Raw genomic sequence first — 72,089 nt, forward strand, 5'->3', positions numbered from 1 at the left:
CAACCTTGGGAATTCTAAAATCTTGAAATATAAGTAACTTCATACGGCTATCATGATTATCATCATCATCATCATCATCATCATCATCATTTATTTTATGGATGCTTTTGTATAGACATATGTGTGTATGTTTTGTCTCTCTTGACAGAAGGTAACCTCCTTGAACTCAGGAATGTTTTGTTTTTGTCTTTCTATCTCCAGTACTTAATATTGTACCCAGCACATCAGAAGGGCATGAAAAATAGTTATTAAATGCCCCTTTTTGCATTTATAAAAGTGATTCAGTATTGGTTGAATGGAAATGCTTGATGTAATCAAGAATGTAATACTTATACATGGGCAATGAAATTCAGTGGAAAAGCAATGCATTGCGTCGTAGAACTTTTAAACCCACTTATGTCAATCAAATAGATATCTACATAAGTCTATGCATAATGCGTATCAATAACTCAACCTTATTGCAATTTCCTATTTTTTTTAACTCAACTCTGTGTGGCTACTGGAAATAATAAGGATATTTGGTTTTCCTGATGTAATTCAAATGAGTGTAAAATATAACAAGAAAAGGGGATTATATCTCATATTTACTAAAAAGATCATTGTTTTTAGAATCAAAGATTCTACTACTTTATGACCTTGGTGACCATGGGCAAGTCAGTTTCCTTTTTTTTCCTTGTCAGTTTCTTATGCTTGGTGAGTTAGACTAAATAATCTCTCAGTTCTTTTCCAGCTGTTTTTGTTGTTGCTTAGTGATCAGTCATTTTTCAGTCATGTTCAAGTCCTTGTGACTCCATGTGGGATTTTCTTAGCAAAGATACTGGAGTAGTTTGTCACTTCCTTCTCTAGCTCGTTTACAGATGATGAAACTGAGGCAAACAGGATTAGGTGACTTGCCCAATAAGTATCTGACGCCAGATTTGAACTCAAGAAGATGAGTCTTTCTGACTCTAGGCCTGGCACTTTATCCACATACCACTAAAAATTCCACAAATTTGAGTTAATGCAAAATTTGTGACTGTATATGAATGTGCATAAATACATGTATATACATGTATGTGTATGTTTGAATGAAAAATGTACACTTAAAGACTATTTAATGGAGACCTCACACAGAGCAAGAGTTCACATGGTGGTCAGAAGAAGCAATACAGGGATACTCTCAAGGACTCTCTTAAGAACTCTGGAATTGATTGTGAGACATGGGAGACACTGGCACAGGGCCACTGAACATGGCATGCCCACCTCAGAAAAGGTGCTGTGCTCTAAGAGCAAAGCAGAATTGAAATAGCTCAAAAGAGATGAAAGATACACAAATTTAGAGAATCCACCCCAAATGTTCACATGAATTATTTGTGTCCGACCTGTGGTAGAACATTCCAAGCTCATATTGGTCTGATCAGCCACAGTCAGACACACTGAAACTTGACTCTCGCATAGTGATATCATTTCGGTCCTCTTCGAGAATGAAGGACAACAACCAGTATGTATCTCTATCTATATATCCCTCTCTCTATCTATCTATCAACAAACAACAACATCTATAAACAACAACAAAAACAGCTGGAGAAGAACTGAGAGATTATTTAGTCTAACTATCTATCTATCTATCTATCATGCAATAGGAAGGAAGACAAAAATATAAACATATAAAGAATTTCTGACTTGGTTCACTTTGCAGCAGTAGAAGTGAAACACTGAGTCTGGGAAACAGAAAATACCACAAACAAAAATACTAAAATACTACCTCACTCCCACCCAACAAAGGCTTGTAGAACCATATATTTAGATCTGGGTGGTACCTTAAAGGTCACCAAATCCTACCTCTTCATTTTACACATGAGGAAGCTGATGCCTAGAGAGGTAAAGCAGCTAAGCCAAAGTTAAATAGGTAGTGGAGTAAAGATTAGAATGGAGATAATTTGACTCCAAATTTCTCACCCTTTTCCAGACCGTATCCACACTTTTATAATGTGGAGTTTTTATAGGAAGAACATGGAAGCCTTACAGACTTTTCTTGGGTAATTTCCTGATCCAGAAGAAACTGAAGAAATGAGTCATGATGTTCATGCCATGATATGGCACCTTGGGATTGGATGTCATGACAAATAATTTGTGTTTTTCATTGACTTTTTAAAAAATCTACCTTTTATAAGAACAAAAATGTTATTTAAGGTTTCAAACCTTGAAATTGAATGCAAGTTGGTTGCCTTTTTCTAAGGGGAAACAAAATACCAACACTTCATTCTTTGCCCCAAATTAATTCAACACCAGACAATTCTGTAGCTGTTCCCATGGTCACAGAATTGCAGTAACAACAGACCTTGGCAATATTATTTACCTACATTGCAGGGGTTTTGGGAGGATTAATTAATTAATGTTTGTAAAGCACTTTATGATTCATAGGTCAAAGGCACTGTATAAGTGTAAAGTACTATTATTACATTGTTACCACCTGTGGGTTCTGCTGCTTTCCATCAGAAACACTGCATGAGAGGCGAGATGCCTTTTAGGAAAGCACATTTTCTCATGGCTTTTCTTTTGCCCCCACTGGAAAAAAAAGTGCCGTCTTGCAGTATTTCAACTAGAAATATTACCACATTGCTTGTTCTTGAGGGATTTCCAGGAGAAATACCACAAAAATGCTTTTCTTTGGGGGGTATTCAGACAAATTCTTACCAATTGAATATGTATCAACATAGTTTAAACTGGCATTGTGTAGTTTGCTTTTTTTGTTGTTTTTGTTGTTGTTGCTATTGCATTGGAGGGTCTGGTATGCCAGACTTGGGGCACAGGAAGCAGACTGTTGACTAGGGGAGCAGAGTAGTCCAGTGGATAGAGAACTTTATTGGGGTTTGGGAAACCAAGGTTTGAATCCCACTTCTGCCACTAACTAGTTATATGGCCTTGGACAAGTTACTTAACTTTGCATGACCTGAGTTTCCTATCTTTAAAACAAAGGATTGGGCTGGATAAGCACTAAAGTGTCTTTCACCCCTAACAGTCTATGAATCTAATCTCTCACATATGTTCTCCTGCACCTGAATAAAGTTTTGGACATTACCCCCATCCCATTTCCAATTAGTTTGGTCTTCCAATTGAGTAAAGAAAGATTTAAAAAAATAATCACAGTTTAATCATACATTTAATCACAATGTCCTTGGGTCATTTTTTTTTTCACATACATCCAGAATGGGCTGCTGTTCTTTCTCTTAGAATCTCCTGTGCAGAAGAGACAGACCATCATGACAAACCTAACAGTAAGAAGTGCCATTTGTGTCTGTCCCCACCCTTAGCCCCAAACTCATTCACTTGAAACTAGGTAACCATACATTCTATGTCATTATTGAATGAATCAGGAAGTATTCATTAAGTGCTTATACTATGTGCCCACATTGTGTTAAGACTATGAGGATTACAAAAGATATGCATGTCATGGCAATAGATTTAGGACTGGAAGAGACCTTAGAGATCATGTAACCACCCCTTCCTTGTTTTATAAATAAGAGATCTGAGTTCCAGAGAGGAAAGATAACTCGCCAAGCTCATATACATGATAGTCAGGATTCAAACCCAGGTCTTTCAGCACCAACTCCAGTGCTCTTTTCAGATTAAAGTCCAGTTGCAGATACCAGATACATACTAGTAAAACAAATAGGGAATGATACAAGACAACCTGTTGTTGAGTTGTGTTTCTTCTAAAGCTAAACCCAGGATTTTGTGTTTGGTATTACAGAACCTCAGTATCCCTACTCTTCCTCCATTCTTGTTTCTAAGAGAATGTACCCAGCCTGTTTTGAATGAGATACATTTTAACTTTTCGAAATACAATGATTCTTTAGGCCTTTCCTTAGCTATCAAGTTTAGCTTCTTGAAGATCAATGAAAAAATAATCCAGGATATAAGAACAAGGAGCTCATTGAATATTGGGCGTGAAAACATGGCAGTTTTCATTCTGACTAGGCCAGAAGTTTCATCTTGAGCTAACTGAATTCATGGCAGCTGCTTTATGTTGTTTTCAGAGTAAAAGGTCTGGGTTAGATTGCCATGCTGGCTCTCATCACTGGTTACTTCATACAGAATAGACAAAAGGAAACCTACCTCACTATATTCTCTTTTGCCAGAGAGAACATAAGATGTTCTCAATTTTGTAGCACATCTGGTAGTGCTGTCACCAAACTTTGGTTTGTTTACTTATTGTGTCTATTTTTTTGTTTGAGAAATAACCTTGTTCTAATGCTGTTAGTTTGGGGAGGCCCTCTACATTTGGAGTCCATTCTTAAAGTAAAATTTTAGGCTCCTCCATGTGTTTATGCTTATTCTATAATCATCCATAATTTGAACTCTTAGTGGATCACAATTTGTCACACCAGAAATGCCAATGCTACCACTTATAGTAGGAAAGACTGGCAAATCAATGTAACCTTCCCATGCGAATTTCTCCCTACATACATACAGCAGCATTCAAAACCTCCTTCTTGTACTTTCCTTCCATCTTTCTCCCCAACACATGCATTCAAACCAAAGTCCTTCACCCAGGTGTTCTATATTCAGATAGTATGTAACAATTTAACATCACTAGTCATCAGCACCCAGGGTTTAATTGAAAGCCAATTGTAAATCTTGGATCTCTGTTACATCTTCGTATTTTTGAAATACAAATGGATAGTCTCTTCTCTATTATCAAGTGAGATGGGGTTGTGTGTCCACCAGTCAGAGGCTGAAATCTCATGACCTCATTCACATGTAATAATTATAGAACCTAGGGTGAGAGGTCGAGTGATGTGGTGAGTAAAGCATTGGCTTTTTTTGCTGATGGGATCCAGGTTTCAGTTTGATCTGTTGCCCTGTATAAAATGGATAGTCTTAGTCTTGTCCCTTGGGGCATGTTAGAAAAACCACTGTACATAACTCTACAAAGTAGGTAGTCCTGCTAAGCAGGGAGTTGGGACTGAATTGGCAAAGTGAGTTAAATTCTCCCCTCCCTCATCTCCAACTGTAGGAGCGTGTGAAATGGTGGTTCTTTATCCAGGTCATTGGCAAGGTTTGGGTGGAGGAGTCATACCACAGCTGTCTTTTGTACCTGTCCCATAGAGAAAGAAAAGCATTCCAGCTTCCAGAGACAGGATCCAAGTCTGTATTCTCTGGGCATAAATCAACCTTGTTCTCGCTGCCTGAACTTAGACTAGCTAGTCATAATAACAAGCACAAAAATTCTAGTACATGCCCCTGGGACACCATTATCATCATGCAAAACACATTAATTACCCATCTGTGCATAGGGTTAGGCTGGGAGTCCTAGACATGGTTAGGCACCCTGTTCTCTAGAGACTTCTGTTTCAAGGCTCACATCCACATTAATGTGTATGTATACAGAAAGGAAACATAGCCATGTGAAAAACCAAACATGAAATAAAGCAATCTTATTTTTCTGTCATGACCAAGGGAAAGGGCCAATGGAGTATGTGGAATAAAACGAGACCAATTACAATTAGATGTTTAAACAGCATTGGATAGGGGAATTTCAGAAACTGAAAGGTAGAAGCAGAGAAATAGTATGTCTATATTTGTTCTTATGTCTGAGGCACAATCTTGACTGCAACCAGGTTTGTCTTTGAATCTTCAGTTCCTAGTACAGTGCCTGGCACAGAGGAGGTGTTTAATAAATTCTAGAAGATTGAATGATTGATCCCCAAGCTCTATAGTGGTCACACCCTGGCATTGGCATTGATGTGTAAGGAGGTTCCTAACCAATGTGGGAGTTTCAAGTATCCTTTGCATTTGCAAGGTGTATAGCAGCTGCTGTCCTAACTGTCTGATTGTCTGGGTCTGAATATTTTCCTTTAGAAACTTAATAATCCCTGGCTCCAAACTGTTGAATTAGATACTAACTCCTAGCTCCATCTTTCTTATTAGCTTCCATGTACTGTATAGGTCTGATTAACAACCCTGTCCTGACCTTGTCCTGTTGTATCCAGTTTTGCCCCAATTTCTTCATCCTTAATATTTTCCTTGTTTCTGCAATGTATTGCTGCCTACAGCCCCAGCATGACATGGGTTGAGTTGGGAGGATGAAATATTCAGGCAACATAGTGCAGTGGAAAGAATACTGCTCTAGGAGTTGGAACAACTGAGTTTGAGTCCAAGTTCTGCCATATGTATGTATGTGTGTGTGTTTAATAAAGTAGGCTTATATGAAATATTTTAGGGGAAAATACATATTCCCTGAGCGCACAGGGGTTCATTTCCCAGTCTCCTCTCATCCTCTTGCAGAGAGTCCACCAGCTGGGAGATCCTGCCTGAGGATGCTCAGCCCAATAATGCAAACACCACTGACTGACACCTCATACTTCCACAAAATAATTGGGGCAAAAAACATGCCAAGAAGCCGTACGATGAAATACTGGTGTGGGTCACATAGCTGAGCGAATTTCCATAACCTGCCTGGCTGTGACTTAACAATATATGTTTTTGAGACCTATGCATTCATTTTGTCTCTCATAAATCTCCAAAAATGCAGTTCTGTGTTATGGACTGTTATGTGGAGGGCTAGAGGTGAACTTAGAAAAGCCTGGATTCAAATCTTGCAGATGATACTTCCTAGCTGTGTGATCCTAGGCAAGTTGCCCTCTCTATGCTTCAGTTTCTTCATCAGTAAAATGAGAAGGTGGGACACAATGACTTCTAAGATCCCTTCTAGCTCTAAAGATATGATCCACAGTCACTTAATCTTCAAGTGGTCCAGGCAACTAAGACTACAAGTTGCAGAGAAGGCTGTTGTTTGTCCTTCATTCTCAGAGAGGACCATGACATCAGAAAGATGATGCCATGACTTGCAAGTAAGTTGGATTTAAGTGAGGGTGGGCTATGCAAAGTCACCAGTCTCACTTTCTTCTCCAGAGCCATTTGGGTCCAGTGGCAAGATATAGATCTCAACAATTAGAGATGGTCCCCTTCAGAGAAGGTACTGACTTTCATGGATAGAAGGAGTTTACTCATCTGGGAACTCATTATATCAATGAAATCACATCTAGTCCTGGTACCTATCCCTGTTTCTATCTCTCCATACAGTTAAATGAAATGAATTTTTCTCCTAAAGTACATAAACACTGCAGGAGAGGCATATTGATGAATGCAGTACTCAGTAAATAAGAGAGCCTCAGTGACAAAAGCCCAAATGAGATCATCTCATTTTTCTTTCCTCTAAAAGCATATCTTGAATAGAGATTAATGCTCCTGCCTTACTCTTGGAACCCATAGCTCACTTCAAGACTCAGCTCAAGTGTGACTTCCTTCAAGAGGCTTTTGCTGAGTTCTCTAGTTTAGTTCTCCACACAATCACTTTACATTTATTTTGTAAATTGTCTTTAGTAACCTGTTATATCTCACGTACCTCCCTCCCACCCAGTAGAATGTAAACTTTCTAAAGGAAGGTGCTATCTCACATTTGTCTTGGTATACCCGAGGCCTATCACAGACCCTTGCCTATGGTAGGCAATTAATAAATGCTTATTGAATGATTGATGGAAGACATGAGAAATTTTGTGGTTTCGTAAGATGAAAGATGCTCTGTTAGAAGATGACTTCAATTAATTAGCTCAGTTTGTAAGAATCACTCCTGTTAAACTGTCACTGTGGTTCATTTTTTTCCATTTTAAATAGATATTAACCTTCTTCAGAAATAGATATGGAGGAAAATGTTACCAATGAGATCAGTTACTAGTCATCAACTAATTCAGTAGAGTCAACCAGCAGAATAGATAGTGCAACGCCCCCCCCCCCACCCATTAATCATGGAGTGAAAAATTTTCCAAGTTGTTTACAAACATTTTCTGCTAATCTAAAACTTCTTAGAATGAGATGCAGAAAAAAAATGTTTGAAATGAAATCTGAGGAGATCCATAGTCTGGATTGACTGAGAGGAAAGTGACAAAATGATTTTATTATCATTCATCAAATCCCAAGTTCTATGGAAATATTACAGAGAACAACACACCCAGAACATTGAAAACCATAGCAAGATCTAAAAGGCTTTTCAGAATTTCAGATCAGTTTGCCTAGCATGTCTTTCAAGTCTGAATTGAAGTATTTTAAAAATTTGTTCTTTCAAAAGGCATGCTTTGGTCACACACTCTACAAAAAAAAAAAAAAAGGAGGGCTAGCACACACTAGAGGATTTCAGTTATACTAAGTAGAAGAAACTCATAAAGTTGATCTTGTCCAAAGCACAATGTGGAAATCCTTTCCTGCCAGATGTATGGAGAATTGAATTGAGTAAATGGGGTCCAACATGAAATTTACAAATGTCACTAAGTACAGTGGGTTACACCCCTTAAACATCCTGGAAACCACATCAAGGTACAGGTCCTTGCAAAAACACCAAAGATTATTGGATGGAAGAAGGTAATAATTACAGGGAAAGCCTCAATGGACAGCTAGCTATGATTTTAATTGCTGCTAAATACAAGGCTAAGAACTTTGCAAAAGGAAAAAAAAGTCTCAAAATCAAAGTCAATTCCTCTTTTATTTCTGACTTCTAAAGTAGAGTAAATTCCAAGACTTTCAGATCAAGCTGTCTCCTTTGTGTTAACCCACCAACAATCTGAGGTCATGGGTGTGGGTCTGTATTTTGGCCAATAAGAATGGTCATCTTCATTAGTTTGAATGGGAGCTGTTCGGCTCCTTTTGAATGTAAAGCCATTTACAGTCTGGAGCCTCATGGGGTATTTTAAGTTACTGATACCCTCAAAGAAACTCTGGCTGATATAGAAAGGATTATTCATCTCACTCGATGCTAAAGTCTTCTATTTTATCTCAACTATGAATCTCTGGTCAGGAGGCAGAAAGAATCTCAGGCAGAGGGGACTCTCCCTTACAGCAGAATTGGATAACTTTCAGAAAGCAAAAGGCTGTATAAATGTCCACGATGCCTATTCACTACACTGAGTTTACAGGGGTGTCAGGTAGTCCCTGACACTCACTCACTCAGAGTCATTCTCTCTCTCTCTCTCTCTCTCTCTCTCTCTCTCTCTCTCTCTCTCTCTCTCTCTCTCTCTCTCTCTCTCTCTCTCTCTCTCTCTCTCTCTCCCACACACACACACCCTTCTCCCAGCCAAAGAAAAACTTTAATCCTTAGATGATAAGGCAAATGACAAAAACTACTTTGTGGGTGGTTTGATCCTCATCCACAAGATCTGCTGATCTCTTTCCAAGTGCCAAATGGCAGCAGATAAAGACAAACGACAACAGGATCCCATTTGGGCTGTTGGGCAAGACATTCTTCATATGTGTGTGTTTCACTCTCAAGTGGGAGTTCCTTAGCTTATCTCCCCATAGACTACCAGTAGGCTGGTAGTTATCATCCTCAGATCTCCATCTCAAAAGCATAGCCTGAGACGGAAACAATGTAAACAACAACAAAACAGTGAACTTTATACTCATGTCAACTTGAGGGGAAAATCCGGGTTCCCAAAAACAGGATGCTGACAATACTTTTTACTGACTGTCCAAGTGCCACTGGGAACTTGATATATACTAGTCAAGTAGATATAAATCCGTAAGGCTGTCAGACTATGGAAAAGCCTGGGAGGGATTCTCATTAGCAGAGGCATCCACACTCATTGGCATTCCTCTCTGGTCTTTGACAGGGGCTTTTTCATTACTGACATCTACTAGGAAAAATTAAATGGAGAGGCAATTTTGTGAGGGAAGCCCAATCAGAGACCCAGTATGAGCATCTGATAGGTAAGGTACTGCTGAATAACAGGCTAGAAAGTTATTTTAATATAAAATACTTCCATGAGAGAAAGGCTTTCCTCATATTTAGTATATACTTCTCCACACTGCTCTGTATTATACCATATTAAACATGATCTGTATTATACCTACCCCTTCTCTCCTGACTGCTGGACTGGCATTAACCTATTGTTCCATTTTAATCTGGAGTTTCCCTTGGCTCCTTATTGCTTCCTGGACTACTCTGTTCTGGACGGCCATCTCTTTTCTATCATTCCCCTGTACTTTCTCATGCATATGTATATATCTGTGAAATTAATTAATAAATTAATAAAAAACCAATTCACTTTAATTAATTACTTAATAAATGAAAACACTACAAAATATGTATGCTTCCATGCCAAGGTTCCAAAAGTACATAACTTAAAGATTCACATGTAAGAGAAATGTAAATGAATGTAAGTAAGTGAATCTGCATATGGGCAATATTTTGTGCAGTTGGTCATTAGAGTAAGAATTTGCAGTGTCAATGACTTATAGCAATGTCATTTTTTGTTCACTGTTTTCAAAGAGGACCAATGACATCACGGGTGACATCTTGACTTGCAAGTGAATTGGATATAAGTGAAGCAGTGTTGCACAAAGTCATCAGCCTCTCTCTCCCTTCCTGAGTCGTTGAAGCCCAGTGGCAGGACAAAAGTCAAGACAATTGGTGATGGCCCAGGATACAGTAGATGACCTTGGTGTCTTCAATGCCTGACTAAGCTCTAAGTGTTCCACAGTGCCTGCTTCAGCCACCTTCATAGCCATTGGAACAGATTGTTCTCATCTAGTCATTCTACCAGAGGAAGTCTTCACATGCTTGGGACAGACACACACTGTTCACACCTCTTCCCCTCCCTCCCCCCACACCCTGCCCCCCCAACTCCAACTCATTATGGGTTTGAAGATTGACCAATCAGTTATCCTCAACCCTATAGCAATATGCAACAAAACAATAAACACCAATAAACACAACAATAACAAAATGTAAATTTGTGAAGAGAGAGAGAGAATTGGGCAAATGTGTGTTATATATCCCTTGTCGTTTATATATTAGATTTAAAGACAGCTAGCTATTGATTATCCTTAATTAATGGTGGAGGGGGTAGGGATGGGGAAAAGAAGGCTGCAATGCAGCTCATCCAGAAAAAAAATGCCCATTACATTTTAGAATTATCAATATGCACAGGGATACCTTGCTAAATAGATTTTGAGGATGAATCTCCTATATAAGAAGGCTGTCTATGCTAGAAGACAAAAATTAAGGAGCTTCCCACATCAGAGAAGCAATATTGATTTGTAAGCCATGGCTTAGTGGCAATATTTCTACTAAACTGCCTATGTTCCTAGAACTGAACTGACTCCATAGGCAGCTTCTACTTGTATGCAAACAATTGAAAGTAAATAGGTTGAGCCTGAAGCCAGGTGGTAAAGGCAATAAAGTTTATCTTCAATGTTCCTAGACTCTTTTTTTCTGCACCTTTCTCTTGCCTCAGTGGTGACCATTACTCTACCTCCTGTCCCTTGAGGAACCCAAAGTCTTCTTGATCTCTGACTCCTCCTTCTATCAAAACAGGAAAGAATCTGATGTCAATTATCCAGACTTGCTGGTTGATTGAGCAGAGTATTCACTCGATGCTTGATATTAATACTGGATATCAATAATTGAGTTCCAGTCAATAAAAGCTTCACATCTGGGAATATACTTTATGCCTCTTATATTATTTCTTTCTCTGATGTTCCTGACAACCATGATCATTGTTGAAACTCATATTCTTTGTTAATAGGTCTTCCTAATATGCGTATATGTATGTATATTCAGGGAAGGCTAAAATAATTTTTTCACAGATTTATTGTATGAACTATATCTTTATTAGAGTGATTTTAAAGTTAGTTTGCATTCACTGAGTACACAAAAACTCAAGTAGAGGATTTGAAAGGGGCAAGGAACTTAGATGTTGGTTCTATTTCTATTTCTGCTAATTACTAGGTAGGGAAATTTGTCCAAGTCACTTAGATCTTCTGAGCTTAAGTTTTTCTCAGCTTCCTACTTCATGAAGCTGTTGTCAATCATCAGGCAGTCAATAATCATTTATTAAGCCCTCCAGGCCCTGTGTTAAGCAGCGGGGTTACCAAAAGAGGCAAAAGATGGCCCCAGTTCTTTATGAGCTCACAAGCTAGGGAGACAACATTCAAGCAACTATGTATAAACAGGAGGAAGGCACTAGAATTAAGGGAGAATTAAGGGAGATTGGGGAAAGCTTCCTATGGGTTATGGAATTTTAGCTGGTACCAAGAACAATATTTTATGTTGTGAAGATCAACTGCGAGAATACATATGGATGAACTATTATAAATTGTGAAGCAATGCAAAAATTTAAGTCATCATTACTACGATTTTTAATCTAAAGTTTTAAAAAATATTATAGAATCCTTGGATTTAGAACTAAAAGGAGCTTTAGCTATCATCTAGTCAAACCCTTTCATATTTCAGATGAGAAAATTCAGACCAGGAAAAGTTAGGTAATTTGCCTAAGACCAAACAGGCAATAAGTAGCTAGTAAGGCAGAAACTGAATGAGCTGATTCTATCACGTCTTTTCCCGGAGGTAAAATTGACTCACAAGCCAAGAACTTTCTAATATTCAGCACTGGAAGTTTAAGCTGGAAAATGGGAAATAGGAAGAGCAGAAAGAATAAGAAAATGAGAAAGGAAGGAGAGAAAGAAAGAAGGAAGTAAAAAAGGAAGGGAGGGAGGGAGGGAGGAAGGAAGGAAGGAAAGTAATAAGCAGTAGATTGTGGCAAATTTAAAAGACTAGACTATGACAATAAATCTATCCCCCCAATATTGCAGCCAATTTAGTGCTATACTCCATATGTTCAGCTTAATTCCAGGTAATGGTTATAGCATATCTTACATAAAATAAGTTTTATTGTGTTTCAATGTCTATTTCTAACAAAAATTGCATGTCCTGTTTCTGAGGGAAAATTAATAACAAATATTTCCCATAGTCACATGTCAAAGTTCCCTGTGAAGAACAATCCACTTCAAATTTTCATAGGTGAAGGAGGATTCAACATTATTATTCTTGCTGTGAATTCTTATGCATAACCCCCTGTAACATACGGAGTAACTCGCTAGTTACTTTTTAATAGAATATCAAATTATAAAGTCATTTAATTACATAAAATAGTTAAAATAATTTTATGTCCAAAGTTGGCACTCAATCATGTTTCCATGTTAATAAAAAAAACCCTCTCTAATTCAGGAACATGGCTATGCTAGCAAGAAATTTCACTGTAGCTTATGAATAGAAGTGGAAAACAATCCAAGACAGAAAATAGCTTTCTGGAATATATATTTTTTTTTACCTCTTCATGAAAATAGAAAAATAATCTAAATTTTCCATTGGGCTATTAAAAAGATTTTTATTGCCATGGCTTCTGTGGAAATATAATAAGATACCTAGATCACTAAATAATTTCTAAGTCTTTACAATTGATGTTTAGCCGTTCAGACACATTCAATTCTTCGTGACCTTGTGGAACATGAGGTTTTCTTGGCAAAGATGCTGGAGTGGTTTGCCATTTACTTCTCCAGTGGATTAATGCAAACAGAGGTTAAGTGACTTGCCCAGGTTGATACAGCTAGTAACTATCTGAGGCTGGTTTTGAACTCAGGTCTCCCTGATTCCCAGCCCAGTGCTCTATCCACTGAACCACCTAACTGCCTGAAGTTTTTACAATTATTCACTTCCATTCTTTTATGTTATAGAAATGAACATACTTTCAGAAAAAAAAGAATTTTTTTAATCATGAGGTGCAAAATTTTTGTAGTCTCATATAAGAAGCCCTCTTTGATGAATTGGCAATAGCATCTAAAATTACAATATGCTGTTTACTAAAGAAATATTTCATATTCAAGACAAATAGGAAGCTCTCTGAGTTTTATTTTCCCCGCACTAATTGAGATGAGTAGAATCTAAGCTCCTTGAAGGCAAGGACTATTTCTTTTTTCATCTTTGTATGCCAAGCACACAGGGTAGTGTCTGGTCCGCAGTAGGCACTTGGTAAATGTTGGTTGATTGATTGATTGATTGTTTGGTTGTATGAAGCAACCCACACTCTCTCAGTTGGTCTACTTTGTAATGAATACCTCACAACTGTGAAATAGTATTCCAATATTAGAAAAGGAAACTGATGATATAAAAACAAAGTGTTCTTTTTGTTTGGAAAGAGTTAATTGGCCTGTCCAGAAATTGAACTCATACTCTTGTCTTCATTAGAACTGTGCTCCAACCAATTGAGCCAAGTACCCCTAATTTACAAGAAAATGTCCTGAAAATTATGCTACCTAGAAAGCCCTAATGTCAAGAAATCTATTGCTGTTGGAACAATGGACACTACTACAAACACTAAAGAAGGAGCATTATTTACTTTAGCTTCTTAACTTCTTTTTCCAACTTCAATACCCTAGAGTTTCCATTTCCCTCTCCTACTAAGCCATTCTTCTGTTGCCCTTGGCCTTCTCTCCCTAAACCTGCTCTAGGGAACAATTCGCTGGACAGTGGGAAAACTGTTTCTTGGCTTCCAGCCTTTTCAGGTGGTTGGCCTCCAACCTGTGCTCTGGGGAGGGGCTCCTAGGAATGAATGATCTTGCTTGATCTTTTTCCCAAGCAGCTGGCCCTTTCCTACTACCCAGTCTGGTGGGAGTTCAGAGGAAACAAACAGTAGAGAAGGCAGTATGGCAAAATACTCTGTCAGGTGGAGAAATTGGCAGATGTCATCAATGAGTGAGCATGATGATTTCCCTATAGGAGTCTTAAGCATGCTCTGAGCCCACGGGCATCACTTGAATCTGCTCAGTGAAAGCCATTTTCTTTTATGGGCCAAAGTACCTATTTCATCACAGTAGCTAATATTCAAATGTCTATTAAAAACTTCAGGGTCATGGGCCCAACAAGATGGTAAACTAGACACTTTCCTCAATACCCCTCATCTTAAAAAAATTACACAATAGATTTAGAGCATTTACATCTGAATCCACAAATAAAAAATAAGTAAAACCCTTACAAATAACATAAAAAATGCCAGCCTTTAAAAAGGTCATTAAGCATTTTTCCCATACCAGCCTACACAATCCTAGTAGGGACACACAAGTAACAACATACAAAGTAACAAAAGATATTCTCAGGCTTTTCCTGAGAACAATATTGGGAGGCCCTCCTTCTGCAGAGGCTACCAGTATATCTCCTCTGCTATGCCGCTCCCCACCAGCAATGATCAGCAGATACTGATTAAACCCAGCCACGTTGGAGTTTGGGGCGTGGGGAGAAGTGTAATGTCCCCTAAGGTAGTCCTAAGATTAGCAACCTTATGATAAGTTGGCAGAGTCTTTATAAAAAAAAAAACCTCCATTCTCTATAATAGTACAAAAGGTGGCAAATATTGATTCAGAGCAGTCAGAGAGGAAAAGGAGAAGAGCTTTGCATCCCAGCCCCTTAGGATGTACCCACATACAAAGAGGAAGGAGTCAAAAATGAGCAACAGGAAAATTTTAGGAAAAAGGCTGAAACAATAAAGGCTTCAAGAGGAATAAAACTTAATAAAAACAGAACACAAACATGTAAGTGAACAAAAATAGATCCTAAAACTTAAAGGAAGGATAACCACTAAGGTCTCAATGTGATTACAAAATTCTCTTAACAAGAGAAAGAAAGGTGAACTAATGCTTAATGTAACCCATGGAAAAATTATAAGTTAATACAAATGGTTTAAAAAAGAAATGAAATTCATAAGAGAAGGAAGTAGGAATGAATATACTTCAGAATGTGTGACTCTTAAAGCAGAAATAAAAAGCTAAATAACAGATTAGCTTTCATGGTAGAGAGTTTCTCCAAAGTAGTGAGATTAGCAGATTTTTAAATTCAAAATTACTGAAATGGAGAAAAATCTAGCAGAAGAAATGCAAAAAGGATATAATGTTAAAAAAGCACATAATGTCTATACAATCCAAAGGCATTGACTTTTAGGATAGGATGTGCATAGAAAACCAAAAGATCATGAGTATCCCAGAAGAATGTGACAAATTAAAAAAAATCAATGTCATTATTTAGTAAATAATATGAGAAAATTTCAGAACTTCTAAAATAAGAAGCAAAGCAACAAATGACAAGAATCAACAAATAACCCCAGAAAAAGCTTATAGTGGTTAAATTTAACCAGTCTAATAATAAGCAATTTATGTGCAAGCATCCAGGAAAAAAACCTGTAAGCATAAAGGAAATTAAATTATAATTTCATGATTATTTCAATGCACCACAAAGTCCAGAAGGGAAGAGAATGATGGAATCAAGAATGTGCCCCCTAACTTAATTCCTATAGCGAGCTCCCATGTGAGAAAACTCCTTTGACCAATGTAGACCACTCTCCTCTCTGCAACTTATATGCTTATAAAGTTGCTTAGAGCTCTGAAAGATCAGGTATCTCTTGACCAAGTCACACAGACAATATACACCAGAGACAGGAATGAAACCCAGATCTTCATGGTTTGGAGACCAGAACTCTTCCATGTTTCACTTTCTCTATGAAAACAACGATAGCAACAGCTCAAGCTGCAGCCCACAAAACCTGAACCAAATCAAAGAAAAAAAATTTATTCAATAAAGGAAGATGTACAAGTCATCCCTGTTCCTCTACCTCTTCCCAATCCAAATGAGCAGATTATTCAATGACTAAAAAAATCCAAATAACAGAAACCCACAAAAAGAAAATACAATTATCAAGGAATGCTAAACAATAAAATGAATCATCTCATGTTCATCAGTTATTTTTTAAAGGAGCTAAATAAAGACAATGATTAACCTATGTGGTTTAAAAAATATTTATAGTAGCATTTTTGGTTATTGCAAAAAAAAAAAAACCAACCAGGAAGCAAAGTAGATGCCCATCATTTAGGGATTTAGGGACAAAACATTGTGAAAAAATATATGTAATGCAATATTACTAAATTATGCAAATCAATAAGTGAACACAGAAAAGCATGGAAAGACTTGGATGAAGTGATAAAAGTAAAGTAATTAAAAGGAGGAAAACATCAATGACTACAATAATACAGATGGAAAGAATGGTGATAAAACAATGGAAAATGAATGCTGTGAAATTATAAGGATAAACCCAAAGAAGATATATAAGAAAATATTTCCCCCACTTCTTTGCTGAGGTGGGAGACCACAAGAGTATAAAACATAAACCTTTTTTGTATGATGGTTAGTTTTGCTGAACTTTTTTTTTCTTTATTTTGAGGAATGGGTCTCAAAGAGGAAATGGGGAATAAATGGAAGGGAAGTATGGATTTTTGTAAAAATCAAAGCTATTGATAAAATATATTTTAACAAAAGCTTATCAGAAATACATCTTTGTCTTTTACATAGCAAAATGAGGAAAAACAATAACACCCATAAAACATCCATAAATACAGAATTGCAAATAAACAGACTTTCTTTTCTTAAAGTATTTTTTAAAAGATTAGGTATCTCCTAGAATTGCCATGTATCGTGTGCTTTTTAAGAGACTGTTACGTTCATTGCCTAGTTCATTGACATTGTTCCCTTACTGGTGTTTGCAGTAAATAATTTCTTTTAAGAACATCTCAAGAAAATCAGCAACTGGAAATCTAACAATTTTTTTCTGGTAGGAAGGAAAGAATGAATATTCCTGATATGCTTATTAAATCCACTGCTTAAATCCTCCTTGTATTCAATCAACAAGAAGTCAAAATAATTATTTTACCCAACTGGTGTATACAGGTCCAGTCTAGTTTTGTTATATGTAAAAATTAAAGCAGATGGCTGGAAAAAGAGAAGTTTAAGACATAAGAAACAGCTGAATAAACTTTCAATAGTCTGAGGGGGAAAGAGAAGTAAGTTTGTTTTCTAACCTCCTTTACATTCTTTATATGCATTGGGGATTTAATTGAGCTGGGTTGCATTTTCTATTTTACAGAAAGTGCTTTGATCGTTTATTTTTTAAAAAAATAGGAAAAGACAATTATCATTCAAAGGGATAGAGCTAAATTATTATTTTTCTAGAACAATGCTACCTTTAAGTTGTTATTTTTTAAAAATCTTCTTAACTGAAATCTTCTGATGCTTTATTGTGGCACAGAGGTAACCCTGGGTTCTCTGAGGCTATACCAATGAAATGGAAGCTCTGGCTAGTTCTATTAGACTGGAAAACACCATACCTAGCACATATTAGGCATGTAACAAATGCATGTTGCTGGATTGAATTGAGTATAGATCCAAGAATGTACTGACTGGGGCTTTATCATTTGAGGACTACTCTGACCAATTATGATAATTACATCTCATTTATATAGTACTTCGAAGTTTTTAAATCAGTTAATAGTACAAATGTTTCTATCTGTTAGATGAGGAAACTGGAGCTATTATTAGTTACACAGCTAGTAAATAGAAAGACCAGATTAAGACTTGGACCAAATGGAAGGGAGAGAGAGAGAGAGAGAGAGAGAGAGAGAGAGAGAGAGAGAGAGAGACAGAGACAGACAGAGAGAGAGACAGAGAGAGACAGAGAGACAGACAGAGACAGACAGAGAGAGACAGAGATGACAGAGACAGAGACAGAGATACACAGAGACAGACAGAGTCAGAGAGAAAGACAGAGACAGAGAGACAAAGAGACAGAAACAGAAAGAGATGGAGGGAGGGAGGGAGTGAACACAAGTGAGCATTTATTAAGTGTTTACTGAGCTCTGGGGATATAGGTACAAGCAAACAAAAGAGTCTCTATCTTCAATGATCTTACTTTCTAATGGAAGAAAAAAGTGCATACAGGGGTGTTTGGCAGGAAGAGTATCCTCCAGGGGCATAGCAAAGAAATTACAGAAAAATAGAGTCCTGATGACTGTCAAGATATACCAAATGGCTTACCTATGGAGAGAGAGAGAGACAGAGAGAGAGAGAGAGAGAGAGAGAGAGAGAGAGAGAGACAGAGAGAGAGAGAGAGAGAGACAGAGAGAGAGAGACAGAGAGACAGTGAGGAGGAGAGAGAGAGAGGACAGAGATGAGAGAGGACTAGATAGAGAGAGAGAGAACGAGAGGAGAGGAGAGCAGAGAGAGTAGAGACAGAGGACAGAGAGAGAGAGAGACAGAGAGAGAGAGAGAGAGACAGAGACAGAGAGACAGAGAGAGAGAGGAAACGAGAGACAGAGAGACAGAGAGAGAGAGAGGGGACAGAGAGAGAGACAGAGAGACAGAGGGAGAGACAGAGATAGAGAGAGACAGCAGTAGAATCCAAACTTCATGTGGAGTGCAGATGGTTGAGTGGGACCATGATGAGGAGACTGCAGAAATGCACTCTTTCACTATCGTCCTACGTTTCTAAAGTTCATCAGAAAGAAGATTGCCCAATAGGTGATGACATTTTTTAATGTAATAACTCATGAAGACCAGTGAGCTAAAGTGTGTGTGTGTACTTGTGTGTGTGTCTGTCTATGTGTCCATGTATTGAGCATGCACAAGAACTGTGGATTGTTACAGTTGAGGGATTACACATACATTTGAAATCATCATTCTTTGACATATTGAACTAAATATTTGACTATACCTAATGCATATTTTTTTCTGCCAGAGAACTCAGGCCCCTCTACCATAGAGGATGGGAAGAAGAAGATACTAGGATGCTGGGAGGCTACTGCTGAAGAGGTTTGCCTGATGGGAGTGGAGCAGTGGACTGAAAGAGCTACCATGTTATGTCTCTTCCTACAATGTAAGATTGTACAGTAGCATTTGTGATGGTAGCTCTACCATAATTTCAGTTAAGTTTATAACTTTTAAATGTGAGATATTTTGTCATTTGGACACAGAATAAGAATAAGAAATTCTTTATCAAAACTCAGCTTATCAATCACACAAGTTTTAAGGTTTAAATTCCTTTCAGTTTTGTAAAACATTAGAGCTATCACTTATTAAAGGATGTTAACATGACCTGATAGCACTGACTTTTGTTTGTTCTTGTTGTTTTTGGTCCAATGTTCTGTTGTCTTCCATGTATTTGTGAACTGATTTTGATGATTCACACAAATAATTTTTTTTTTCGAAACAGACAATAATTTCCCAAGTCACTTTTTCTGTCAAAGATAGAGTACATTTTTTTCAGCACCACTTTAGAACAGGATAATTTCTCAAAAATGACTGCTGTTGATGTAACATAACTTCAAATATTTTGAAGTACTTCAGCAGCCATATCCTAAGAGCCTATGGACTTTAATTCATCTTTAGTTTTACCATGAAGGTAAAACTCTCTTTATCTCTGTCTCTGTCTGAAAATCCTAAATATGGTCATCCATATTCACACAAAATACATTAAGGATCAATAAAAGGAGCCTTATAGATCATCTAATCCAAATCATTAATTTTGTATATTGGGATACTGAGGCCACAGGGAAGTTAAGTGCCTTGCCCAAAGTCACACAGGTAGTCAATTCCAGATCCAATACTCTTTCTAGGAAACTTAGCAGTTCATTGGATAGTTTACTGACCTTGGAGAAAGGTGACCTCTGAGTTCAAATCCACTCACAAAAACTGAGTGTCATTAAGCAAAACACTTCTCTCAGTCTCATTTTTTCATCGTTAAGTGAAGGTAATAATGGCATATCTTTAATAGTGTTGCTGTTGTAATATGAATAATAAAAATGTATAAAGCATTTTGTATATGTTAAAGTACTATATAAATGCTTTATATTGTTATTTCTTTCCACCACCTCACACTGCCTCTCAGTGTAATTATTTACTTCACAGTAACATTCTTCACTTTAAAAAGAAATTTGCCATAAGTTTTATTTTAAATAGGATTCAATCTCCCCTAATTGACTTCTGTCCCATTTTTCTGAAATGCGTCTGTTAAATCACATTACCTGTACAGTCTGTAGTCTCATGCTTTCAATGGTTTTAGATTTTTTTAAAAGCATATTCAACTTGTATAGATTCAATTACAAAGTGCACCTTAAAGAAATAAAGAACTTAGCCATAGGAATATCCAGGGCTCATGGTTAAGCCATGCCATTCTAATAAAAATGATAGTATAACCAATGTAAATTAAACTACAAAAATTATACTTTTAGAGTAATAATAATGAGAATAATAATAATAATAATTCATTTCAGAGGGACAAAAGACTGGTATATCAAGAGAGAAAAAATTCAAGAAAGTGGGACTGAAGGAGAAAAAGCACTTATGGACCTCAAATACATGATAAAACAACAATCACCAAAATCATTTGATAACTAGTTAAATGAAAATGTAGATCAGTGGACCAGACTAGAAAAAGGGAGAATTATACATATTGAATTCAATAGACAATATCTGATGAACCCTAATACATAGAATGCTTAAGAAAAATTCCCAATTTGGAAGAAATGTTAGGGAACACTATAAATTAGTCTGGCAAAAAATTAGGTATAGATTAGCATTCTATTCCATATTTTACAATAAATTTGGAATAGATATGACTTAAATATTAGAGGTCACACCCAAGAAAAAAGTGTAAGAGACGTAGATAATATACTTTTCACAGCTGTGGATAGGAGGATGAATTTTTTGAAAAGAAGGGACTGAGGCAAAGATTAAGTAGTTCATTTTCATTATATGAAACTGAAGATTGTACAAACAAAATTAATGTGTTTAGGGTAACAAGGGAAGCAGTAAATTGAGGAAAAAGTAACTTTGAATCAAATATCTCTGATAAAATTTTGATATTCAAGATACTTACACAAGAAATAGAAATATATCAAACCAAAAGACAGTCCCCACAAAATAAGTGGCCAATTGACGTCAAAAGAAGAATCAAAAAATATTAGCAATCATATAAAGAAAAATGCTTCAAATTGCAAACAATATGTAGGCTGTTCTCTTCAAAGTCAAACTGTTATCAGGCTTAGACCAATGTCATATAATATTCTATAATAAATTCAAAATGGATATCTGTTGTTTATCTTAATGTTTAAGATGTTAATGTTTAATGTTATTGTAATGTTTAAGATAATAATACCATGAAAAATCAGAAGAGAAGAAGATCTTGTATCTTTTACAACTATCGATAGAAGATTTATTTTTAACCAAAGGAGGAATAGACATAATTACAAAGATATAAAAGACCCTTTTGATTAAATGAAATTTTAAAGTTTCTATGCAAATAAAATCAATGCATCTAGGATAAGAAAGGAAGCAATTTCCTGGGAAAAATCTGTTTATCAAATTTCTTAGATAAGAATTCGGTATCCTAGATATATTGACAAATAGAATAAATATTTAAAGTGACTCTGAAAAACAAAATTTGGTCAAAGATATGTGCAAATAGTTCTTAAATGGCTTATTAATAAACTATTAATATTAATAAACTATTAATAACCATATCAAAAATTTTCCACATCACTAATAATAAAAGAAATGCCCATCAAAACAACCCTGACAATTTACCTCATACCCAAGAAATTATGAGAATAGTTAATATTGCAAAAGTTGTGAAAAGACCAGCCCATGTTGTCGCTAAAGTTACTAATTAATGTAATCATTTGGAAAACAGTTTTGAAGCATGTAAATAAAGTGGCTAAAATGCCCATATCCTTTGAAATATAGGAATATACTACTTATGTCAAGGAGATTCACAAAAAGAAAGACTCCGTATACACCAAAATATTTGTAACAACATTTTTTATGGTAACAACAAATTAGAAATAGAATAGATGACTACCAATTGGGGAATGGCTAGACCAGGTGTGGGGAGCCTGTGGCCTCAAGGCCGTCTTTGGGTGCAGCCTTTTGACTGAGTCCAAGTTTTACAGAACAAATCCTTTTATTAAGGGGATTTATTCTGTGAACAAATATTCACACATTGGTCTGTGAGACTTCAGGTTCCCCACCCCTGGGCTATACCAACTGGGGCACAATAATGATATTATTACTGTGTTATAAGAGATGATGAACATTATGAACACAGAAAAGCATGGAAAGCATATAGATCGAGGGAAACAACATATACAATGATAAGCACAACCTCAAGAGCAACAATCACAAAAAATTTAAAATTAATGCGGAAGCTATTATAAAGTACAAGCTTGCCCCCCAAAGAAAAGATGTAAGAAGACAACATCATTCACTCTGTTTCAGAGATGAAGGGGGTGGGAAGACAGAGTTTATTGGGTGTTCGTCATTACATATAATCTCAAAATTGTTAATGTCTTGATTAATTTCTATAATAACTGTACTCTGTATATTGTTACATACAAATGACCTGGGTTCAAATCTTATCTCTGCCATGTGTGGAACCTTGAAAGTACATCACTTAACTTTTCTGGGTCTGATTTTCCTCATCTGCAAAATAAGTGTTGGACTACTTGAATTCCAAGTTTTCTAGATTTATATCTATGATATGTAACTGCTTTGATGCCATCTATAGGGAATCTGTTCTTGGTTGGACTCTGCATAGGAAACACTATATAACTGTAGCTCTCTCTGATCTATGCCCTTTAAAAATATGGTAATCATAGGGTTATTGAAGGAAGTTATCTCTTTATTTCTTTCAAGGTCTCCTGATCAAACATATGCATGTGAAAATATCCTTCTCACAGGCTTTTAAGATAGCTTTTTGGCTCTATTGAATAAAGTATTTCTTTTTTTATAATTCAGTGAACAATAAGCACAGTCTTTCTTGGATTATCTACATCTTGAATGAGTATTCATGAAAATTTAACTGTTCTCTTTGGGTACCTCCATCATGATGCCCATGATAAATGTGTAAGTAATTCTCATAAAATTGTGTAGAGACAATAAATGTAGATCTAAATATCTGTAGTTATTCATTTCTTATAAACATCTTTTTTGGTAATAATAAAGTCTGAAATTGTTTCCAAACAATTGGTCTCTCCCTTTTAAAGATATTTTAAGAATGAATTTCTCAATTCTGCCACATAGTATCACTTCCATCATGGGCCTTCTCTTAACTTAAGTTGACTTGCCTTTAAAAAAAATGATTTCCCTTACTGTCTTTTATTCTTCCTCATTTAGCATAGCATGCCAGGGACTACAATATTTCCATCTTAGTGATGGAAATAGAATTTATTATGAGAATCTTGACAGATTTTTTTTAATTTGTCATCCATTTGTTTCCTTTTGTTTTTATGTATAAAACTCCTGTGATCTGTATTTATTGGGTATCTCACCAAAATACCTAAAAACTTCTTTTTCCTCACACTGCTTCCCAGTATTTTATGAAGTGAGGTTGCACACAATCTTCCACCATCCTTCTTTGTAAGATGTTACAAACATTATAAATAATGCTGCCCTTGACTGCAGTGTCTCTCTACTTGGCAAGGATCTCAAACTGCTTGAGATAGTTTGTAGACTCAGTTTTATTGTGATGATTTCTTCTTAAGAAACGGTCATAGACTTTATTGTTGTCTATTCTTTTTAACTATTTCCTATTTGTTATATCAATACATTGTTCATAAAGGTCAAGTTGGAGTTTCACTGGTTGGACACTGTGTCTTCTTTTTACTCTGATTTTTTAAAAAAATTTAATTGTTTGCACTAAGTTCATGTTCTGATTATACACAGAGAAGTGTCAATTTGGGAAAAGGACCAAAAACGCCACAAATTTCTAGTTGCCTCTCATTTGATCTAAGCAAAATAAATAAAACAATGAACTAAAACAATAAAACCAATAACACAATGAAAAGAGTTGAGAAGGGGATATCGTGTGGAACTGCCAAAGAATCCAGAAAAGTAGAAACAAATCTGGCAAGGTTGCTGCCTGGAAATCAAAGAAATCAAGGTTGAACAGTGTGTGGATATGCATGTGGTATTCCATTTTACTGGCATGACTGCACCTAGCCAGGGTAGAATGCCTGCAAGCTCCTTGGACTTGGGCTGCCATGTTACATAGAATATCCAGGATCAGAATCAATGAAAGCCGGCTAGTCTTTTGGTACCCTATGATCTTCACTCATGCTCTTCCTTAAAGAATTTGCACCAGATGACAGAATTCAATTCCCAGCTCAGCTCTGCTGGCAAGTAAAATTTTACCAGTAAGATTCAGCTACTTTTTTTTCCTAGACTGTAGATATTTGGGAAGAAAACAGTATGTACAAAGTATGCATTTTACTGGTCAGTATGGTATGTAGAAAGATATTGATTTGGGATAAGATGAACTTGGTTTGAATCATGGTTCTGCCACTTTCTAGCAATATAACCATTGACAGAAAGCTTCACCTCTCTCACCTTCAGTTAAATAAAATAAATAAATAGAATAAAAATCAAATAACCTTCAATTCCATGAAATGGGGATAAAATATAGACATTACCTAGCTCCAAGAGGAAAGCACTTCATAAACTTAAGGTGCTATAGAAATGTGAGCTATCGTTGTTATAAAGATCAAGTGCAGAGATACAGTAGTGATCATAGACTCAGACTCATGGGGATGATGTAAGAAAAAATAAGTATTTTCAATGTCTCCCTGTGTGCTGGCTCATTGCTACTGCCTACAAACATGCTTATGTCTCCCATATCCTGAAAAATCTCTCACTTCATCCTTCCCTTCCATTAACTAGAATTGTATATGTATTCTGTTTTTTTTGTCACTAAAGTTTTTAAAAAGGCCATATACAATATGGCTTCTACTTTCTCTCCTCTCACTCTCTTCTTAACCCCTTACAATCCAGTTGTTGACTTTATCATTCCACTAAAAACTGCTCTCTCCAAAGTCACCAATGATCTTTTAGATGTCAAATCCAATAGCTTTCTCAATTCTCATTCTCCTTCTTTGACTTTTCTATATCCTTTGACACCATTGGTTACAATCTCCTCGATACTCTCTCCTTTCAAGGTTTTCAGAACAGCACTCTCTCTCCTGGTTCTTCTCCTATTTGACCACTCCTTCTTAGCCCCATCTGCTGGATCCCCTTCCAGACCACACAATCTGGCTGTAAGTGTTCCACAGGGTTCTGTCTTGGGTTTTCTTCTCTTCTCCCTCTATGCTACTTCACTTGGTGGTCTCATCAGCTACAGTGGATTTAATTACCATCTCTATGCTGATGATTCTCAAATCTATCTATCCTGCCCCAAACTCTCTGCTGACCTCCAGTCTCACATCTCCAACTGCCTGTCAGACATCTCCAATTAGATGTCCAGCAGACATCTTAAATTCAACATGTCCAATAATGGAGCCCATTATTTTTCCTCCAAAATCCTCCCTACCCTCTACCTTTCCTATTTCTGTACCATCCTTCCAGTCCCTCAGGTTTGTAACCTAGGAGTTATCCTCGATTCCTCACTCCCCGCATCTATTAAGTTACTGAGGCCCGTCAATTTTGCGTTTTCAACATCTCTTTATTACGCTCCCTTCTCTCCTCTCCTCTCCTCTCTGCTTAATAAACATTTATTTAATTGAATATATAGTTTGATTGCGTATATTTGTGTGTTGTCTCCCAGATTAGATTGTGAGCTCCTGGAGGGCAAGTACTGTCTTTTGCCTCCTTTTGTATCTTCAGTGCTTAGCACATTGTCTGGCACATAGTAGGTGTTTAATAGATGTGTATTTTTTGATTGATCAATAAGACAAACAGAATTATAGCATTCCTATAACACTGCCCAGCCTACAGCTATCCACAGTGCTTTGTTCCTATTCCCTGGCTCCTTCACCCCTTCCAGATCATAAGGTCCAAGGTCCAGGTTCCTGTTTACCCTCTAATTTTGGTCACATGCAAACTGAAAAGCTACTAAATAGAAAGATAAACCCATGTTCCAGGTCTCCATGTTCGCGCTTCACTTTTCCTGTTTTTCCAGACAAATTGGAAGAGATATGAACAAAACTACTAAAGCCAAACTATGCTAGAGGTTGCAAAATGTTGCTTCCTGTGAAGAATTAAGGTTTAATTAGCTAAAAAGGAAGTGAACAGAGGAATGATAAGTGAAAGTTGGTCACTGTCTTTCTGATGAGATTACCCTCAGTACCTCTGAACTTTATTATCCAAACAATGAGTCCATGGCGTGACTTGGAGCCTCAAGTAATCTTATACTCATTATTCCTCATGTAAATTTGTTAAGAGGCTGTCAGCTCTTGCAATGGCTTTGTACTAAGGATAGGAAAACCTCAAAAAGGTCTGTGATTTGGAGAAGGTTCAGATATGTTTCCAAAATTTGGCTGCTTGTCCAAAGCTTATCCGAACTATCTGAACTTTTTAAGACTTCAAAATTGGCCTAGAAATTTCTGGCACTTTCCCATTGGACCTGGCTTTGAACTACATAAGGACAGCCTTTTACACAGCTTTTTGGCACCTCTGATTCTGTTCTTGCTTGGAAGCTGGAAGTAAAAAAAGAATTATCAAAGAAAAATGTATTTTAGTTTTCTCAACCTCAGAAAAACTTTGGTAAAGAAAAAAAGTGCATTAGGGATGTCTAACTCGCTTTGCCAATCTTTGCAATAATAATTTAAGCTGATTTTATGTTCCAGCTATAGACTAAATGTTGGCTAACACCCACAGAAGGAAAGAACAAAGAACAATTTTATGAACTGATCTTTTATTTGCATATTAATTACCAGTTCCATGTGTAATATACAAAACTTACATATGGACATGATAGATTGAGCCAGTGGCAGAATTCTGTTTCAATTCTGTCTACTTACATAAGAAAGAGAAGCAGCACAGCTTAGTAAAAAATGAGTTGTCCTCAGAGCCAGTAAGACCTGGGTTCAAGCCCCAGCTATGACACACTGGCTGTGTGACTCTAGACAAGTCACTTAACCTCTCAATGCTTAGTCATTTAACCTCTAAGGTTATAAATTTCAGAGATGATGCTGACTTGCAGTAGAAGAGGGAATTTCCTCACCAGGGAATTCTCTAAATCAATGAAATCACAGATCTAATCCTTATCCCTATGACCCAAGCACAATACTATACAATTCAAGAAATATTTATTTAATGTCTACATGCAAGCCATGTGTGACTAAAGGATTTGATCACTTCCTTCTGGGTGTCTCCATTGCTGCTCTCTGTGACATTAATTAGTCTTTAGCTGCAGTGCCCCTTCTTCCCCAAAAGGGTGGGGATTACCATTTAGTTAGTGAGTTATTTGTTTGTTTGTTTTGTGATATCTGCCCAGTCATCTGCACCCAACCGGCTAGTTAGTGAAATCCTTAGGCATTTAAGTCTCTCTTTTTAAATATTTTGTCTGTTGTTTGTCTCATCTTAATTTTTAATCTATTATGTTTGGAAAATTCTTTTTAATTCCTATCATCCATTGGTCTCTGAAAATCATTCCCAGAGGTTCCACTTATTAAAGCTACTAAGAAGATGGGTGATGTGACCCACCTGTATATCTATACTGTGGCCTATCACGCCCCTTGAATTCCATGCAAAGCACAGGAGTTAAGTTATAGAGAGAGAGACAGAGAGACAGAGAGACAGAGAGACAGAGAGACAGAGAGACGGAGAGAGACAGAAACAGAGACAGACTGAGACAGAGGCAGAAATAGAGACAGAGACAAAGGGACAAAGGCAGAGACAGAGAGTCAGTCCTAGAATTCCAGGATCCTCCAAAAAGAATTCCAAGAAAGAGACATTTCATCTTTGCCTCTATAATTTTTAGATTTCCTTCACTCCTCATATCAGCTTCTTATCTTTCTGGTTCCCATTAATTCTCAGAATGTTCTCAGAGCTAGAATGACTTGTACTCCCTAGTCTTATGATGTTACCTAATGGGGTAGAGGAAGATTTTTTAAAATGAGAGTGTGTCACTTATCTAATCACTTCATCTCAGGGGGCTGTGTAGTAAAAATTTCCTCACCTTGTCTCTGGCTGGTATATATCACATTGACTGAATAGGTGCTATAAAGGATGGAAAAGATGCCAGAGATATATTAGTGCTGGCTCTGACTCAGTAATAGGTTCATATAAAACTTTGGCATATGAGTGGCTAAATGGTTTCCAGTGTATGAAATTATAAAGAAGATACAATATTCTCAAAGGTCAATGAAAGATAAATCTGACTTTAAAACAAAGAAAATGGAAGATAGCCCGACAAGTATATGCTTCAAATCTCAAGGTTTTTAGAGAAAAGATAAAGAAAGCAAAAAGCCAAAAGGGAAAGAATTTGATGTGCTATACAAAAAGTTTCAAAAACTACTGAAACTGAAAAATACGGATAACAGGGGCAAGAGTGGGAGTGGGAGGGAGGAGAAACCAGGTGTGCAAGAATATGAAAATGTTGATGAGGCATCATCATATTTTCTATGAAAATGCTCATTTCCTATGACCATTCATGTCACAGTAATGTAACTACAAAGGATCTTAGAGCTTATATAGTCCAAGCTTCTTAAGTTACAGATGAGGAAATTGAGGCCCTTCCTCCTTGCAGATGAGTAAATTGAAGCTCAGAGAAGGGGAATGATTTGTCAGAAACCATATTGCTAGGAAGTGGTAGAGCCAAGAGAAGACTATAAGTCTAGAACACTTTCCACTACCACCATGGACCCATAGATGTTCTCTCTCCCCTCCTAACTCATGAAAATGTTTGTATTCTCTTTTTTAAGAGTTGCTTCCAGAGTAAATGAAATCATTTATAAGGAAAGGATTGGCACTTGGCATTCTTTTCATTATTCTATTATTCCTAGAATAGAACTAACAAAAACACCAAGTGGATGAACATATAACCAATCATCTACTGATCCAAAAACATGAAAAGATGGAAATGAGAACTATAAAGAATACTTGATTTTATACATAATATACATTCTGTGCCTTAGAAAATACTTTTTTTGGTAGTCCAGGTCTATGATTTCTTCCATGCAGTAAACTCCTTCCACTAATAGAGATCAGCAACTCATCTATAACTCGTAGATTTAGAGAGTTACCTTGGTGGTGAGAATCTGTGTGATGTGCCAGTGGTTGCACTACTCCTACGTAGATGTCAGAGGCATGCCCATGTCATGTCAACCAATTAGCATTACACATCTTCTCTGTGCCAGGTGCTCTAAGTTCTGCGGATATGTAATGCCAAGCAAAGTGGGACTTTTTGGTGTTTTTTCTTTTGTAATGCTTCTCAACACTAAGGCAATGTGCCTTTGGTTCAGTCTTGCCTTTATTTCAATCAAGAGTCTTTGATTGAATCAAGAGACTTCGATGACCTGCTTAAGTCATAAGAAAGCCTAGGTCACATGAGTTTGAGTCACATGGCTGTGATGCCCTCTGACCCTGAGGAAATGTGTGTATATATATGTATATGTATATATATATATATATATATATATATATATATATATACTCTGAGGTAAGCATTTTGCTTCAGGGGCTCACTCATTGGAGTGTTCACGTGATTTGGTCAGATGAGACTCGGGGTAGCCAATAAGGAGCCCCCCAGCTTTGAAAACCCAGATGTTGGTGCTTCTCTCTCTGGTAACTATATATGTATTGCTATAGACAAACAGAAGCCCTGTCTGCTGATTTGTGTTATTTGCTCTGTTTATATAATTTCTGCTTGTAATTTGTTTGTGTTTTCTCTGAAGTTCAGGGTGCTGACTTTTTCCCCTGAACTAAGTGAATGATATATGTATGTTTAATTAAAGTGAGACTGTAAACCCCTTAAAGTTGCCTTCCTTAGAAAAGCAGATCAAAGAACCTGTGCTAGCAGCCCTTCTGTGTGCCAGTGTTATTGGCCTTACACCTCCACAGCAGCTGCTAGCAGCATTTTTGTTACAGGATACAAAAAAAAAAAAAAACCAAAAAACTCCCTGATTTCAAGAAGCTCAGTCTAATGGGGGTGACAACATGGAAACAATTAAGTACAAACAAGATTACACACACACACACACACACATACACACTTATATATGTATATATATACATATATATGTGTGTGTGTATATATATATATATATATATATATATATATATATATATATCTCAAATAACTTAGGGTTAGCCTCTGAAAGAAGTTACTAAGATCAAGGAGGAGTTGGAAAGTTTTCTGACAGAAGGTGGGACTTTAGTTGAGATTTGGAGGAAGCCATGGAAGCTAGGAGGTAGAGATGAGGAATGAGAGCATTCCAGGCATAAGGGATAGCACATGAAGATGGTCAGAGTTGGGTGACAGAGTGTCCAGTGAGAAGCACAGCAAAGCAGGTCAGTATCACTTAATCAAAGAGCATGAGGAAAGGAATTAAGAAGACTGGGAATGGAGGAAGAAGGAAGATAATTAAGGGCTTTAAGACCCCAAAAGAAAATTTTATATTTGGTACTAGGGATAACAGGGAGCCACTAGAATTTATTAAATAAGGGAGTGACATAGGCCTTTATGAAGACCAATTTGACAGTTTTGTAGAGGATGAATTGACATATAGACATACTTGAGGGAGGGAGACCAACCAGCAGAGTATTGTAAGAGCCCAGGCATGAGGTGATAATGGCCCAAATCAGGGTAGTGGTAATGTCTCAGAGGAGAGAAAACATCATATATGAGAGATGAACCCAAAGTCTTCAGAGAAGAAGGAGAGAGCACTGGACCATGGGTGATATAACTATTCCTGTGTAGTCACACAGGTATCTCGGTTGTTAGTATAGGGTAATGGAAAGAACATTGATTTGGAAATCAATAAACCAGTATTCTGGCAATGGCTCTGTCATTAATTAAATATATGGCTTTTGGGCAGACAGATTCACCTCCTTGTGGCTCCGTTTCCATATCTATAGAACCATACCATATTCAATGCTAGAGAAAAATGGAACTATATAGACCATCTGGTCTAATATCCTTGCCCCCCAACCACATCATCCATACACATACTTTACAGATGAGGAACTGAAGCCCAAAGAGATATCACAGCTTATCCAATGTCACTAAGTCAGAACTTAAACTCAGGTTCTTTCACTGCAAGTCCAAGGTCAGTTCACTGTAAACTTTTCTGCTATACCTCCAGTAGCATGATTTCTAGATCAATCAACATTAACTCAAAGAGTTAATGTTCTAACAATAAAGACACTGTATGTATATGTTATATATATATACATATATATACATATATATGTATATATATATATGCAATATATGCATGAAACTGATTACAAAGTAGCTTGGGGAGGGAAAAAGGGAGGACTCCAGCAGTTGGAGGAATCAGAAAAGTATACAGAATGGGTACAGAGAAGTGAAAGGGATTCTAGTAACTTGAAAGAGTTGGTACACTTCCTTGTCTGATCATATCAGTCACTGCCAGTGAACCAGGAGTTCAGTTAAAATGATATCCAGGAGGAATAGTCCTATAAATTGCAATGGACTGGGGAAAGGGAGATTGGGGCAGGCTAAAACTGAGCCACTGAGAGTTGGGGAACTGCAAACACCATTCAGAGCCCAGTTGGGGACGGAAGGTTCCTGGAGCATTTCTGATGCAATTCTTGTGGCAGAAAGAAACTATGGAAGTAGCCCATTCATTATTGGTGAGATACACTGAGAAAGCAGAGTCAGGTGGAGCAGGAATCAGGACAGGTCAGAAGGAAACTCATGAATGGCCAAGAAGAAATTCTATTATGAAGAAACAACACATTTCAGAAAAGGAGTGGAGTGATGGCTGTTCAATACAATCTGAAAAACTTGAATCGGAGGGAGTATCAATAAATCAGAATCAAAGGCAAGGCATTCTAGAGCATGAAGTCAACTCTATAAGTGCTAACAGAGAGGTCTGACACTATTGTCTTTGGAAGCATTGGAATTAAAAGGATTTAAAATGGCAAACCACATAAGGTCTTACACTAAGTATCTAACCTCTCACAAACCACTTAATTGTCAATCATTTACTAAGCACCTGTTATGTGCCAGGCCCTGTGCTAGGCATTGGGGATACAAAGACATAAAAGGTACAAGATTGCCTTAAAAGAACTTATATTCTATTGAACTTATATTCATTACACAAAGTCACATAACTAGGAAATGTATGAATGGTAGAATAAGGTAGTTTGGAAGGGGAAACATTAGCAATAGAGTGATAAGCAAAGGCCTCACTTAAACTGAATTTTGAAGGAAGCTGGGGATTTAAAGAGGCAGAGATGAAACTGGAGGACATTCTAGGCATGAGAGCACAGTCTTGGTAAAGGCATGGAGACAAGAGATGAAATGTTTTGTATAAGGAAAAGCAGTATGCCATATTGTTATGAGAGGAAGTTGCACATAAAAAGCCTAGAAAGATAAGCTGGAGCCGGATTGCCAAAAGTTTTAAATACCAGAGGAATTTATATTTTTCCTAAAGGTAATGGGATCCACTAAAATTTTTTAGAGCTTGGTTGTGACATGGCCAGTTAGTAAACAAGTCAACAAGTGTTTATTTAGTCCCTGCTATGTTCAAGGCATTGTGCTAAGCACTGTCAGAACTATGTTTTACAAATATAATTTTGGCTGCTCTGCAGGGGATAGACTGAAGAGAGGACAGACTTTAGGGCAGGGTGCTCAAGTAAGAGGCTATTGCAATAATCTAGGCAAGAGGTGATGAGGGCCTGAATTAGGGTTATGGCATTTGGCAGGGGTGTGGTGTGGTGTAGATAATTTAGCACTGTATTTCCTAGTTTAAAACTTTTGAGTTCATTTTTGTACATCTTCAAACTGGAGAAAAAATGGGTGAGATATGTTTGTTCCTTTCACATAATCTGATTTGGCCGTAGCTTGTATTTCCATAGTCTCATCCCTGTTTATTATTTACATAAATGAAGAAGGAACCAGGCTATATACATTCAACTGCGCTTTCCACTCCTTGACCCTGCCTCAGAAAACCTGCACCCTTCACTCCTGCATGGCCTGAGGAGAACCAGAATCCAGATAAAAAAAGAACTAGACTTCTTATCAGATGGGGGTGAAAAACCTTCTCCCAACACATCCCCAACAGCTTGGTGTAGACCATTTAGAACCAGCCTCCAAAATCCCCAAAGAATGAATTTACTGTGTGGGCTTTCCTAAAAACAGAAACCAAGCATTGCTTCTCTCTGGGTGACTTTTAACTGCAGGGAGGGTTGGGTGGTTATTGACAAATGACAAAATTGTGTGTTGACTGGTACATCATGCTTGCTCTGGGCTTGGGTCCAAATGGCTTTCATTGAGTAAACTCAATGGAGCCTAATATTTCATTTATAACCATCACTTTTCTCTGCTGCATTACCCAGGTCCTAAGCACTTGCAACCATGGAGAAAGCCTGCTTTCTGGCAGTGGGCAAAATGGTCAGGCATATCAAATGAGCTCCCTAGCCCTTAATTGACAATGGCAACAAGTCGTACACAATCACTTGTGAAATTCTCATTCTCATCTCAAGTGACTTTGGATGAGGGCTGGCACAGGCCCCCTTTCCTTTCAAACATCTCAGATTCTGTTTCTCTCTTTTTGGCGAGCACTCTAGCTGATTCTGGAAGAAGACCAAGATATATCATGTTGTTGTTTTTTCAGTCTTGACTTTGAGACAAAATGCTGCTTAATTTTCTATGAGAAGGGGGGCAGGGAGGGAGGGAGAGAGGGAGAGAGAGAGACAGAGAGAGAACTGCTCCCCCCTTCTCATATTCACTTCTCGTTCAGGGCTCGAGGTGATGTCCAGAATGCTATTGAGTAACACCTTTTGAGATGACATGCTAGCTGCATGGTGGTCAGATTAATTTCACTTGCACCTTGGTTAATGGACTTTTTATAGTATACTTATACACATGGACCATGCAGCTCATTTTCTGGATCTCCATTTAGAAAGGGAAGAAATCTTGCATTACTATACCTTACCTTATTATGTTAGAGGCAGTAGTATCACTCAGTGAACTTAACATAGAATTCATTAAGGCATTTGAGATGAACTACACACATTAATTGGCAATTTCATACTGAGTACAAAGAATCTATGAGAGCACTACTTCCATTTAAACCTCCTATAGCCATGCTGTTAGATCCATCAGGCTCTTGATTATCACCCACATTAGACTGTTATCACCCCTTCCTCCAAGTCCCAGAGGCAACCTTAGAATCAAACTTATTCGACAAGAGAAGTCTATTTGGCAATTTCTCACAGTCTTGCCCTACACCCTTTTTGGTGATTAGGTGTTTTTTCTTTCTTTTCCCTAGTCACCTGAGCTCCTACTGGTCATAATGGACCAGAAGAAGTTTGTAACTTTTTCCCTATCAAGTTATTCTATTCCAGGCTGGTAGAAGTGAGGATCTCTCCCTATCTTCCTCTCAAATAACAATTAGTATTTCCCAGTTCATCTATTCCTCCATCAAGCATTGAGTGTTATGATTGTCCTCCTGGCCTACCTGTCTACTTCTCTATAATGGTAATGTGAATTACGTGGGACAAGCCATAATTTGTATATACCTTCATTTTGTGGCAGCAATGGTCTTTAGTGTGTGTGTTTCTATTGTCACTAGATTGACTCAGAATGTCTCGTCTTGGCCAGATAAAACTAGATTGAGCTGGTTTTCTGACCTTTAATTAGCCTTCTAACTAAATTCAGTTGAATACTGGATTTCTTGGTATACAATGTGTTTCATTGCTTTCTTTTGTTATGTTTGTAATTCTATGGTTTTTAAGAATATATATTACTCCAAGGCAATGTATATTTCTCCATGCAAAAATTGGTCTTAAAGAGCACACTTGAATGACTGCTAGAGATATTTTTAGTAGCTATTGGAATGAGAGAGGCAAGTGTTTAAAGGAGATTCAAGCCTGTAATGAAAGAGGATTAGTCACATGTAAACTCAAAGGAAAATGTGATAAAAAAGAAAATGCCCCAAACTTCTGAATTATTGCTGTAAAACAGCTGATTTTATTCTCAGAAATTAAGCAAAGACCTTTTGAGGGACTAATCAGCTGGAAAAGTTGTTACTGATTCCTTTGCTATGCAGCTTAGGCTTCTTGAAGTTGGAAATAGCAAGAATACTAATTTTAAAAAAAACTAACAATTGCTAACCACTTCTATAAAGGGAGAACAAAAACACTTGCTATGGTTAAGATAATAATGAAAATTAGAGTGATGAAAATGGGAAAAAGGTAAATTTTTAGTGATCAAACTCTTCCTTTTTTTGAGGCAATGTTAAAACCATTTCAGAAAAATATCTGGGTGAGCCCACAAAATTTGGACATCTTCATCCTTCAAATATAAATATTTACCCAATGAGAACAATTTGTTCCAAGGGCTATGAAGGCCACTGAAGCAGGCATTATGGAGCACTTAGAGTTTGGTCAGGCATCAGACACCAACATCATCCACTGCATCCTGGGCCATTGCCAGCTGTCTTGACTTTTGTCCTGCCATTGGACTTCAATGATTCAGGAAGAGAGAATGAGGCTGATGGCTTTGCACAACTCTGCCTCACTTAAAACCAATTCATACGCAAGTCAAGATATCATCTGAAATGTTATTGGTACTTTTCAAATATGAAGGACAAAAAACAATGAACATCCACCCATAGAGTGATAGAATGAGAACAGAATTAAATCTGATAAATATATTGATATATTGTGAAGTAGAATTGCTCCAGAATAACAAAAATCCCCACATGAAAATGGACTTTGCCCCATGCCAGTACTTACTGAAAGTTTAAAAAAATATGCAAAAGATGATAACAAATGTGTTTTGATGCCCAGGGACTTATCTTATTTATACTCTATTGTAAACTTAATGACTAAAATCAAGGTTAAATGTAGGAAACTGAATTATTTTTCAGAAGTACATTTAATATTCAATGTGATAAAAGTAGAGTTTCTTGATGAAGAATTAAGGAATATTTGTCTAAATCTTGTGAATAAAATGTCAAATCATTAAACAAATAATTAAAGCAAAAGCAAGATACAGCAATAGCATTTTCAAGGATATAAAACTTTGTATTTTGGGACAGTTCTATACATGATTAGTGAACAATTTAAAAAGGAAGCAGTAATTTTAAAATTATTTTAAAAACCAAGATTCCATTAAGTATAGGTGATTACAGACTAATTGTTGTTCCTTTTTTGATAGGATTATAAAATTAATAGATTTAACTGTTAACTGCTATGGATAGAGTATATCATGATTTCTAATAAAGAATTTGATAAAGTATCTCATATTCTTATAGAAAAGATAGAGAGATAGGACCTGGATAATAATACAACTACATGGCTTCAGAACTAGTCAAATAACTGGACACATGTAATGGCCAATGCCATTCTGACAGAATTTCCCCAGTAAAGTGTGTCAGGAATCTATGTTGGCCCTGCATTGTTTAATAATTTTATCAGTGTCTTAGATAAATATATAGACAGTATGCTTAGATTTGCTGATGAAAAAAACGCTGGATGATAAAGTCAGGATACAGAAAGATCTTGTCTGGTAACAGCGTTGGCATGAATTTACTAAGATGAATGTAAAGTCATACACTTGAGCTAGAAGCATCAACTTCACCAGTACAAGATGAAGAAAGCATGGTTATACAGCAGTTTGGAAAAAAATGCTCTGTTATTTTAATGGATTGTAAGCTCAATATGAGTAGTAGTGTGATGAGGCAGCCAAAAAAAAAGCTAATATAATCTTGAGATGCATTAAAAGAAACATAATTTCTAAGAACAAGGAAATAATAGTCATTCTATATGTTGGTTTTGTTGTATCATTTAGGTAGAATTTTGTCCTGTTCTGAGCACCACAATTCACCGCTTTGTGAAAAAACACTGAATTTCCCAACTCCTTTATATTAATGCCTTCTCTCTGAGACTGGCCTTCAATTTGTCCTGTATTTAGGTTGTTGCTACTTAATTATTTGCAGGTTGTCTTTTCCACTAGACTGTGAGCATCTTGAGATCAGGGGCTATTCTTTAATTTGATTTGGTTTGTTTATTTTTAAAGCTTTTTTAAATCCTCAAAGCTTAGCACAGTGCTTTGCACATAGCAATCATTTAATAAATGCCAATTGTTTATGACTATGACTATAATTCTGTAAATTAGAGAGGAACTTCTTATCTGCATCAGTGGTGGAAGTTAATTACATTGATGAAATTGCAATTACTTTGTATTTATCTTTGAAATATTTTGTACATATATATGCATGTATACATATATCAGATGTATAATATATAATGTGTATACATATACATGCATACACACAGACACATATACATATATAACATAACACCTTCCCTTTCCCTTGCCACCCCCCCAAAAAATCTCTACATCCTAGATGGTTTCAGAAAAATATGCAGTACTCAATCTCTAAAATTAATAATCATTATTCACAAAAGGAATGTCAAAAGTAATTTTAATATTAAAGTTACCACTTTTTTTCTTTTCTCCTCTACTCCTCTTGGATATATATCTATTAACTTCTGCCAGAATACTAATAGAGGCTCTCTAAAAATGGAAGAGGTAATATAGGGTAAATGTTGCCCAAATCTGTGCTATCAGATAAACTAGCTAACCAATTCAATAACTTTTTCCCATTCTCTTTCAGTTTGCATTCAGGCATGTACATATGACTAAGTGTAAATAGAACTCTGGCTGTGAAACGAAGTGATGATAGAACAAAGCACATATAAGTCACCTTTAAATGATGAAACAGAGAAACCATTATAGCCAAGAGAAATGCAGATATAGGTTTTGAATAAATCTTAAAATTCATAGCATCAAACCTTCTTGGACTTTTAAGCTCAACTGCAAGGACCTAGATTAGATTTAGATACCATTGCTGTTACTCCCATTGTCTCTGTAGGCAAGTAACAGTTTTCTCATTCCAAAGCTAACTTTTTCCGCCTATAGGTATGAAACCACTAAGACATGAAATGGTGGCTCAGCATAGAAGTGTTAAGCAGGAACAGCACAATCTTCATGTTCTATAAGCTATTTCTTATGTAGTTGATGATCAATGCATTAATTATTAGCACATACATGTACTATACAATGTACATATGTGTGCTATACATTACTATACAATGCATGTAATTATTAGTATTGTTGGCAATGGAAATGTGGGAATATGGTACAGAGAGGCTGGACAGCTTAAGGATTGAGGAAACAAATCAAAATCCTGTCATGGGGGCATAATATAGAAGTGATGGTGGACTTCAATTATTTAGATATCTGCTAGAGCTGTCTCTACCAAGTGTGCAAGACAAGGGTGCTATGGGTGTAAGGAGTGGGGGGTTTCCGCAGACTATAGTTAGGTATTATCAACACCTACACTCTGTATTCCTTGGAGCCTAGACCTCTCACTTAGACATTTGAGATATTACTTCTTCTCTGGGTTTGTCTCATTCCTCCTACCTGCTTTCTCACACTAGCAGATCTAAGTTTCTAGAGATAGAATACCAATACAAAGTTATATTCAAACTCTCTCAGTGTCATAGGGCTAAAATTTTTGATGGGAAATATATTTGCCGCCTTTGCCATTTAGCTCTTGAGTCTGTCCAATATGTTCTTTTATCTATATCTATAACAACTATCACAAAACAACACATACACACTACGCATGCTTCTTATAAAACCAGCCATTCATAATGTCACATTTAGAACCCAAACAAAACAATAATAAGTCAATAGTCAATAATAAGTCAGTAATAATAAATTTAAAATAGCATTATAGGTAACATATTCAAGAAAAATCTACATATCAATACAACACACATAAAAACCAAGATCACACTCTTCCACCAATGCATTCAATAACTATAGTAAAAGAGGAAATGCTCTTATAGGAATCTGACATAGAAATACAAGGAAGGAAAACTGATGTGTTTAGGATAAGTCAGTTCTAGATTGCAAGCTTCAATATTATTAGTTAATTTATGAACATCTATATCACATGAAAAAAGACTTCTCAGCTTACCATTTGACTGTTGATTCTCACCATTATTTCTCTAGAAAAATCCCTCTCTCTTCTCTACTCAAACATAGCATATAAACACTTACAACTAGGCATCACTCTGGATTTTACAGATCAGCCTATCCAGTTATGCACCCACCCAGATCCTTTGCTGTCCAATCACAATAGAGCTCACAATAACACAGTTGAGGTTCAACATTTAAGCCAGCTCACTGGGATACCAAGCAGATGTAAAACTTCACTGTATTTTCTTTTCATCAGAGAGCAACAAACCCCTACGACAAGCTTCACCTTCATCCAACTATTACTGATATTAGAGGGCAATAGCTGTGTCTGGAAGTCTTAGCCAATTAAATCAGTTCTCCCTGTCATCCAATCAGGAATCACTCAGCTATAGCCTCCTCTCAGCAGACTGCTTCTAATTGTCAAGGCTCCAACAGTGCAGCTTTTCAGCCCCTCTACTGTGTCTTCAACTCTTCACGTTCTTCTTCCTCTGTTGCTATCTTGTGTGATGCCTTTTGCTCTTCTACTGTAGTTATTGTTATGGTTAATGGCTTAAACCAGAGCCTCCAGACTGTTAGTGACTCACCTTGTAATTAAAACATCACAGTTCTCTAAATTTCTCCTGTCAAATTGGGATTTGTTTTGGAATCACACTTCAGTCTCCAAATGTTTATTTGATTTCCAATTTTCTTAGCTTTACTCTTTCTATATGCAAATAAGAGGAGATGCCCATCATACTTCAGCTCTGGAGTTCTCAACAAGATCTGTTTTCTCCTTGGTGCTTTCAAAACTGTATTTCTTTAGAATTACATTTCTCTAGCTTTAGTAAATAAAAGATCTTTCTTTGCTCCATTATAACATAAACTGTTTTCATACAACTGAGTCATCCCTCCACATTGTTCACAAAGAGACCTAAGTCCTTGAATCTAAACTACAGATCATTCCTTCATCACAACCGTCCAAACTCTCATCTACAAGCTGTGTCACTTCATATTTAGCAGTTTATATGAAAACAAAATTCTTTTTCTTTTCATATTAGATATAAAAATGTCCGTTCACAACAGTAGCGATATTTAAAATCTTTTGACAATTAATATAAATCTTTTCCTTTACACAAGAACCACGTTTCCCTTGCCTTCATTATTAACTGCTCCATGTGAAAAGAGCCGAGACCATATACTTTTACACAAAGAAATTAGCATTTTCCTTACTTGTGTTAATGATAATTTCATCATTCAAAAGATGGAGACCATAATGAAAGGAACTATTTTCTAAACTTGATTATGAACAACAAGGAAGAACTGGCTTGTTGAAGTAGACATGGTAAAAGCTTGAGGGGAAGTTACCACCTCTATCTTACAATTCAATGAAGAAAGCTTGGCAGAGTCTAACATGTATCTTTGATCTGTGGAGGACAGATTTGAAAGTGTGAGTAGTATATCATGGCCTAACATTTTTAACAAAAGTTAAAACAGAAGGAATGAAAAACTCTAAAAAAGAAAAATTCTAATGACACCAATAGAAATAATTCTTAAGAGGATGGAAAAGGAGAAGTGTCTAAACAGACTGGAGAAGGTACATAGGAAATTCTCGAGCCATATAGATTTAAACACCATGTATAATTGAGAAGTAAGGACAAGCATCAGAGACCAAATTAAAAAAAAAAACAACTAAGAATGAAGTAAGGGTTACAAAAGCTCAGAGTTAACTGAGGCCACCAAGAAATGGCAAGAAGAACAAAAAGGGTAAGGTATTAATGGATAAAAACAGGAGGCCCAAAGAGAAGATAGAGTCACTACCTGGGTTGGGTCGATCAATGAAAGTAGATAACAGAAAAGAGCAGAACTATTCAATTTATTTTGTTTCTGATTTCTTGGCTAAGGATAATAATCTTTTATCTGGAAAGGGCAGAAAAAATAAGTAATAGAGAATTAAAGCCCAGAATAGAAAGGAAATAAGAAAACACTGGATGTCTTTGAGACATTAAATAAACAAGCCAAGAAAAATTACTTATCAAGGCAAGAAAAGAACTACTGGATGTGATTACTGAAATCAGTAATTTTGGAAAGATTGGTAGAATAAGAAGGGAGCTGCAGTAGTGAAAAACAAAAGCATGCTGTCCGTATTTTCAAGGGGGAAAAAGATTGAAGGATAAAAACTACAGGCTAGAGAATTTGACAATTCTAGCATGTGCTGTTAAAGAGTTACTTTGCTTTTATTTTGAATATTTCTATATTTACTTCTGTATGTTTCTGTTGTTGCTGTCTGATAGAATGTAAGGTTTTTGAAGACAGTGGCTGTTTCTTTTTTTGTTTTGTGTCTTCAGTTCCTAATGCAGTTTCTGAAACACAGTTGGTGTTTAATGGGTTTTTGATAAATGAATGAGTGAATGAATGAATGTATTGGATATGTCTGATGATCTGAACTCATTAAGAGTATTTGAGTGGAAGCTAGATGATACAGTATATAGAGCACTGGGCTTGGAATCAGGAAAACTCATGAAGATGTGTTCAAATCTGGTGTCAAGCACTTCTTAGCTTCGTGACCCTGGGCAAGTCACTTAACCCTGTTTGCCTTAGTTTCCCTCTAGAAAATGAGCTGAAGAAGAACATGGCAAACCACTCCAGTGTCTTTGCCAAGGAAAACCCCACATGGTGTCACAAAGAATCACACATGAATGAAATCAACTAAACAACAACAAAGAGTATTTGGTTCATAGAATCATAGACTGAGTGATAGAAAGGGCCTTAACAGAAGATGGAGGCTGGAAATCAGGGACTTGCTTAAGCTCTCCCCCAAGTCCTTCCAAACACCTGTAAAAATGGCTCTGAACAAATTCTAGAGCTGCAGAACCCGCCAAATAGCAGAGGGAAGCAGGTCTTCAGCCCAGGAGAGCCTGGATGTTCCCTGGGAAGGGTTTATAATCATGGTGCTGGGAGCAGAGAGCAGCCCAGCATGGGCCACACCTGGAGAGACCAGACTGGGAGTTGCCCAGAGCAGGCCTTAGGGCCATGGATCATTGAGCTGTGGCAGTTACCAGACTTCTCAACCCACAAACTCCAAAGACCACAGAGCAGGTTAGTAGGAAAACTGCTAGATCAGGTTAGAAAGTGGTCCAGCCCCACCCCTGGGGGTGGAGGAGGTGATGTGGCAGTGGTGACAGCAGCAGCAGGAAGCTCCTGCAGCTGCTTCCAGAGCTCCAGTGTCAAGTGCTTCCAGATCCCTGGCTCATGAGGTGAGAGGAATCAAGCAGCAGACCAGAGCAGGAGTGCAGGGTCCTGATCCTGATTAGTGGTTCTTGGGGGAGGAGGAGCACTGCTGTGGCAGAGCTTCAGGTGATAATGGAGTAGAAGTAGCTCTGAAAACAGCAGCACAGCCCCTAAAGCTTGGGGAAAAGCACTGTCTACTCCACAAGCAGTCATACCTTGACAAAAGCTCAAATAGTTGGCTGGGAACATGGCCAGGCAGCAAAAAAGAACACAGACTCAGACTCTAGAATCTTTTTTTGGTGACAAAGAAGATCAAAACATACAGCCAGAAGAAGTCAACAAAGTCAAAGAGCCTACATCAAAAGCCTCCAAGAAAAAATATGAATTGGTCTCAGGACATGGAAGAGTTCAAAAAGGATTTGGAAAAGCAAGTAAGAGAAGTAGAGGAAAAATTGGGAAGAGAAATGAGTGTGATGCAAGAAAACCATGAAAAACAAGTCAATGACTTGCTAAAGGACACCCAAAAATACTGAAGAAAATAACACCTTAAAGAACAGACTAACCCAAATGGCAAACGAGCTCCAAAAAGCCAATGAGGAGAAGAATGCTTTGAAAGGCAGAATTAGCCAAATAAAAAAGGAGGTCCAAAAGACCACTGAAGAAAATATCACCTTAAAAATTAGATCGGAGCAAGTGGAAGCTAGTGACTTTATGAGAAATTATGATATTATAAAACAGAACCAAAGGAATGAAAAAATGGAAGACAATGTGAAGTATCTCATTGGAAAAACCACTAACCTGGAGAATAGATCCAGGAGAGACAATTTAAAAATTATTGGTCTACCTGAAAGCCATGATCAAAAAAAGGGCCTAGACATCATCTTTCAAAAAATTATCAAGGAAAACTGCCCTGATATTCCAGAACCAGAGGGTAAAATAGAAATTGAAAGAATCCACAGATCGCCTCCTGAAAAAGATCCCAAAAAGAAAACTCCTAGGAATGTTGTCACCAAATTCCAGAGTTCCCAGGTCAAGGAGAAAATAATGCAAGCAGCCAGAAAGAAACAATTTGAGTAATATGGAAACACAATCAGGATAACACAAGATCTAGCAGCTTCTACATTAAGGGATTGAAGGGCTCGGAATATGATATTCTGGAGGTCAAAGGAGCTAGGAGTAAAACCAAGAATCACCTGCCCAGCAAAACTGAATATAACGCTCCAAGGCAAAATATGGATTTTCAATACAATTGAGGACTTTCAAGTTTTCTCAGTGAAAAGACCAGAGTTGAATAGATAATTTGACTTTCAAACACAAGAAACAAGAGCAGCATGAAAAGATAAACAAGAAAGAGAAATCATAAGGGACTTACTAAAGTGGAACTGTTTTGTTTACATTCCTACATGGAAAGATGATGTGTGTAACTCATGAGACCTTACTCAGTATTAGGGTAGCTGAAAGGAATATACATATATATGGACAGAAGGCACGGGGTAAGTTGAATATGAAGGGATGATATCTAAAAAAATAAAATTAAGGGGTGAGAGAGGAATATATTGAGAGAGGGAGAAAGGGAGAGATAGAATGGGGTAAATTATCTCACATAAAAGTGGCAAGAAAAAGCAGTTCTGTTGGAAGGGAAGAGGGGGCAGGTGAGGGCGAATGAGTGAAACTTGCTCACATCAGATTTGACTTGAGGAGGGAATAACATACTCACCCAATTGGGTATCTTACCCCACAGGAAAGTAGGAGGAAGGGGATAAAAAGGGGGGGGGTTGTTGAAGGGAGAGCAGATGGGGGGGAGGTAATCAAAAGCAAACACTTTTGAAAAGGGACAGGGTCAGGGGAGAAAATTGAATAAAGAGGAATAGGATAGGATGGAGGGAAATATACTTAGTTTTCACAACATGAGTACTACGGAAGTGTTTTACATAATGATACATGTGTGGCCTATATTGAATTGCTTGCCTTCTTAGGGAGGGTGAGTGGGAAGGGAAGAGGGGAGAAAATTTGGAACTCAAAGTTTTAAAATCAGATGCTCAAAAGAAAAAGTTGTTTTTGCATGCAACTGAGAAATAAGATATATAGAGAATAGGGCATAGAAATCTATACCACCCTACAAGAAAATAAGGGCAAAGGGGAATGGTAGGGGAGTGGGGTGACAGAAGGGAGGGCTGACTGGTGAATGGGGCAATCAGAATACATGCCATTTTGGAGTGGGGGGGAGGGCAGAAATGGGGAGAAAATTTGTAACTCAAAATCTTGTGGAAATCAATGTTGAAAACTAAAATATTAAATAAATGATCTTTTTAAAAAGGGCCTTAATAGTCATCTAGTGCAAATTGATGATGAGAAAACTGAGGTCCAGATAGGTTAAATAACTTTTCCATGACAGTAAGCTGCTAAGTATCAGAGTCCGAATCCAAGCCAGGTCCTCTGATGTCCAAACTAGATTGAGTCAATCTATTGCATCACGCTGGAAGAACAATTTATTTTTATTATTATATCTCAATGTACTCTATTAAAACTGCATTTGTCATATATCTCCCTTTCGTTATCTGAATTATTGATTTAATCTCTTCAGACCTTCACATTACACTTAGGATCAGCATGCTCCCAGTCTAAAACACTTTGTGCCTATCAAAACCCAGCTTTAACTTTACTTCTTGCATGAAGCACAGTTTATCTCCCCAGTTTCTAGTGCTTCCTTCCAAAAAATTACTTTTCATTCATTTATTTACCTATCTATTTACTTATTTTAACCAATTATGTGTACATGTTGTCTTCTGTGGTGGAATGTATGTTTCTTGAAGACACATTTTATTGCTTGTGTTCTGAAGCACTTATCACAGTCCCTGGCACTTAGTAAGTTCTTAATAAATGTTTATTGATTGATAATTCATGTCAGTGTTGAAGGAGACCTCTAATGGAGCATCTCAAGGATCTGTCCTTAGCCCTATGCCATTCAACCTTTTTTCTCAATGACTTATTAAGGGCATAGGTGACATGTACATGAAATTAGTTGAGAGAACCAGGATTGTAAAAGATTTTTATATTCTAAATCAGTTAGCAAAATTTCAAATAATAAAATCAATAGAAATAAATGTCATGTCTTACACTTAGGTTCAACACCACATGTTCAATAGTGTGATGGGTTAGATAACAATTCATCTCAAAAAACAAAACTGGTAGTTAGTGTGGTCTACATTATCAGTATGGGTCCACAAATGATGTGGAAGACAGAAAAAAAACTAATGATATAATAAGTACATGGAAAGGATTACTTTCTAGGCCTAAGGATGTAATAGGCCCGTTGCATTTTGCCCTGATCAAGCCAGTTCTGGGGTTTTGTTTTCAGATCTTCATGTCAGATTTTAGAAAGGACAGATAAGACAGAGTATGTTCACATAAGGGTAATTCAGACTGTGAAAGGCCACAATGTCGTATGTTAGAAGAGCTAGAGTTATTTAGCTTAGAGAAGAGGAAACTAAGGGAGAGATATGGTTGTCTTCAAGTATTTAAAGAGCTGGGGAAAGAATTGGATTATTTTCTCCTTGTCTGTAGAGGACAAAACACTGCAATGGCAGATTTAGGCTAGATATAAAGAATAAATTCCTAACAATTAGACCTATTCAAAAGTGGAATGGGATGTCTTGGGAAGTAAAAGATTTGTCCTCACTAGAGGTCCCAGCAAAAGCTAAATGATCACATGATGCAAGTATTGTAGAGATTTTCTTTCATGATAAGGCTAGAAGGTGGAATAGATTACCTCAAACATGCCTTCCTGAGATTTTCTGATTATCATTAGTAGTTATAATTCTAATAGCTACAAATAAAAAATTAGATATTTTTATAATCAATTCACCAAACAGTTACTAACTGCTTGCCCACCATTTAGAAAACTCCTTAGTCATTTTTATGAAGTTTTCCAAAAACTGCTTCATTTAAAATACAGCTTTCTCTTGAGTTTAATTGCTGACTTTTTTACAACACCTTCATTATAGGTAAAGAATCTGGGACACAAATTAAGTTTTGTTTAAAGTTGGAAAATATACTATATATTCTATTCTCATGAAAGACTCATTCTTTCCATATTTATTCTGAACTTGACTAGTAAGAGGATGTTCCACTCTTCCATTCCTGAGACCTAGATTGGATTGAAGGTTTTATTGTCTTTGATTTTGGAGTTGGAAGTATAATGGAATGAGCAAGGCCAACCTTTTGGGAGGCAGTAGAGAGTATTTTAAACTTAGCCAGAGCAATCTTTGTCGCCAATTAAAGATCAACATTAATGAGCTCTAAAGACATTTCTGTCTAGTCCTTCCATGGCCTGTGCTATGAGGCCTTAAGGGTGAAGGAAATAAGCATTGAAAAATATGATCTCCTTAGGACAATGGAGCTGATTCACCTCAGGGAAGAAAAAAAGCATCTTTAAAAGCAAATAGCATCTAATTATAATCTCCTCTTGTTTCATGTTCCTTCTGAAGATGAATTTTCTTTCAATTCACAATAGATTACATATCTATCATCCACATTCAAATTACTAAGCACCTGCAATTACCTTGTAAGATTGAGGAGGGGAAGATAAGAGTTCACTCAGGTTGACACTCAACTGCAGCCAGCACAAAAGAATAATGTAGAAGGAATACACATGCTGAAAAAAAAGTACATGAATTAATTTTATTTACATTTTAAAAATATATTCGCCCCCAGAGAATTCTGCTCAACTTAGAGGCAACAGCTGTTATTCAGGGAGGTCTTTCTTACATCTTTCAGCTGGGTTGCATATGGATTTGAGGAGACCAAGTTTCTTTCTTTCTTTAGATTAGGAAGGTTCACCAAAATATCAAGTCAAGAAAAAGTAATCAGAGATATTACTCACACACACACACACACACACAAACACAGACACACACACATACACACACATACTTTTTTCTTCAGGTAAGATTGGGTATTATTCATTATCTGGTGGATGATTCTATGTTATAGAAGTATTTCAAAGCAAAAGCCCTGTTTGAAAAGCATATAATGATATGCTAGTGACTTAGCTGGGATAGATAGGATCTAGAAGTCTCCTCATTTTACCTTTTAGTAGGATCTATATCAATTGGGTAGGGGAGAAAAGGAAGAGAAGAATGTGTGTAAATCTTCTTAACCATGTGAAGGTTTCTATATAACAAAAATAACTTGTTTTCATTTAGACATTAAATGTGGTAATGTTACTTTAAAATATTTATTTTTAAATTCCCAACTGCTCTTGTGTTATTATAAAATAATTAAAGAATAGATATTCTCATACTCATCCATTATACTGAAAGGAATCAATTAATAAGAACTGTTCTTATGAACAAGAGAATAATAAAGCACTTCTTAGAGGTAAGCTAGCTTTTGAACACAATGGAATAGAGGTTAAACCTATGATTTCATTGGTTTACAAAACTCCCAGATGTGAAATTATCTCTATACATGCAGGTTGGGACTTTCTCTGAAACTTGTAGTCTTAGCAAACTGAGCACTAGAACACTAAGAGGGCAAGTAGCTTGTCCAAGATCACCTGGGCATTAAGTGTCAGAGACAGGATATGAACTCAATTCTTTCCCACTTTATGGCTGACTTTCCATCCACTATACCTATTACTTTTTCATTTGTGTGCAAATTACTGTCCCTATTTTAATAGTGAAGAAAATAAGGTTGAGAAATATTAACTGGCTTCTCCATGGTGACATAACCAGTAAGAAATTCTTACTAGCCATATCACCTGGCATGTCATTCTCAGATTTTCTCACTATAAGTTCAGTGCTTGTTTGTTTGTTTTTCCCCTATTGAACAAAAGTGGAGTTTAAATAACTACCTACGTTACCTGGAAATCAAACTCAGATTTTCTCCCCCCAATTCTAGTCCTTTTCCCCCTACTATGCAAATTATGTAATAATAATTATAACAAATCACATTTATTTAGCATTTTAAGGTTTGCAATGTACTTTTTACATGTCCCCTCATTTAATCCCCAAAATAACTTTGTGAAAAACATATGATTACTTTCCCCATTTTGCAGAAAAGGAAACTGAATCTTAAAGAGGTTGAGTCCCACAACTAATAAATGCCTGAGGCAGCATTTGAACTAAAGTCTTTGTCGCTCCAAACATTATACTCTACCACGTGACTGTCAAATTAATAGACAATTAATAGATTGTTTAATTTGGGGTGATCTTCCAAGTATCTTCCTAAGGCTGGCCATCAGGCACTTCTCTTGACACCCCAACTGAATTAAAAAGGAAATGAGAAGGCAGACAATAAAACAATGAATTAAAATTAGTCTTTGTCAGAAGAAATTGTTCATAATCAGAGAATACTAGTCTAAAAGAGTTGTGTGGGCATGGCTAAGCAACATTTGAGCATCCATAATATCACATCATTCTGTTGACATTTTCTCTTCTCCAATATGTAAGAAAGACAATGTACAATATAGAAAAAATAGGCAAGAAATAAAAGTTTTAATATTTCTCACATCTTCACTTTAAAAGAGGTGTGTCAGTATTCTAAATCCAAGTAAGAGACGTAAAGAAGAAGTGTAATCTAATTCAACCGTTTGTAGATGCTTACTTGTCTAGAAAAAATATTACTAGATATACTAGTAAAATGAAAAAATTGAGATCTTTCTGAGTTATAATTTATCAAACTACAGTATATGTTCTGAGATTTTCTCTGACAGATCCCTCAATTTTTCTCATTGTAGACAACACAAAGGATGAAGGAAGACATCCAAAGATAGTTTCACAGTAGAAATTTGGCCTTCAATAGTTTGAGAGAAGTTTCAAGTCTGTATAATCAACTTACTCCAGACTTTTCATAAATATTGCTCATGTGTATCTAATGAGAAAAATTAGTTTTTGATTATGTGTGAAAGGACTGATGTAAACTGGTTCACTTTGAGTCAGAGGACCCAGGCTCACCTGTAGCAGATTATCTGTTAGGTCTTGGTTAAGTCATTTAAGTTTTCTCTCCTCAACTATACAATGTAGTAGTGTGGGAAACTGAACAGAATATCTTTAAGGGCTCTTCCAGACCTAATTCTATGATCCTATTATCTAAAGATCCAAAGGCAGTAAGGATGAAATTCCAAAATGTACATGGAAAACTAGTTTTCTAAATCTACATTAATTTAGATGAAGGATAAGAAATAAGAAACAATAAAAGAAATTATAAAATCTAACTGCGAAAATCTTTTGTTCCCTAAAGAGCAATTATGGCCTACAATTCTGTATGGATTGTAATGTTTGACTTTATGGTGATTTCAAATGTCCCTAGCAATTCAATAAGAACCCACAATGGTGTGTTGCAAATTCCAAAGATCTCCAAGACTGAGTCTTCCGTTAATTACCTATGGCTTCTCTACAGGCATTGTGAACCTGGGCATGGTTTCTCCAGTGCATACTGTTCCAAATTGCTGGTTCCCACTTAGAGAATGCTAAGTTTCAACAGTTGTGACAAATTTTAAATTTCTACAAATAAGGAAGCATGTTAGTCATTTTCTTTGGATTTTATCAAGAAATTGTTTTGCCCAAAATTGTCAAATTGACATTCTTAAAGCATAGGTCTTACTAAGTAGCTCCCCTTCTTTAGAAGCTTTAGCATCTCTCATTCACCTCTAGGATGAAATATAAACTTATTAGTTTGACATTTACATGTCTTCACAATCATGGCTCCTGCCTATGTTTCCAGGCTTATTACCCATTACTGTCTGTTATACAATGCAACATAATGTATCTCCGATACATACTCTTCTATCTCCATTCTCTGTACCTCTACCAAGACTAATCCTCATGTCTGGAATGCACTTGATCCTCACTCCAATATCATAGCATCCCTTATATCCCTCAAGAATCAGCACAAATACACAACTTTTCAATTTGACATAATCAGAATTATCCATTTTGCATTTTATAATGTTCTCTATCTCTTGTTGGGTCATGAATTCTTCTTTTCTCCATAGATCTGACAGGTAAACTATCAAAGAAGCTCCAAAAGATTCATGATGGGAAAGCTATGCACATCCATAGAAAGAAGCATGGAGTCTGAATACAGATTGAGACAAACTATTTGCTCTCTTTTTTCCCTTCTTTTTCGGTTTTGTTTCTTCTTTCTCATGATTCATTTCATTGGTTATAATTCTTCTTTATAACTGGACTATTATGTAAATAAGTTCAATGTGAGGGTAAATGTAGTACCTACATTGGATTACATGCCATATTCTGCGGGAGTGCAAGGAGAGGGAGGGAGAGAAAATTTGGAACCCCAAAACTTGTGTGTGAGTGTTGTAAACTAAAAATAAAAATATATTTATTTTTTAAAAAAAGAATCAGCACAAATAGAACTTCTTCTAAGAGATTTTTTCTGATTCTCTAGTTGTTAGTGTCTTTTCCCCTGGAAGTTATTTTGTATTTACTTTGTATATATTTTAAAATTTGTGTATCTATGATAATGTTGTTTCTCTTCTCCCCCAATAGAATATAAGTTTGTGAGGGCTGGGCCTATTTCATCCTTATTTTTCTTGTCTCCATGGCTGACAGAAAGTAGTTTCTTCATAACTATTTGTGGAATGAATGAATTTGAATTTTCACTGAGATCTATATTTGGTATACATAAAAATGTAGAGTGTCACAGATATTTGCACACACAAAAAAAAATGCCTACTGAGATGAAGTGTCCTACTTGAAGGTAACGTCTGATATAATAAATTGATGGTCTTCTACATATTATCTGTGATAGAGTTTATAATCTCTTATCCTTTAAAAAAAACCTCACTTGATCCTACCAACCTGTAATATCAATTAAGTTGGGTGTCTTTGATAGTGTCTTACTAGGGGCTAAACCCCAGGCCCAAATCCCTATCTACTAGGTGCTAAGCCTGTGTGCGCATGAAGCCCTCAGGGTCCTAAGGGGAGTTGCTAAGACTAGAGCCGATAGTAGAAGCCTGAATTCTGGTCACTCAAATGACGTTTGATGACGGCTAAAGAGTGTATAAAAAGAGATAACAGAGCTATTTGCTTAGGGCTCTCACTCTTGAAGGTGTGTTGATGTGGAGACTCTCAGCAGCTGTAGTTAAGAGCCCTCCAGCTTGTAAACTCAGACGTTTGGACTTTGTTAAACCCTGGTAACCATGCATTGAGATTTGAATCAGACAAGGTCTGTCTGTTGATGTTTGTAATTTGTTTATATTTGCTCTGAAGTTCAGGGTGCTGGCTTTTTCCCCTGAACTAAGTGAATGATAATTGTATGCTGGATTAAAGTAAGATTGTTAACCCTTTAACGTTGCTTTCCTTAGTGAAGCAGATCAAAAGAACCTGTGCTGGCAGCTTTCTGTGTGCTGGTTGTTGGTGGGTCTTACATCCCTTCAGCAGCTGCTGGAAGATTGTTGCAACACAACCCCTGTTAGTTATCCTCTTTTCCTTCTTGAACAAACTCCTTGAGACAGCTTTCACTTCCTCTCTTTGCCAAAGTCACCAGTGATGACATATTATTCGCTAAATATAATGGTCTTTTCTCAATCCTCATTTTTTAACTCTTTGCTAACTTTGACACTGCCAAGCACCCTTTTTTTCTGGACACTGTTTTCTTGCTAGGTTTTCATGACACTGTTCTTTCCTGATTTTGTTCCTACTTACCTACCTGTAAACAAATTGTAAAGTCCTTAGTGGTCTTCACTTCTCCCTCTACACTATCAGGCTTGTTGATCTCATCAGCTCCCATGAGATCATCATCTCTATTCATATGATCCCAATACCCATATGGTCCGTCCAAATCTCTCTTCTGAGCTCCGGTCTCACATCACCAACTGTTTTTGAAAATCTCAAATTGAATATCCAGAGGCATATCAAACTTGACATGTCCAAAAGATAACATTATCTTTCTCCAAAAACCTTTCTGTCTTTCCCTTTACACCAGCTTTCCTAATATTGGTAGGTATACATCTATCTTCCCAGGGACTCAGGCCCACAAAGCCTTATTCTCATTCGCCCCACATATCCAATCTGTTACTTTTGTTGTTGGCCAAGTCATTTCAGTCTTGTCTGACTCTTCATGACCCCATTTGTGGTTTTCTTGGCAAAGATACTTGAGTGGCTTGCCACTTGCTTCTCCAGCTCATTTTTACAAATGAGAGCTGAGGCAGATAGGGTTAAATGACTCGCCCAGGGTCACACAGCTAGTAAGTGTCTGAGGCCAGATTTGAACTGGCAATTTAACCACTAAGTTGCCCCTAAATCTTGTCATTTCTATTTTTGCATCTCATAAATATCCTCTTCTCTTTGTCCATACAGCTGCTATATTGGTGCCCTGATCATCACTTTGATAGATTCTAATTGGTCTCCTTGACTCATGTCTTTCCCCATTCCAGTATCTCCATTCCCTATTCCTTTCAACTACCAAAGTGATTTTCCTAAAGCCGGGTCTAACCATTTCACTTCCCTCCCTCCACTTCTTCTGGGAAGAGAACATTACTTGACCATCCTATCATTTTGTTCATTATTTTTGTGATTTCTCAGACCAAAACATGCTTCCTTGGTCACCACTACTTATATGTGTTATCTTCTCTTATTGGAATGTAACCTTCTTGAGGGCAGGGATTATTTCACTTTGTATTTATTTCTCCAGTCCCTTCCAATAGTAATTAAGATTTTTTTCTCATTCATTCTTTCATTTTTGCTAACCATTAAGTAGTTTTAAACAGGAAAGTTGGTATGAGGGGGCAGTGTGGAACAGTGGAAAGAACATTAGGTTTGGAGTCAGACTTGGCCTTCAAATCCTGCCTCTGTCATTGTCTGTGTAACTGTGGGCAAGTCACTTCATCTATCAGTGTCTCAATTTCCTTATAAATAAAAGATGAGGACTGTATATTTCTTCTAAGGTCCCTTCTGCCTCTAAATCTATGATTTTCAGAGTAAATCAAATCATGTCAGGGACTTTTACTTGCAAAATAAGATTATTACCATGTCTCACAGAAGTGTTGTGAAGATGCTGGAGACAAGAACTATAAAGCTTCCTGAGCAGCTGGTGAAATAGTAAACTATGTTTTCTTGACATCTATCAACTATGTCACTTTCCTGCTTATCTAGTAGTATGAGAACTAATTTTCCTAATGATCCCGAAGCACATAAGGGTCTACTGAATGACCAAAGAAAGGTTCACTTAAGTTTAGTATAGCTTGTCTTTTTATGAATTTTTGTTTTACTTGAACTCTTAGAAATTGGTAATTCGTGTATAGTATATGTGGTATCTCTCCATTATTAGGATTTTTGATGAATCAAGAATAGCCATTACCTCAATTTGGCTGGATGACAAAATTTGCTAAAATATGCAAATACCAGGTTTCATCAATAACAAATTAGTCAATGACATATAAACTGAAAGACTATCCCATGTGATTGTCAAAACTTCCAAATTAGAAGTCATTATCTTTATTAGAAACATCTATCTCTTCCTAGTGAACGCTGTGTATTCACATAGCTGTTCTTTTTAGGTATATACATACATATATATTTTTTCCTGGTTGAGAATACCACAGAGGGTGTGAACTCAGAAGGAATTAAATTCAGAAAAGTCTAAGAAGTTAAAGGCTGTTAAGAATAGTCCATATTGCCATGGTTTCTGGTGTTCACCCACAATAAAATCTCAGAACAAGAAAAAGAGTAGTAATAGATACCTCACTTTTCCCACTCTTATCTCACTTATCCCCCTCTTTAAGAGCTATTCTATGACTTTTAACCAGTAGTAAGTAATTAGTTCTGTAACAGGACCACAGCTTTTAACAGACCAAACAAACTAAACAAAGGCCACATCAGCAATGAAGCCTGAAGCAGAATCTTGGAGCTTTCAACAGCAAGGGTAGTTAAGGGGCTTTTAATTGTTTATAGTAGCTTTTAAGTCATAAAGTTCATTTTTTTTAACTTATGTGCTTACATTTTAAATTTACATTTGTTGTATGTTTCATAAAACCTCAAATTGACAATCTCCCTGAAATGGAAGTACCAATATTGCAGAACTTTTGAAAGTACACAGACTGAAAGTAAGTGTATTTCATCCTTCAATATTAAAAAAAAACAATCAAAAACAACCAAACCTCCAAACCTTCTTTTATAAGATACCATCTTTATTTTTTGATGATAACTGCACAACAATCTCTATCTTCCCCTCCCCAGTTACTCCCTTTCCCCTTTTGTCTCTTACCTCCTGTTCCTATAATTTGCCTCTTTTCTTCCTGTGTTAGCTGCATGATTCACCTGCTCTGAGTTAATTGACCAATGCTATGTGTGTGGCATGTGATAGAGTGCAGAATAAAGACTCAGTGAAATATACTCAACAGCTTTCTTTGTTATGTATCCTTCCAACATGGTTAGTGTGTATGATCCCCTTCTTGTAGTTCCTGAAAATACTCAAGTAAGAATCCAGGAAAAAAATTGGAATCTCATCTGAAGAGCCCCAATGACTTTTAAAATACGATAGCACTTGTTGCCTAAAAGTGGCACATTGTTCCCTTCAGATGTGCCGGAAAAGATGAGGCTAGCAAAAAATTAAAGCACTTTGGACCTTCTTCTAAGGACATTTGGCCCTATGCCCTTCGATGTGAACTTTGGGAAATGTTAACGGAGTATATTACCATTTAGATTGTTAGAGAACAGAACTATCAAAGTTTTTTTTTTTTAAATATATCATTCTGGCGATTAAGTGGTTGAGAAGTGATCACCCTCCACCACCCTTTCCAGGCATTTCCCCTGATTGCATGGGATTTCAATGGGGCTATTTTGGTCTGTGGGTTCATGTTAGGTTCATGGATGAAAGCAAGCTAAAAAGCAAGACCCAAAGTTTTCCTGCCCAGGGAAGCACTCTATTTCAACCTTAGAACATCCTTTTGTTCTTGATCAGCAACATGCTGAAACACTTTGAAATTCAGTGAAAGTGATCTTAAGTAGTTTAAATCCAGAGTGAAGTTTCTGAAGTTTGCATGAATTTCCTGCTGAATAACAGGCATTTTTAAAATTCTGTTATTATTGAGAAGGGGGAAGGAGACTTCTTTTGTTCGGTCATTTTTCAGTCATGTCTGACTATTTGTCAGTCCATCCCCAGTTCTCTTGGGAAAGATACTGGAATGGTTTGCCATTTCCTTCTCCAACTCGTTTTATAGGTGGGGAGATTGATACAATCAGGGTTAAGTGACTTGTACAGGATCAAACAGCCAGTAAGTGTGTGAGGTCACATTTGAACTCAGAAAGATGAGTCTTCCTGATTCCAGGCCCAGAACTTTATCCATAGCACCATCTAGATTCCCCAGAAGGAAAATTAAGTTACTGTAAAAAAATAAGAGAGTTTTAACATTAAATTCAAAATCCTTAATTCTATTGTTGTTATCCTGGTGATACTTGAGAATATTAGGTATAATTAGAGCTCTCAGAAAAATCACAACCATAAAAATGTCACATTAAAAAAAGAATCCAAATAAATAGTTACTAATCAAAAAATACATTCAAACTAAGGTGAGACATCAAGTTGTTAGAGGACATGTGTTCCAGTTCTGTCTCTGTCAATCCCTTTGTGATCTTAAGCTATTCCAGGGATGGGGAACCCATGGCCTCAAGGCCACATTTGTCCCTGTAGGTCCTGAAGTGGCCCTTTGACTGAATCCAAACTTCACAGAACAAAACCCCTTAATAAAAGCATTTATTCTGTAAAACTTGGACTCAATCAAAAGGCTGTACTTGAGGACCTAAAATGACACATGTGGCCTTGAAGCAGCAGCTTCCCCATCCCTGGGCTAGTCACTGAACCCCACCCCCTGTTAAGTGGGCTCCAAGCTTCTCAATTGTAAAATTAGGGAACTGGACAATGTAGTCTCAAGAATCACTTAAAGCTCTGAATCTATGCCCCTGGGATCTATGATCTTAGATGTAGCCCCACCAAATCCCAACCTCCAAGATGAAATCCATATATAGTCTTTTGGAAAAGGAATTCATAGCAATGCAAAATGTACACTCTTTGAGGACAGGAACTGTTCTGCTTTTGTCTTTGTATTCTCAGCTATTACTACATCCTTTGGTATGTAGTAGGTGTTTAATAAATGCTAGTTGAATAAAATTGACTTTTCAAAGGAATTAAAGTGAGTTTACATTATAGTTGCTTTTATGGCATATTAAAGACTTGGAAGAATGGGAAATTAAAAAAAAACATTAGGAAGGGGACAGAGAATTATATTAGAGATTTGCAAAATCACATTACTTTTTTTTTTCCTGGGGAATGGATCCTTTGAAAATTAATGTAGTCATTAACCATCTGGTTTACTATAGGATGAACTAAAGAAGTATCTCAGAATGGTCCAAACTGGCCTTCACTCATAACTATACTTTATTAGTCTGCTGGCACCAACATGCCTAAATACAAGGAAAAGTCCAGCCTGTGCTAGAAAGCCACACAGCTAACACCTGGAATGTATTCTCCAGAGTGAAAACAGCAGGGAACTGACCAGAAATAACCTCACTCATATTATTGCTTCAATTAGACCAAAACAACTTTCTCTTTGAAAACTTAATAATAAACACTGCAGGTCATTCACTTGTTTTGAGCCCCTTTGGGAGAGTGGAGCAGATGTATCCCCTTAGTCAGCCCCCTTGCTGTCATAGAGACAAGAGGCACAAATCAGGACAGATATTGATTTTAATTGGAACCAACAGCACCTACACGCTGTCTTAAGATCTTCATCTTCCCGAGAATATATTCGTGCATGTGTGTATGTGTGTGTGGACATCCACCCATCTACACACGCATATCATTTACAAAAGATGGAGCTTTCCTTCTGTCAGGTTGATTAGACAGAGTGAGGTAATTATTTCTATGCTGCACATTTTTTTCAGGTTCATCGCTCAAATCACCATGGACTGACAATTCCTAAGCAAACTGAGGAATCTCTGAAAGCCTTATTGTGTGCACTAGAAGCCCAGATGAAAACAGCATTAACACAGACTGAAGCAGTTATGATCTTGTTAACAGCCAGGGTGTGGGCATAATGTTTTTTTAATGACTTTCACTGAGGCCTGAGAGGGATTCCACAATCACAGGGAGAACAGACACCCAACAGAAATCTCCACAAAATTAGATTACCTGCACCACTTTTCTCTCTTTTCTCCTCATCAACCCAGACCCTCAAGGTGAGACACGTTTCCCCACTAAATCGAAATTCTTGAAAGCTAAGTTATTCTCCTCACCCTTCTTCACCCCTCCCTACCTCAGAGGTAGTGTCACTTTCCTTTGATAGATACAAATGACTTTTCCATGTAAATCTTCCCCTGCAGCACATTAATTCCAGCCAGGCAAGGGAGTGGAACAGGTGTTGTGTTTCTTACATTAATTATTGTGAAAAATGAAGTGGCAGCAGACATATCACTAGAAGCTGGAATCCTGGCAAAGAGACTAATAATTAAAACATTTCTTATATATTTTTGAGTTCCCTGTAGTGCCTTCTAGCACATAGCAGACACTCATAAATATTTTCTGATTGAAAGAATGAATGACAATAGGCACACAGAAATATTTTCTGAATGAATGGCACACCTAAGTATTTGCTCATTGAATGAACGAATGGCAGTAGGCACTCATAAATATTTGCCAATTTAATGAATGAATGAATCACAGATGGGAACTTATTAGAAACAACTTCCCATGATCCTGCAGCTGAAATGACAAACTTGGAAAAATCTGTATCAATAGAGAAATAGTTTGTCAAACTGAAGGGGGGAAAATCATTAATAAGAGCAGAGAGAATTGTTATAAAAAAAAACAAACAAGAAACAAGCTTGGCTTCCACTTAGCAAGCATGAATTATTTTGTTTTTAGTGGATCCTTAGCTTACCTGTACATTGTTTCAATAACTTTTCTAGGCTCCACACTGGCTTTATTAAGGGACTATAGGAGCAAAACTAGATAATCGTGGACTGAGACTAAGTGCAAAATAGGCAGCCAAAGCAAATCGTAGATCTACATCTAGGACTAGGCCACACCTGCCAGTAGATTCTTCAGAACTTGAAGTAAACAACATATATCTGTCTGCCTCAGTATGGGAATTTGGGGATATAAATGTCTCTCTCTACCTATATGCTACAAATGTGGCATAAACATAGGTAATAATGGTAAGTTGTTTTAGGAATCTTAGGGGGTGAAAGTCAAATAGACTCATAGCTTCGGAACTAGAAGAGACCTCAGAGGCTATTTAGTTCCACCCCCTCATTTTATAGGTGTGGAAAGTGAAGTGGCTTGCCCAAGTCACAGTCGTGGCCGGGGGCAGAGTTGGGACCACAGAGCTAGTGAGCTTAGTGTATATAGACCAAAGGTGCTACTTTAGTTTAGCCAGTACAAACACAAAGGATTGAAGGCAAATTTCAGGCAGTTTGAAGACATCTAAGAAAAATAGCAAAACACTAAGGAAAATACTATGTATTAGAAATCACTTTTGCCACAGTTTGGTTCTTAAGGATTCTGAAGAGTATCCAAAAGGAGCTAGTAGAAATTTCAGCACCTAGTTTCCTGACAAAGTAGAGTAAGGAATGAATGCCTTGAACCTCAGATACAACTTTTTTTAATACTTGCTCTTAAGATCCAATTAGAGAATAAGATCTTCTAAATAGGTCTTTCTCCTTGTCATTCTTCCCCTTTGCTCCTACTCTGCTGGCTTTTAGCTAGTTGTCAGAGTTTGGTAAGACTTGTTTTTCATAAGCTTTGTTGTTCACTATAGCAAGATTTCCCAAGCTCTCCCAGTTCTAGTTTAAAAGCCCCCCTGGAGGTGAGCTGCAAGCCCAACGCTAATTACCATAACAATTTATTATAGGAGGGCTTTGATCTCTTCTCACCTACCCAGTTGTCCAGTTCTGCTTTGTCTCCAGAAGTGAGAGATGTGTTTACATAACTAATTAACACAACAGATTGTGTTTTACAAGGTACTTGACAATAACTGGGCCAAAAGGTTTGATCTCTTGATAAATGAGGAAGTGTGTAGAATTATCACTTTCCTAGAAATCCGGATGGGAGTAGCTATTGTCAAATACTTTTTTTTTTTAAATCTAGTTCTTAGATGTTCCCAAGAGGGACATTTTACCAAATTTGTCAGTATTTTGAAGTTTCACTTTAATTTGTTTTTTTTTTTTGAAAACAAAAATTTATCATGACAAATAATTAAAGATTCTTGTGAGCTAAGGGAAAATAGAGTCATACTTCAAAAACAATGAATTGTGTTTTTTTTTCTTTTTCTTTTTTTGCTCTGGATGTCTTATGTCTTCAAGGTCAGTATCCATGTTCTAGTTCGAAGGCTTTTGTTTGGGGCAATGAGAGATTTAGGTTTCAAAGAATTTACCTCAAAGCTGGAGAGTTTGATAGGCATTAACGAAGGCATTTTGAATTCATGACATTTCAGAAAATGTTTCCTTTTTTATTGTTAAATAAAATGGCCATTAAGTTCCCACTTATATGTTTAATTTTAAAATAAACTAGTTTACTATTTTCTTTTTTTACTTTTAAAATATTGTTTATTTATTTTTAACATTCTTTCCTTTTTATTTTTGAGTTGCAAATATCCTGCCTTCCTTCCACCCCTCCCTCACTCATTGAGAAGACATATCAATTAATTGTATATGTGAAATCATATGAAGCATATTTCCATATTAGCCATATCATCATAAAAGTGAGAAAATAAAATGAGAAAATTATATACTTCAACTTGCACTTGGAAATCATCATTTCTCCCTCTGAAGGTGGATAGGAGTTTTTCATGATGATTTAGAATTGTCTTGGATCATTGTATTGGTCAGAATAGACAAGTCTTTCATAGTTGATCATCATTACAACATTGCTATTACTGTGCACAGTGATCTCCCCATTCTTCTCACTTCACTTTGCATTAGTTCATAAAGGTCTTACCTGTTTTTTCCTCTGAAACCACCTCCCTAGTCATTTCTTATTGCACAATAGTACTCTATCACAATCAAATGCCATAATTTGTTCAGCCATTCCCCAATGGATGAATAATCTCTCAATTTCTGATTCTGTGCTACCACATAAAGAGTTGCCATGAATATTTTTGTATATGTTGGTTCTCCTTTTTCTTTGATCTCTTTGGGATATAGAACTATTAGTAGTATTGCTGGGTCAAATGGTATGTATAGTTCAATGGGCCTTTGGGCATAGTTCCAAATTGTTCTCCAAAATGGTTGGACAGTTCACAATTCCAGGAGTTTATCAGTATACCTATTTTTCCTCATTCCCTCCCACATTTGTCATTTCTGATAGTTGTGAGGTAGCATGGAGTTGTTTTAATTTGCTTTTCTCTAATCAATAACTATAAATGGTTTTGGTTTCTTCCTCAAAAACTGCCTGTTGTTATCCTTTGACCATTTGTCAATTGGAGAATTGTTCTTATTTTTATAAATTTGACTCAATTCTCTATTTGAGAAATTAGATCTTTATCAGAGAAATATGCTGCAAAAATTTTATGACTTCATTGGCTATGGTACCTTTTATGAAAATCTAATTTCTTTAATTATCTATATTAATTACATTTATTTTTGCTCTTTTGCTTTGTTTGAGCTCATAATTGCTACCCCTACCTTTTTTACTTCTGCTGAAGCATAATAGATTCTGCTCCAGTCCTTTATTTTCACTCTGTATGTGTTTCTGTTTCAAGTGTGTCTCTTGTAAACAACATATTGTTGGATTCTGGTTTCTAATCCATTCTGTTATCCACTTCCATTTCATGGGTAAGTTCTTTCCATTCCCATTCACAGTTATGATTACTAACTGTGTATTTCCCTCTATCCTACTTTCTTCTGTTTATCCTTCTCTCTCTTTTTATCCCGGCACTCCTTAAAAGTCTGTTTTGTTTCTGACCTCTTCCTCCCTTAATCCACCCTTCCTTTTATTACCCCTCCCTTCTTTTTATCTCTTATCTTCTTCCCCTTTTATTTCCCAATTGGGTAAGATGGATTCCTATATAAAACTGTATATGTGTGTATGTGTATACACACACACACACACACATACACACACATTCCTCTTTCTTTGAACCAATTCTGCAAAGAGTGAAGTTGAAGCATTGCCTGCCACCACCACCCCCATTTTCCCCTTCATTATAAAAAGCTCTTCCTTGAGAGCCTCTTTTATGCGAGAAAATTTTCTCTGCTCTACTTCTGTCTTCCCCCTTCTCCCAAGGCATCCCCTCTCTCATGTATTCATTTTTTTTAAAAATCATCCCAATATAATGAAATCACACTCATGTCTTCTGTCTATATAGACTCCTTCTAATTGACATAATAATGATAAAATTCTAAAAAGTTATGTATATCATCTTTCCATACAGGAATATAAATAGTTTAACTTTATTGAGTCCTTTATGATTACAAGTTCATGTTTACCTATTTATGGTCCTCTTGAGTCTTATGTTTGAAAGTCAAATTTTCTATTCCTCTCTGGTCTTTTCATCAGGAATGCTTGAAAGTACTCAATTTCATTAAATATCCATTTTTTTTCTTGAAGGATTATACTCTTGATATTTTATTCTTGGTTGTAATTCTAGCTCTTTTACCTTGCAGAATCTCATACCCCAATTCCTCTACTCCTTTAATATTGAAGCTGCTGAATCTTGTGTGATCCTAACTGTGACTTCACAATATTTGAATGGTTGCTTTCTGTCTGCTTGCAATATTTTCACTTTGACCTGGGAAATCTGGAATTAGGCTAAAATGTTCCTGAGAGGTTTTATTTTCATATCTCTTTCAGGATGTTATTGGTGAATTCTTTCAATTTCTACTTTGTCCTCTAGATCTAAGATAATAGAGCAGTTTTCCTTTATAATCTCTCAAAATATAAAGTTTAGGCTCTTTCTCTGATCACAGCTTTTCAATTATATCTCCTTGGCCTTTTTTCCAGGTCAGTTATTTTTCTGATGAGATATTTTACATTTTCTTTTTTTCATCCCTTTGACTTTGTTTTATTGTTTCTTGATGTCTCATGCTAATTGCTAGCTTCCACTTGCTTGATTCTAATTTTTAAGGAATTATTTTCTTTGGTGGGATTTGGTATCTTTTTTTTTTCATTTAGCCAATTCTGCATTTTAATTACTTCTTATCTTCAGTGAATTTTTATATGAACTTTTCCACTAGGCCAATTCTGTTTTTTAAGTGGTTCTTTTCTTCTATATTGTTGTGACTTTTTTTTTTTTTACCAAGCTGTTCATTTTTTTTTTCAGAATTTTCTTACATCACTCTCACTTCTTTTACCAAGTTGTCCTTTACCACTCATCTTTTTCTTTAACTCTTCCAGGAATTCTTGTTAGGCTTGGGTCCAATTAGCACTTTTTATTAAGGTTTTGTTGCTAGCTATTTTCTTATTTTCTGAGTTTATGTCTTTGTCTTCCCTGCCACTATAGTAGCTTTTTTTGGTCAAGTTCTTTTGTTGTTGTTGTTTGCTTGTTTTTTTTTAGCCTATTTCTTGACTTTGGATGTTCTGTTATAGCTCACCTGGGGGAGGGGAGACTCTATCCCAAGACCTAGGTTTTTTCATTATGCTGTTTTTAGAGCTATTTTGGAGGTCTCTCCTGGTCTGCACTCTTTAAATTAAACTAGTTTAAAGAAACACAATTTTGGTCCATCTTCATTTACCATGGTCCTTCTATTAGTGCATTTTAAAAACTTTATAAATATATTCATATATACATGTATATGTATGTATGCATGTATGTATATGTCATATATCATTAAGGCAAAAAATTATCAGGTATCTAAAAGTTTAAACCAGAATTAAATTTTAAATACCCTCTCCTTTCTTCAAAACAACTGAGTTGTCAACAGTTTTAACCTTTCTCAATTTCCAAGTCGGAAATCAAATCAAAGTTGGGGTGGTTCATGCTTAGTTTATTGGGCAACTGAACTTTGGAAATGAAGGAAAGGGCAGGAAAGAAAATAAGAAAAATGGAAGGGTAGGGAAGGGATTAGGGTACAGAAGGGAAGAAATAAGAGTAAGAACAAAAAAGATTAGGGAAGGGAAGGGAGGAAAGAAGGAAAAGGAATGGAAAGCAAGGGAAAAGTAGGGAAAGGAAAGGAAGAGAAGGGAACAGAAGGGAATAGATGGGAATGGAATGGAAGGGAATGGAAGGGAAAGGATTAGGGAAGGGTAGAGAATTGGAAAGGGAAAGGTAGAGAATAGGGAAGGGAAAAGAATAGGGAAGGGGAGGAAATAGAAAAGAGGAGAAAATAGAGAACAGGAAAGGGAATAGGGAATTGAGAAGGAATTAAGGAAGAAGAGATAGAGACTTGTGCTTACAAACATTTTGACAAGTTAAGTACAAATGTATCAGAAACATGTGGATTAAATTTCCCTTGAAACACATGAGTTTAAAAATTAAGGGGAAAGGGGCTTGGCAAAAAGTATTTTGGCTTTTGCCAAACCTAAAACATTTGAAAAATAATTTAAGATAGTTGAAGAACCCAGCTTGTGGTTGGATTCACTCCTCCATAGTCAATTCACAATTTCCTCATTTTTGAATGAACTTTTTAAATACAAATTTAACATAAATAAGGTGTTTTTTTAAAATCTAGATCAGATCCCTTTTTACTGATTTACATCTTGGACTAAATTAAAAACTAAATGATCAAGGCATCATTGAAACAATAAGAGGAGAGGAGTAGGAAAACTTAAGGCCCACTCATTTTTATATGAATAGCCACTTATTTCTGTGACAATAGTGGCACATGTACCTTTATATCATATGAAAGTTTTTCATATATTGGGAAAAACAAATATATCTATGATCATTGCTACCATATAAGCAGAAAGCTCACAGTCCAAAGGCTATCGTGCAGATTTAAGGTTGGAGGACAACATGAAACCAAAAAATTGGCACTAAATTCAACTGGTTTTGATGACTACATTTGGGAACAATTTAGATCATTTAGAAAATATCTTTAGGGCATCCTATTTTAAATTCATAGATTACCAATCTCTCACTCTAGCATCTGGTACTTGGTTTTGTCATCTGAAAATTAATTGTCTCTGTAATGTAGACTGTATAGGCTGGTTATATTTTACAGATGATGAAAATGGATTGTACTTGCTTTCTTAAGGTCCCTCTTGTATGTCTCTAATTTTTCACTCTGACTTACAAGTCAAAGACTGTAGCAAAGTAAAAACTTAAGGATATACACTGTACCCATGAAACCCAGCTGTCTCTATATAGACGCTACATGATGGAAAATTTGCAGGGTATGTACTCATGAGGACATGGACTGATTTCCATATGCTGTATTCCTCTCTAACTTAATGCTATAAATAGTAATAATTCATTTATTTTGTTATTTTAAGAGTTGTAAAACTTGTGCTATCTTGAACCCTTCTAGTTGCTAGTGCCCTCCATGACTTACATACAAATTACTTTGTATGTGCTCTCTCTATATTTTGTATTTACCCTTTTTTTAAAATTCTTGCTTCCCCCTCCCCTTCCCAATAGGATATAAGCTACTGGGGGACAAGAACTGTTTGATTTCAGTATCCAGTAGTTAGTATGGTGCCTGGCACAGAGGAGGGGCTGAAGTGTTTGTTGAATGAATGGATAGATGCATGAGGTAAGTAGGTAGTACAAGTATTATTATTCTCACTTTATAGATTAGGAAACTGAGGCTCTGAGAGGTAAAGTTACTTGTGCACAATCATATAACTAGTTCTTCAGTGATGAGAATCAAAATCAGATGTCCTAATTACTGGTCTGGTACTCTTTTCATTGTGTACACTCTCCAAATTAAATTTCTGGTGGTATTTGGTACTTTAAAAAAAAAAATTAAGTCAATGTTCTTTAAAGCCCGGATGTATGTGTGTTGTGGTTAATTTAGATTTGTCAATTAAAAGGTACTAAATTAATCAATGTATTAAATTATAACAGGGGAGCTGGTTTATAGACTTACAGAACCTTCCATATCTCAATAAGAATCCCCTCTATGATATATCCAATAGCTGGCCATCTTGACTTTGTTTGTAGATTTCTAGTGAGAGGAAAGTCAAGGTATAGTACAAGATGTATTTATTAAATCCTTACTATGTGTCAGGTTCAGTGACCACAGTATAAGTAAAAAGAACAGTAGTCCCTGCCCTCAAGGAGTTTACATTTTAAATGAGAAAAAGCAAGATAATAGACAAGAGAGAAGAAAAGTGAGGAGAGAGAGTGGTCCGCTACCACTTGAGACATCCCATTCCACTTTTGTAATGCTCTAATTATTAGGAAGTATTCCGTTGCAGTAAGCTTAATAGTATCTTTGAAACTTCTACTTATTGTTCTTACTTCTGCCCTCTGGAAATGAACAGAAAAAGAGACCTGCTTAAGCCTTGACCCTAAACCTCTTTAATGGAACCTTAGATTGTATTAGCTTTTGGGATGCCATATCATATTACTGACTTATATTGGGTTTTCAGTTCACTACAACTCCCAGATCTTTTTCAGATGACCTGCTACCTAGTGTTGCCTCTTTTATCTTATACTGGTAGACTTCAGGTGCCTAAGATTTCTCCAAATAAGTCAGATCAAAAATATGTCTTCTCTCACCTACATAAATGGAAGCATATTCTCAAGTATGGAAGCATCATTTTCACTTGCATTTTCAAAGGTTTATTATTCCTGGTAGTCACTTTCATGCCAATATATTCAAGCCCTTGGTCTTCACACATCCGTGGGATTTTTAAAGATATATAAGCTGAGTGTCATTCCATAGTGCCATTGAGATTCTCTATGCAAAAAAGCAAACATCTAATTTAATTCAATAACTTAAGAGAAGAATGGGGTGAAAAAATTAGCACTGTACATCTGTTGGGTATAATTCTCCATTTCACATGATGACCAAAGGGAGAATGAAAATAGAGATGAGGCATATAACTGATTTGATCAGATCCTTAAGACCAGTGTTTTGTTAACAGAGCAGTAAATAGGACTCATGTAATCTTTTTGATATATTTTCTTAGAGTCAACTATTTTCAATTTTGTTTTCTAGAAGTATTTGCATGCTCCAATTAATGACATCTGTTGTGATGTCACATGTAACAGATGTGAATGGAAGTTCAGATGTTAATATCTAGGAGAATAAATGTATCTGCTGGTTCTTGATAAAGCATGTCCCAGAATGGACCCTTTTAGTATTAAAAAAAATGATGATTTGGGCACCCAAAATATCACATTCTTCTGTTGACATTTCTTCTTCTTCAGTATTTTAGGAAACAAAATACAAAAGTAAATAACTTTACAAATCTTATACATGGAACCTACTCTCTATGTGAAGGGTCAGAAAAGAGAGAACCACAAGCAGAGACTATAAGCAAAGAGTATAGATTTAACCACATATTCTGTTTTAAGAAAAAGCTATAAATATAGGATTAAAGATTTAAAGCTCGAAGAAATCTTAGCTATCACCTAGTCCAATTCTCTGCTCTTATAGATGAAGAAACTGGAGCTCAGTTTTAAGTAACGTAATACATAGAATGGGCAATTTTCAAACCCAGGTCCTCTGATTAAAAATTTGGTACACTTTCTACTCCAGCATACATTGCCTCTTCCACCCACATCCCTTGGAAACCCTCAAACAGTTAAATTACTTTCAATAATGTGAGATTTATCTACCATCCTGAAACAATGGAGTGGCATCTATGACCATTCAATGTTTCATTAGGAGAACTTCTGCATATGAGAAATTATGTTTATTCTATGGTCTGAACATCAACATGAAAAAATAAATCAATTGGTCAAGCAGTCAGCAAGCACCAGTTATCTTCCAGGCATTGAACTTGTTTGGGAATACAAATACAAAAAGCTAATGGTCCTTGACTTCAAGAATTTACACTCTAATAGGTGAAGACAGAAAACACACACATGCACACACACACACACACAAATGCACACACATACAGAGACACACATATAATACATATACAACATAAAAAGCAGATATAAGGCAAGCTTGAAGTGAAAGAGACTAGCAGCTATGGATGGGGATGGATATGGAAAGGCATTAAGTAGTAGATAGTCAAGACTTCATAGAAGGACATTAAAGAAATGACAACAGTTTGTTGGCCCTGAAACTCATGCTATTTTCTATGCCTGAAAATTCTTCCCCCTCTTTGCCTCTACCTGTTGAAACTTTACTCAGACCTCAAAGTTCGGTTCAAATGCCCCTTCCCATATGTGACTTTCCTCAATTTCCCCATTGCTAATGATCTTTCCTACTTCAGAGACCTCGTATCATTTTAGTAGTACTTCTATAAAGCATCTGTCATGCATTATAATTACTCTTACCTAACTGTAAGGCCACTGAAGACAGAGACCAAGTGTCATCTAAGTTTTATAACTTTCCTAGGACAGTGTTCTGCAGAAAGCAGTTGCTTAACAAATATTAATTGAATTATTGTTGAATTCAACTATCATTTAAGGTAGAAATCCTTTTCAGTTATAAGTGTGTATACATAGATATGTATATCTGTGTGTGTGTGTGTGTGTGTGTGTGTGTGTGTAGCTGAGATACTGAGTTTGACATAATAAAGGGTCTTCCCAAAGCATCCTTGGCACAACCATTAGAGGCAAGTGACTAGGCTGAATGGACTTTAGGTCTGACCTTGAGTGAAATGATACTATTTTATTATGTTATGCAGCATGAGATTCATGTGGAACATTTTAATACTGGAGCGAGAGTCTTGAAAATATTCTTTAGATTATTACAATGTCAAGGTAGAAGTGAGTTATTTTCATTAGAAATTCTAGCAAGCAAAAAAGATTACTTAGCTCTAGGGGTTATTCATTAAGGGCATATTATTCTTCCTTCCTGCTCAGAAATGTAAAAGATAAGCCCCTTTAGAGTTTCCACCTGTGGGATATGGGATGACTGGCCTCCTTCTTCCACTCTTGAACCCATAATGCTCATTCTTGCCATAATGAAGAAGCTGATTGATGGATGTCACCTTTCCTGCTGCTGACACCCTTATCTCTCTCAGCTTTTCGGCAACAGACATGACCTCCTCCCTACCAGCTGGTCTCCTTGGGAGAGACCTGTCCATCACTCCATTTCCCAAATCCATCTGTTGTCCCCTCCTCCACAACCTTCAGCCCATATGCCCACTGGCAGCAACCAGCATGTCTGTCTGTCAGTAGCTCTGTAATGAGACCAATTTATAAGGTCACATAATCCTGACTTTTCAGGAAGAAAAAAATTCCATATCCCATTTGCTGGTTGAAAACTCCCTCAGCTTTTCTAGTTCTCATGACTGTGGGAGGTTGAGTGCTAACCAATGAAAAGCATATTAAAATGAATGTCCAGTGGTCATTTTTTTCATTGAATTCCCTAATAAGGAAAGCTTCGCTCACTTAATTTCCTGGGCAACAGTCTATGTTGCTTTGCTGAAAGTGGCCTAAGTACAATATTGATGTTTCACCAAAAACTGACATCTAAGAACCATTTAGTTATATGTTCAAACAAGGAAATCCTTTGAATGGATCTCCAAACTCCATCTGGTTACCTGGACAAAATGCTGATTTGTAAAAATTTATCCACACCCTGGCCAGGGACTGTCAATAAGGATTTCTGTGTTTGTAGGGTACAGTTAAGTTTCTCCCGAGAACATTTTGCCCTTTAGTAGACTGGCACAAATTAAATCCCGTGTTAGCCTTGCCAGAGGCTGAGGGCCTCATTACATTTTATGGAATTCAAATAAATGCAATCAAAATATTTGTAAGCATGAGGCAGCCAGTTAGAGACATTTTATGATTCAGGGTGTCACCTAGAGTTGATTTCATTTCAGTTGTAACCTAGCAAGAGTGTCATTCCCAAAAGAGAAACTAAAGTTGATGTGAATTGATGCCTGTAATATGTGGATGTTATTTTAGAATTAAACAAAACATATGAAAACCAAATTGCAAGGAATTAATAAGCATCCAAGACATCTTTATAGTTTGATAGTTATTGGTTTCTGTTTTTTATTCATGTAGAGACACATGCTGTCAAGCTTTAAAGTAATGGATGCATGGATTCCTCTGCCTGAGCACTTGCTCATTGGAAGCAATTTTTTTCCATCTTGGAATAAAGTTTTGAGACACTGACTATACCAGCTTGTATACCCAAACTTCGAGTCTTAATATGATGGTCGACATTTAGACAAAGGTAGATCAGTGATCCTGCTCCTGTCCTTAGTCACCTTATCATGTCCTCACTGGACTTGAATCAATCATGAAAGATGGAAGGGTTTTGTCTCCCCTCTCTCTTTTCTCTCATCTTCTTCCTCATTTCCTTCACCCATCTCCTTCCTTCCCCCTTCAACTTAGGTTTCTGGTCTTGTCTGGACTGGTTTGTAAATTCCTTGATGGCAGAAATCATGCCTTACTTACATTTTTAATCACTTCTAGAGACTACCTGGGTCAAATGGCTGTTGCAATGGAAAAAATACTAGGTCTGGAGTGCAAAACCTTAGTTCAAATTGACCTCAGACACTAGCGGTGTGGCTGAGAAAATCACTGAAAACTCTGTTTGCTTCAGTTTCTCTAAAATGTGGATGGTAATAACACCTACCTCACAGGATTGTTGTGAGGATCAAATGAAATAATATTTATAAAGCACTTAGTAGTGCCTGGAACATAGACACTAAATAAAAGCTGGTTTTCTTCCATTATGAGTTATCTTCCTCCATTAGAATATAAGATTCTTCTCTCTCTCTCTCTCTCTCTCTCTCTCTCTCTCTCTCTCTCTCTCTCTCTCTTTCTCTCCCCCTTCTTTCTTTCTTTCTTTCTTTCTTTCTTTCTTTCTTTCTTTCTTTCTTTCTTTCTTTCTTTCTTTCTTTCTTTCTTTCTTTTTCTTTTCTTCTTTCCAACATTTCCCTTCCTAGCATTGTCCTCTACTTCTACTACCAGTACTGGTAACTGAATGAAGGAATAAACTTAACTATTATCCTCCAAAAGGGATTCTTAATCTTTTTTTTTGAGGTATGTTCCCCTTAGGCATTAAACCTATGTATCCTTTAAGATCCAATGTATCCCTTAAGAAAAGGGGTTTTTTTAATTTATAATTGAAGGAAATGGTAAATTCAGTTAGAGGCTACTACTGTGAATATATGTATACATATATACATATATTCACATTCAAGTTCTCAGCTCACCTTAGGTCTAAAAATCTTGCCCTAGAATAACTTAGGGCCTCACAGAGGAATTAATAAAATTATCTATTCTACCAAAGATTTCAGCCTTGAAAATCTTGAACCTGGAGAAAAATCCAGGGAGGAATGCTTATTTTCCAAGTTCATGTGCTTTCCCAACTAAATTTCTCGACTCCAAGAAAAACCTGTATATTGTAAGATAAAAGGAAACAAAGGGGGCAGGGAAATTGAAAAGAATACCCAAATATTTTCAAAATTTTGGTTTAGTCTCATTTGTGCTTCATTAATATTTTATTTCTCCTGGAATTATTACATTCAACTGGTAAAAAAAATTACCTGTTTCACAGCTAATCATGATGCCACAAGCAAAGTTCCCTCATTAAATGTTGATTATGCAAACAGGTCAAAATTTCTCTTATGCAATGTAAGTGTGCTCAGATCTTTTAGTATAACACAGACATTGAAATGAAAATCACAAATAAACTTCATTTCTATGAAAAAAATTGACTCAGTGAAAACTTGTTGATTTATAAGATGTAGAAAGTAATCAGCAATGGAGAAGTTCCTGCTTCTTTCACTTTTAGAAACATAAAGTCTATACCTGTCAGTCAGTCAGTCATCTAATGGGTGATAATCTTGTCATATATGAAGACCTTTTTTAAAATTTCATGGAGCTAGGACTTCCAGTTAAAATCATGTCATGTAAGATCACAGAGGAGCCCAGTTCTTCTACCTTTATCCTAGCAACCATCTTAAAAAAGGCAACATCAAATAATGATTGAAAAATTCAAAGAGAAAAAAGCAAAACAACAGTAGGCTCTTTCATCTTGCTTAGGAGTATGCAAAAAGGCAAGCCAGAAGCCATGAACACTAGGAGAAACATCCTGCTAGAAAAGCTAAAGGGAGCTCAGCTAACAGGCTGAAAGCCTGTAACAACTGCTCCCAAGCTGTGGAGGCCATGGCAGGGACAGAAACACATGGCAGCTCCTAGGATGACAGCTTACTGCAAAATGCTGTGACCAAAGACACCAAAGCCCA

This window comes from Trichosurus vulpecula, chromosome 7, assembly GCF_011100635.1.
Source record: "Trichosurus vulpecula isolate mTriVul1 chromosome 7, mTriVul1.pri, whole genome shotgun sequence".
NCBI classification, from domain to species: domain Eukaryota; kingdom Metazoa; phylum Chordata; class Mammalia; order Diprotodontia; family Phalangeridae; genus Trichosurus; species Trichosurus vulpecula.